The sequence below is a fragment of the Nelumbo lutea genome, chromosome 4, assembly GCF_056320005.1.
Source record: "Nelumbo lutea isolate HS-2025 chromosome 4, American lotus-T2T, whole genome shotgun sequence".
Taxonomy (NCBI): domain Eukaryota; kingdom Viridiplantae; phylum Streptophyta; class Magnoliopsida; order Proteales; family Nelumbonaceae; genus Nelumbo; species Nelumbo lutea.
The window spans coordinates 60,228,762-60,300,850 of record NC_142687.1 but is presented as its reverse complement, the minus strand read 5'-3'; the positions used below and the strand labels follow the sequence as shown (position 1 = coordinate 60,300,850).

Genomic DNA, 72,089 nt, shown 5'->3' with positions numbered 1-72,089 from the left:
AATCTTTCTTGCAATCAAGCTAAAATAGGGCAAAATTTAATTAAACCATCATAAAATTTCATGCAAAAACCTCATAAAATATAGATAAATTGTAGGTTCATCACGTCCTAAAGGGACAGGCATGCCACCATCTATTTTGAGACGTGAGTGCAGACTGTCAAATGGGCAGCGACTACACTGTTAGTCGAGAGATGTGGCACAGTCTAATGGGTACGATCTTGTCAAATAAAAGCTTCCTAAGAGCATCGCATCACTCAATCACAAGTTACCTCGTAGCAAGCTATCCTTACCATGAGCTACTTTGTAGCAAACTCTTAGGGGTACTTCGAGGTGACCCTCATCAAGGTTGGTCTTTGGGGTAGTTCTTCTACCCAGGTGCTGGAGCGAGTTAGTTTCCCTAGCTCGCGAGCTGAAATAGTCTTGGAGTATTCCCTTCTCAGTAGCTCGGGGGACCTGGAGCTTGCATTGTAGCGAGCTATGATGTAGCGAGTTGCTCTACAAGCTCGTTACTTAAGTTGTGGTCAGGCCATGATGATAAGTTGTTGCTCCTGCTGAGTCAAATCCATGTGTCATCATCTCAGTAGGTCGGGTCAAATCATCCTCCATCAGATCCCATTAAGGGCTATTCAAGTTTAATCCATCTATAATTGGATCAAACTGGATTCATTTATATAAGCTTATATATTTATATCCAATTGAATTGAATTTATATTATTTATTAGTAGTGTTGATTTGAATGTCGTACTTTTGCTAATGTTGGACAGTTTTTGTATTCCCTTAGCTTCAATCAGTTTTGATGTACTTTTGACATTTAATGTAAATAAATGAAGTACATGTTTGATTCATGTTATGTGGTATACTTTTGTGTGAAAGACCCTAAAACTGGACACTTAATGAGACTTGTGTTGGTTTTAAATGTTCACAACTGTTGGATAAGTCTGAGGAGATTTATCCTGTCAAAGCTGACACTGGTGTGCTACCAACTTTTGGGGTGGCTCATCTCAACCGCCAGGGTGAGACCCAAGGCACATGTAGTGTAGGATTACTTGAACCCTTGAACCAAACCTGATTTCCAGTATTGCCTTGGACCTTGGAGATTGATGGGTAAAACTGGAAAGTTACACCTGACCCCTAGACCCAATTATGGTACTGCACTAGGTGTCGGATTGGACTGTCTTTGATATGCCAATCAGTGAGATCCTTAGTGGGGTCAAAATCAGGGTATGTTGGGACAGTCTGAGAATTCATCTGAGTGGATGATCATAGTGATGGGATCAGCCCCTTTGTCGGACAAAGGTAATGATCGGGGATGCACTCTCTCTGATGGAAACCAAACTGCCGACAATTGATTTCAATCGTTGGAATTTTGTTTTGCACAATTTATATATATGATATATATTTAAGTATGGTTTCAAAATGTTTGCAAATGGTTTTAATTTCCGGGATCCATGCGAGTAGAGATTATAGCACTGTTCCTTGCAACCGAGGGAGAGGTCTTCTCTTGTCGGGTAGTGCTTCATCATTATGGGCTGAGAGGTTAAGTGTAAGGCCATTTGGGATAACACCTGATGGCCTAATTTTGCACCTGCCCACAGTCCCTGGGTTTTTATAAGATGGCTTGGCCCAGGGACCACTTAGTGTACGTGTTGGGCCCATAGGGTCCATGTGATGGGCTCAGGGGAGTTCATTGGGCTCTCTAGTGAATTCGGCCAGGCCTTGTAATAGAGGCTAGGCTGAACCCATGTGGCTGGTGTGTAGATCAATGCTTGGGTCTCATGCCATACAAAAAAGCCCAACTGGGCAGCAATTTGGAAGACATTTGAGCACATAACCTTTTTGGCCCTAAAGCCCATTTTGAATTGGGCTGATTTGATCATTCATTAACAAGGGGCTGATCTAAGATTAGGATGAGCCCAAAATCTTATCTAATCTGCAGATATGATTAAGAAGAGTCCTAATCCCAATACAGATTTGGATAAGGGCAACTCCTGATATGATCAGGAGATCTTTTCTTCATCTTTAAGCAACTGGAGGATTCGATTTACAAGAATTTGAAGCCTAGGAGATTTACAGGGAATACACCCTACAATTTTGTGAGATATGATCTCAGAAACTCTAGAGAAAAGAAAAGCAGTTCGCCATCTTTTTCTCTAGCTCCCTCCTATTGCAACCGCCACTATCTGTCATAGTTTGTTTTCTCTGTCAGAGAAAGATCAAGAAAAGTTCTTGATATCAGTCTTTGTTGAAGGCCTGATTCGGTTTAGTGCTCATTGTCATCCAAAGGATTCTTGTGAAGGATTCAGTGTGTAGGACGCACCCTGCTGGTTCTGTTCCATGGTTGTTGTGTCATTTTCATTAGGAGCAGATCTTAGTGCCTTGTTTGGGCATGAACACTAACTTTGGGAGATATTATTTCTTTGGATCAGGTATAATTACTCCCTTCACTTTTGGTTCAGATTTGGTTCGGTTTTGGTTAAAGTAGGATCCTTGAATCTTGATTCTAAATTTAGGGAATGCGATTCACAGTTGAAAGGTAGGTAGAAATTTTTTGAAACTCGCCCACCCATTCCGCAACTGTTTTGGCATGCATACGATGGATTCTACCATCCCTTTTAGCTAAATATTGTTATACGTTCAAATTTAATGCAACTCTTTTTTAAGGATAAATAGAATTCACTCCACCTCAGAAATTTGAAATTACAACCTTTTTCTAGTCTATTAATAACCCCCTATAAACCATATCATGTCCATAAATTTGGCATCGATCTATAGTCAGGATTCATACTACTTGTACGATGAAAGTAAGATTTTTGACATGGACTGAATAATAAAAACTCCTTTTTAATTCATTTTAGTTCATTTGAATTCGAATATATACAAAATAATACAACACTAAAACTATTTTTAATTCATTGTATTAAGCTCGATTTTGAAAGAGTATACATACAAATGTATACAAACTTACCCAAATAGTTAACATTTTTTTTATCATTTTCAATATCCAATTGCAATCCAATTTCGATTTGAATTCGATATAAATGCGATGGACAAGATCCGATTTGAATTCGAATACGAATGTAAATGAATCAAATTTGGATCTATCTAATATATCCATTCGAATCGATCTGTCTATGGGACCTATAGATTAAATACATCCAACAGACCCAACAAGCTCCAGAAAAGCCCAATAGCCCATGATTGGCTCAACCGCTCAACTTGACTGGCTGCTTTACTACTCGGAAGCCCGAATAACACTTTCTATGCTTAATTACTGATGTAGCGCGATCTGGGCACTCCTAGCTGACCACTGACTAACTCCTCGTTGGCAACGAACAGGACCTGAGAAGATGAAAGGAAGGATTCCCGGGGATTTACCCGATGGGAATACTCCGATGCTTAAGTTAGTACTGTGTATGGGAAGTAAAGAGAAAAATGAAGGCTAAGAGTGGAGGTCGTGCAGTTTTCCTGTACTCGAGAGATTTGAGGTTTCAAGGAGAAGTTTCTCCTCTGCCCTGAGGGCTTTTATAGGGGCGCTCCTTGGGAGATCGGACATAACCGCCACTGGGCCCCCTTCCACAGTCGTTACTTGCCAGGGCTGCGCAGGTGGCCGTTGTGACGTACTCCTTACTCGGGCAAGTGACACGTCTCCAAAGTGACATGCACACCTCCGCCTACTGAGAGACGTGGGCGTAGATTGTCAAAAGGACAAGGACTGCGCCGTCAGTAAGGGATATGGCATAGTCTGATTGGTATGGCCTGTCAGATTGAAGCTTCCTGTGGAATGCTCGTGCGACCCACTCCCGAGCTACTTTGCAACGTGCTTGGAATACTTTGGGAGTACCCTTAGTAGAATTAGTCCCCGAGATGACTTGTCTGCTTGGGAGTTTGGGCGATCTGGTTTTCTTAGCTTGCGAGCTGAAATTGCCTCGGAATATCCCTTTGGGGGTAGCTCAGGGAAATTGGAGCTAGCGTCGTGGTGAGCTGCTTTATGGGCTTGTTACTTAGCTGTACTGGGCCACAATGCTGAGCTGTCCCTTATGTCGGGTTAGTGCCCACGTGTCGTCGTTTCATAGATTGGGTCAAATCATCCTTCATCAATTGCCCCCCACTCCTTGGGCTAAGAGTATCACCTTAGCGCAGGGAGTCTATGAAGCGCGATGGACTGATATGACCAAAATTCAAACTTGATTGACTACCCTCATTAAATGCATTCGTGGGAATCAAGAGATCTTCTATCTTCCTTGACTTTTCGGATTCCAAAGATGTGCCGAGGTGGCCTTTAATTCTGAACATCGTGTGGTTGCGACTACCTCAATCGTGGAAGATATGCCGCCAATCGCCTTCGGTTTTCAGAAGGCGTACAGTCGGGAAATCTACAGACCATTGGATCTGCTTCGATCCAGGCCGTCAGTTTGAAAGGGTGGGGGCTATAAATAGGGGCCCCCTCGGGCCCTACCTTCCTCCATGCATACTTCGCCTAGCTTATTCGAGTTCCTCAGTCTGCTTCGTTCCGTCTTACTCTGGTGAGTCCCAATTGCCGTCAGCCATGTCTAGGTACCCACATCATACCTATCATAGGGGGGATAGACAGGATGATGATGCTCCCTCGAGCTCGGGAGGAGCTAGGGAGCATATCTCGGAGGCTCAGGAAGCCTCTGGCGATATGGCATCTACTTCTAAGGGAAGGGAGCCTGATACCTTTGGCCCTTCCTTAATGACAGCGGAGAGACTCAGGTCTTTGATCCGCTACTTTCGTCTCCCTAGGGACCTGGTTTACAGCCTCCCTACTGGCAACTTCCCCTGGGAGCATGGTCCCAATGATATAATGATCTTTCAAGAGCAGCTCGAGGTTGGCTTGCGTCTCCCCCTGCACCCCTTGATTGTGGAGGTGCTGAATCATTTCAATGTCACTATTGACCAGATTCATCCCAATGCTGTTCGGAACATGGTTGGGACTATATCCCTGTGTCATGAGTATTACCTTCCTTTAGATCTTGATATTTTTGCTTCTATCCTTTGTATAAAGAATGTTGCTCCTGGGGTTCCTCCGGAGAGGCGCTTTTATTCCCTCTCCCCCCGTCGCGGCTATAAGCTCTTTTACGAGCTGCCGAATAAGATTCCCGCCTAGAAGCGGGACTACTTTGTGGTCCGTAACCCCGACGGGTGACCCTTTCCCACTGCTTGGAGGGGCGCTATCCAGGACCCCAGGGCCGAGCTAGACCCTGAGACTTAGAAAACGATGTTGTCCTGGGCGTCGGTAGGCTTCCATTGCTCAGACTACTTGGCCGAGGAGAAGCTCATGCAGGCAGGCTTGAGCCTGGGTAGGTCGGTCTTTTAGGTTGCGTAGTGCCTTGTGACTTCTGTACACATGCATTTTGTTTATTTTTGGACTAATACCTTGTGGTCTTGTGGCAGCCATCATGTCTAGTGCTGATTCGCGCCGCCTTCTCTCGGGCAGCTAGAGATGCCAAGCGAAGAAGACGCGCCCAACCGAACCCCACCTTCGGGAAGCACTAAGTTCAGGTCTGCCGAGTCGGTCCTGCCCTCTCCTTCGCCCGAGGTTTCGATGCCCCCTCCTGAGGGGACTAGTGGGACTAACCCTGGGGGAAGCGAGCTCCCCCAGCCAGGGGAGGTATCCTTCAACCCCCTTCACCCCCGTCCTTACCCCCAATTCCTAGTGGGAAACTGGGAAGGGGTGAATGATTATCTTGTAGCTCGCCGGAGGAGCCGGAAGGTAGTTACCAATGATGAAATCGCTCAGTGGGGAAACATGGAGCCCAGGGATCTATCTGTGTTCGCCTCTCCTCACTGCATGGTGGTAAGTGACCTTTTTCCCTCTTATTCTCTTGTTCTGCCCTTTTCCGCTATCTTCTGATCTTTCTTTCTTGCCAACAGGTAAATTCTGCCATCCATGCCATGGCTCTCTAGATGCACATCCACCGCGTCGACACCCTTGACCAGCGTGCTACCAACCAGAAGCTCTAGGTCGAGCTCGACCGGATCCGGGGCGAGCTCCATCACACCCGCAAGGGGAGCGAGTCTCAGGAGCTGCTCGTCCATGACCAGGAAGCTCAAATTGCTCGGCTTACTGAAGAGAGCGCACGCTATAGGGAGGAATCGTCGAGGACGACGGGAGAGAGTGAGCTTCTCAGGCAGTAGGTGCGAGACTTGGAGTCCACTCTTCTGAACCAGACCCGAAACTTTAATTAGATGGTGGAGGCTGAGCGAGAGAAAGCGGTCTGGGATTTTAAAGACTCCCAAGAATTTCATGACCTCCAGGCGGAGTATGGATTGGGTTCATACCGCTCAGGGTTTAAGCTCTGCCGGTGGCTGGATCGGAAAAAGTTCTCCAGGCTCAACCTCTACAGCATTACTATGAAGGGTCTGTCTCCTGAGACAGCGGACCGGGTGGATGAAGAGAAGCCTGATTCTCCAGAGGACGAGGAAGCGAATTCTTGAGGTGGCGTTTCTCTGGGCTTCTGTGGTTTCCGGGTGCCGTAAACCCGGAAACCAAGACTGCCGGCAACCGATTTCAATCGTTGAGATTTATTTTGCAAAATATATTTTATATGAGATATAAAAGTATATAAATTATGGATTTGAAATTATTTGCAAAAGGTTTTAATTCCCGGGATCCTCTCTTGTCGGGCAGCCAAGGGAGAGATCCTCTCTTGTCGGACAGTGTATGACCATTATCGGCTGAGAGGTTAAGTGTAAGACCATTGAGGATAATACCTGATGGGCTAATTTTGCATCTGCCCACAATCCCTAGGTGTTACAAGGTGGCTTGGCCCAGGGACCACTTAGGGTAAGTGTTGGGCTCATAGAGCCCATCTGATGGGTTTCAGGGGGTGCACTGCCCTTAACAGTGTATTCAGCCAGGCCTTGTAACAAAGGCTGGGCTGAACCCATGTGGCTGATGTGTAGATCAATGTTTGGGTCCCACGCCATACAAGGAAGCCCAACTGGGCAGCAGTTTGGACAGCTAAATGAATACATAACCTTAAATGGGCCTTAAGCCCATTTTGAACTAGGCTAATTTGATTAGTCATTAAGGGGCGAATTCTGAGATGGATCAACAGATTGGATTGGGCCCACACCCTATCCACTTAGAGAGTCCAAGATCTAAATAAGATTTAGATCTGGAAACTTCCTAATTAGATTAGGAGATGTCTAATCTAATCTGCAGATAAGATAAGGGTTATCCCTTATCTTAAAGGGACTTCTAATCCATATATGATTTGGGTTAGCAACTCCTAACGAGATTAGGACCTGATCCCTTTAAGTCTATAAAAGGAAGAGGGGGCGGCAGCCTTTAAACATCAATCCATCACAAGCAAGCAACAGAAAGTCTTGTCTTCAGAGCTGAAATCACAAAAGAGAGAATCTGCACCCTGCAAATACTCTCTTGCCGCCCCTTCCTGCAGCTGCCGCTTACAGCAGTTCGATCTCCAGTTCTTGGGAGAAATCAAGATTGGATCTTGATTCCATACTTTTGGAGAAAAGATTGGTGGGAGTTGTATTCATAAGCCATCCAGGTGATTTTTGAGAAGGATCAAGTTCTTTTAGAAAAACACTGCTGATTCTGCTCCACCCTGCATTGCGTCATCTTCAGTGGGAGCAGATTCTGGATCCTACCTTGGGCGTGAACACCTCCATTGAGAGATATTATTTCTCTGTATCAGGTATTATCTCTCCCTCCTCCTTTTGGTTCAGATCTGGTTCAGTTTATGGTTCAAGAATGATCCTTGAAAATATGATTTTTTACTTAGGAAATTCGATTCCCAATTGAAGGGAGAGAAAAATTTTTGAAATTCGCCCCTTATTCCGCAATCTTTGGGCGTCCATGTGATGGATTTCCTATCCCCTCAAACTCGATTATGATACTGCACTAGGTGTCGGATTAGGCTGTCTTTGATATACCAAACAGTGAGATCCTTAGCGGGGGTCAAAACCTGGGTATATTGGGACAGTATGAGAATTCATCTGAGTGGGTGATCATAGTGAGGATCAGCCCCTTTGTCAGACAATGGTAATGATCGGGGATGCACTCTCACTAATGGAAACCAAGACTGCCGGCAGCCGATTTCAATCGTTGAGATTTGTTTTGCAAAATATATTTTATATGAGATATAAAAGTATATATATTATGGTTTCTAAATGATTTGCAAAAGGTTTTAATTCCCGGGATCCATATAAGCAAAGAGTGCAACACTGTTCCTTGCAGCCGAGGGAGAGGTCCTCTCTTGTCGCGCAGTGTATGATCATTATGGGCTGAGAGGTTAAGTGTAAGACCATTGAGGATAATACCTGATGGGCTAATCTTGCATCTGCCCACAGTCCCTGGGTGTTACAAGGTGGCTTGGCCCAGGGACCACTTAGGGTAAGTGTTGGGCCCATAGAGCCCATCTGATGGGTTTCAGGGGGTGCACTGTCCATAACAGTGTATTCGGCCAGGCCTTGTAACAAAGGCTGGGCCAAACCCATGTGGCCGATGTGTAGATCAATGTTTGGGTCCCACGCCATACAAGGAAGCCCAACTGGGCAGCAATTTGGATGGCTAAATGAATACATAACCTTAAATGGGCCTTAAGCCCATTTCGAACTGGGCTAATTTGATTAGTCACTTAAGGGGTGAATTCTGAAATGGATCAGCTGATAGGATTGGGCCCACACCCTATCCACTTAGAGAGTCCAAGATCTAAATAAGATTTACATCTGAAACTTCCTAATTAGATTAGGAAATGGCTGATATAATCTTCAGATAAGATAAGGGTTATCCCTTATCACTTAAATGGACTTCTAATCCAAATATGATTTGGGTTAGCAACTCCTAATGGGATTAGGAGCTGATCCCTTTAAGTGTATAAAAGGAAGAGGGGGTGGCAGCCTTTAGACATCACAAGCAAGCAATACACATTCTTGTCTTCAGAGCTGAAATCATAGAAGAGAGAATCTGCACCCTACAAATACTCTCTTGCCACGTCCTTCCTACAGCCGTCGCCTACAGCAGTTCGATCTCCAGTTCTTGGGAGATATCAAGATTGGATCTTGATACCAATCTTTTGGAGAAAAGATTGGTGGGATTTGTATTCACAAGCCATCCAGGTGATTCTTGAGAAGGGTTATGTTCTTTTGGAAGAACACTGCTGATTCTGCTCCACCCTGCATTGCACCATCTTCAGTGGGAGCAGATTTTGGATCCTTCCTTGGGCGTGAACACCTTCATTGGGAGATACTACTTCTCTGTATCAGGTATTATCCCTCCCTACCCCTTTTGGTTCAGATCTGGTTCAGTTTATGGTTCAAGAATGATCATTGAAAATATGATTTTCTAAATGGGGAATTCGATTCCCAGTTGAAGGGAGAGAAATTTTTTTTTTGAAATTCGCCCCCTTATTCCGCAATTTTTGGGCGTCCATATGATGAATTTCCTATCCCTTTAGCAACTAGAAGCGCAAAGTGAAGAGATCGTGTCCTCACCTCTAGGGGTACTGAGTTCGGGTCTGCGGAGCCAGACTTCACTTATCCACCTCTTGAAATTCCGCTGCCTCCATCTGAAGGAGGTGCTGGCAGAGTTGGCCTCGAGGAGGGCGAGCTCCCGCAGCAAGGGATGATCCCTCCTGGTCCTTCTCATTCATTTCCGTACCTACAGCTCCCAATGGGGAATAGGGAGGGTATTAATGATTATGTAGTGGCCAGGTAGAAAAGCCGAAGGGTGATCTACCACGAGGAGATCGCTAAGTGATGGGAGATGGAGCCCGGGGATCTCGCCGCCCTCGCCTCTGCTAACTGTATGGTGGTAAGTGGTCCTTCCCCTCTCCTTGTTTTTTGATTCCTTTTGCTACCTTCCGACCTTAGTCTCCTATTGGCAGGTGAACTCCACCATCCACGCCATGGCCCTCCAGACGAACATCCACTCTGGTGATGCTCACAATTTGTGGGTCATCATTCAGAAGCTCCAGGGCAAGCTCGACCGGACCAGGGGCGAGCTCCTTCACACTCGCAAGGGGAGCGTACAGTTTTGTATGCCCTTAGCTTCAACCCATTTTGATGTACTTTTGACATTTAGTGTAAATAAATAAAGTACATGTTTGATTCATGTTGTTTGGTATAATTTTGTGTAAGACCCTAAAACTGGACACTTATAGAAACTTGTGTTAGTTTTAAATGTTCACAGCCATTGGATAAGTCTTGGGAGATTTATCCTGCCAAGGCTGATACTGATGTGCCACCAAGTGTTGGGATGGCTTGTTTCGGCCATCAGGGTAAGACCCAAGACACATGCAGTATGGGATTGCTTGAACCCTTGAACCGGGCCAGATTTCCAGTATTGCCCAAGACCTTGGAGACAGATGGGCAAAACTGGAAAATTACACCTGACCCCTGGACTCGATTATGACACATCACTAGGTGTCGGATCGGGCTGTCTTTGATATGTCAATCAGTAAGATCCTTAGTGGGGTTAAAACCTGGACATGTTGGGGTAGCCTGAGAATTCATCTGGGTGAGTGATCATAGTGACAAGATCAACCCCTTTGTCAGACAATGGTAATGATCGGGAATGCACTCTCTCTGATGGAAACCAAACTACTGGGAGTTGATTTCAATCGTTAGAATTTTGTTTTGCAAAATTAATATAATATATATATATATATATATATATATATATGTATGTATATGTACGGTTTCAAAAGATTTGCAAAAATGTTTTAATTCCCGAGATCCATGTGAGTAGAGAGTGCGGCACTGTTCCTTGTAGCCGAGGGAGAGGTCTTCTCTTGTCGGGCAGTGCTTGATCATTAAGGGTTGAGAGGTTAAGTGTAAGACCATTTAGGATAATACCTGATGGGCTAACCTTGCACCTGCCCACAGTCCTTGGGTTTTTATAATATGGCTTGGCCTAGGGACCACTTAATATAGGTGTTGGGCCCATAGGGTCCATGTGATGGGCTCAAGGGGGTCACTGATTTTTCAGTGAATTCGGATGGGCCTTGTAATATAGGCTGGGCCGAACCCATGTATCTGGTGTGTAGATCAATGCTTGGGTCCCACGCCATACAAAGAAGCTCAACTGGGTAGCAGATTGAAAACTAGTTGAACACTGAACACTTAATGGGCCAAAAGCCCATCTCGAACTGGGCTGATATGATTACCTATTCATGGGGCGAATCTGAGATTAATGTTAGTAAAAGGATTAGGTCTTTAACCTTATCCACTCTAAGAGACCAAATTCAAATTAGATTTGAATCTGGTAACCTCTTGATAAGATCAAGAGTCAACTAACTTAATCTGCAAATAGGATTAAGATTATCCCCTATCTAAATACTGATTGGGATTGGGATAACTCCCAAAATTAGGAGGTTTCTTAATCAAGAAGAAAGAGGAGAAACCCTAACAGAAATATCATATTTCGAACTAGGGTTTGAATGCAAGAGATACCTCCTGCGAATAGAGATTTGGTCTCTCACAGACTCCATAGAGAAGAGACACAGTTCAGCCCTCTTCGTCCCTGGATTTCTCCTCCTCCAGCAGCTGCCATTCCCTGATGCAAGATTGGATCTTTGCAGCAATAGGAAGTCAAGAAATCAGTTCTTGACAACGGTCTTGCAAGAAAGACCAAAAAGATTCGGTGTTCAAGGTTTCCAAAGGATTCTTGCGAAGAATCCAGTGTGTAGGATGCACCCTGCTGGTTCCATTCCATCCACAGCTGTGTCATATTCAGCAGGAGCGGATCTTGGTTTCTTCTTTGGGCGTGAACACCAACTTTGAGAGATATTGTTTCTCCGGATCAGGTATAATCCTTCCTGTTTCCTTTTGGTTCAGATCATGTTTGATTATGGTTCAAGTAGAATCCTTGAATATTGTATTCTAAATTTAGGGAATATGATTCCCAGTTGGAAGAAGGTAGGAAAATTTTTTAAATTCGCCCACCCATTCCACACCCTTCATGGCGTCCACTGGATGGATCCTACCATTCTTTCAGAGAGAGTCCCAGGAGCAGCTCATCCGAGACCAGGAGGCACAGATCGCCAGGCTTTCCGAGGAGAGCGCGCGCTACAGGGAGGAGTCGTCGAGGGTGGCCGTGGAGAGGGATCTCCTCTGCCAACAGGTTCGGGACTTGGAGTCCACACTTCTGAACCGAACTCGAAACTTTGACACCATGGTGGAGGCCAAGCGGGAGAGGGCGGTCTGGGACTTCAAGGACTCCCAAGAGTATCATGACCTCCAAGTGGAGTATGGGTGGAGCTCGTACCACTCCAGATTCAAGCTCTACCGCTGGTTGGTCCAAAAGAAGTTCTCTGGGCTCAACCTTGATGGCGTTACCATGAAGGGCCTGGCTCTCGAGACGGCAAACCAGGCGGAGGAGGAAGAGCTTGACTCCCCGGAGGACGAAGACGAGGTGGAGGAGGTGGACCCCTGAGGCTGGTGGCTCTGTTTTTCCATTCTTCTGACTACTGGTGGCTCCTGGGCACCATAACCCGGTCTTGAAAAGATCTTGTTGGGAAATTGTGCCCTTTTTACTTCCTATTAAATTTTCTAGAGCTGTTTAGCTCAGTTTTGTAATGTTTTTTTTTTTTTTTGCAATGGTAATGGAATTTTTTTTCTTCAAAGTATGACATGCTCCCCTTATTTTTGCTAAGGCGATCTCATCACTTGAGCTATTAGAGCTACATACCCAAAGTAGGACTTTTCGGTAGTCGTTATCCTGAGCTGTCCCTTAACGTTTAAGGCATCTCTATGGTATACCGCGAGGTGATTACCATGTATGCCTGAACTATATGCTTGTTGGTGATTCCTTAGTTCACCCACGTATTGAGATGAGCTATGCCTTGTGGGGTTTAAAACTAAGCTGCTTATGCCTCTAATATTTCATACTTTGCCTTCACCACTGAAGTGGCTAAGTTTTTCTTGACACCGATATCTTAGTTAGCTCGGTGTTTTAGCCCTTAAGTTGAGGGGGTGACTTATAGTCTACCCTTGGAGATTTCCCATGCCATGGAGGCGACTAGGTTTTATTGCGCCGAGGTCATGTTAGCTCGGCGTTTCGGCCCTTAGGATCTGGGAGTGACTCATGGTCTACTCAATAGCTTGTCCATGCCATGGAGGCGACTGGGTCTTGTTACGCCGAGGTTGTGTTAGCTCGACATTCTGGCGTTAGGCTCTGAGAATGACTCGTGGTCTACTCAGTAGTTACAGGTAATACTGCCTGATGAACCTACAATTTATCTATAATTTTTTAGGACTTTAGCATGGATTTTTATGTCGATTTTATTAATTTTTGCCTTAATTTAGCTTAATGCTAAGAATAAGTTTCAGGGATAATTAATCCAAGAAAAGGAAAGAAAAATGCAAGAAAAGAATGTTCAAAAATGCCAATTTTAGCCCAGCCCAGTTGTGCAAGCAAAAGAGAGCACTTCAGCCCAAGAAGAGCAAGTGGATTCCTTGAGAAAACCCAAGAAAAGAAAGCCTAGCTAAGAGTAGAATTCAGCCCAGCAAAGAAGGCCCATTCTCAGCCCGAAAGAGCAGCTCAAAGTACAGTTATCATGTGCTAAGAGAGAGCCTAAGTGCAGCTCAAATAACAGCCCTTAGGAGGCTTTCAAGAGAGCTCTAGAAAGTTCAGAAAGGGGTGTAATACACCCAATTCTAGAGTTTTCAAGAAGGGGCAGGAGCCCCTTTGAAAAACTACATAAGGAGGCCTCTAGGAGGGGGGAGAGGGTTCAATTGCTTGAGAGGAAGGCTCCCCCACTCTTAGAAGTTTGGCCACATTGAGAGAAGAGAAGAGAAGAAAGCTAGGCGCAAGGAAGAAGAAGAAGAAGGGCTGAAGGAAGTTCAAGTCAAGCAAGCAAGAAGAAGAAGAAGGTGAGTTCGAAATTGGGGGTTTGTGATTCAAAGATATTTTATAATAATTAAATTGTAGTTTCGTTCTCCTTTAATTTGAATTCAGTTTCTTTGTTATATTTTCTTTCCTCTTTCTCATTCTTCCATTCTTTCTTGATGTATTTCAACTTGTAAAATTTCAGTTCAACAATCAATTTCTTTTTGATTCATTCGAATGGTTATGAATTGTAATTGAAGTTTCTTGAATAGGGGTTAATTTGTAGATTAATTCGGCCAATTAACCTTCAAAACTCATATCTGAGATTGCAAGATCTGAATTGCTTCAAAGAGAATTCAGATCTGCAAATTTCAGATTGGTCGAATGGATATAAAGCTTGGAATTCCTAGAGTGCTTGAGAGAGACTCTAGGAATTCAGATATACTATTCAAGAACTGAATTGAGTGCAATGTTAGAGATAACTTGCACAATTCAGTTGGTGATCAATTCAGATTTGAATTGATGCCTTAGAAGTGTTTGAAGAAATGCATGCATGGGGATTTGATTCTTGATAGAGATAGAAGAACCGTCACTCATGCATATGATGAACATGCGCTTGAGAGAGGTTATTCATGACCTTGGAGTTTCACCAAACCAAGGCTCAACCATGATTTATTTGAATGATCCAAATTGATAGATTGCTGAATTCTGAGATTGACATTTACTGCTTACTCTTCTAACCTGATTTGAAGGCAATTGGGCCAATGATTTAGATAGATTTTAGTTTAGGGTTTTTGGCTTTCATTAAAGTTTTGATCTATTTGTTAATCAGATAAGAAGTACCCAATTTAGTATTGGTAATTGTTTCCTAAATCCTCGTGGGAATGATACTTCACTCACTACTTTATTACTTGAATGGCTAGTGCACTTGCTAGTGTCACAATGAGCCACACATCATTGCCTTAAGTTGACAATATTTCATACCCAAGGTACTTGTTTCCCTTCAAGGGTTTCGAACTCGTATCTTCCTTCCCCAAGCACCAGTTTCACTCAATAGGGTTCTTCCCAATTCGGCTCGAGATTGCCAACGCCGGGCTTAGGTACTATAATTTTATGAAGGACAAGGTCGCCGACGCGAAGGTTCCGCTTCTTGACCTTGGCGTTATAGTACAAAGTTACACTTTGCTGGTAGTTTGCAGTCTTGATATATGCGAGATCTCTTACTTCATCGAGTAGGTCGAGGTTGGATTGTAGCTCATCTTCATTTGCCTTGTCGTCGTATGCTTCCAGTCGTAGCGAGGGAACCTCGATCTTAGCTGGGATGACTGTTTCGATGCCATAGGTGAGGTTGAAGGGAGTCTCTCCTGTGGTGGTCTTCTCCATGGTTCGGTAAGTCCATATAACACTAGGTAGCTCGTCTGCCCATAATCCTTTAGCTCGGTCTAACCGTGCCTTCAGTCCACGGAGTATAGCCCTGTTCGTGACTTCTGCTTGACCGTTTGCTTGAGGGTGTGCGACCGAAGTAAAGTTTTGTCGAATCCCCATGTCTTGGCACCAGTTTTGGAATTTGATATCCTCGAACTGCTTACCATTATCAGAAATCAATACCCGAGGTAACCCGAAGCAGCACACTATGTTCTTCCGAAAGAAGTTTTGAACATTTCGGGCTGTGATTGTTACAAGGGGTTCAACTTCTACCCACTTGGTGAAATAATCCACTATGACCACTAGAAACTTCATCTGGCTTGTTGCTGGTGGAAACGGTCCAAGTATATCGATGCCCCATTGTGCGGATGGCCACGGGCTAGTGAGATACTTGAGATCGGCAGCGGGCTTATGGTGGATGTTGGCATGTCTCTGGAACTTGTCACACTTTCTGACGAGCTTAATGGTGTATGCTTTCATTGTTGGCCAGTAGTATCTCTGTTGTAGTGCTTTTTGGACGAGGGCCCTGCCCCCCAAGTGCCCACCGCACAGGCCCTCATGAGTGTCGTGGAGCACGAGCTTGGCTTCGAAAGGTCACAAGCTGTGCAGGTAGGGGAGCGTGTAGGATCTTCGGTACAACCATTCGTCTATCATGACGTATTTGGCTACCTAACGCTCTACCCTTATAGTGACATTGTGATCTATAGGAAGGGTTCCGTGTAGCAAGAATATCGCGAGCGGGTCAATCCAGCTCGACTCTGCTTGAACGATAAGAGCAACCTCCTCTGCCCCCCCCTCGAGAATGGTAGGCCGAGGTAAGTTCTCTATGTACACAGTTCTCATGGTGTTATCACTAGTGCTAGATAACCGGGATAGGGCATCGAACTCAGCGTTCTCAGACCTCGAGACTTGTTTGATGAAGTGTGACTGGAAGTTGGGTAGAGCTTCTCTTACTTTGTGGCCAGGTAGGCAATCATAGTCGATTCGCGAGCTTCGTATTCTCCTGTGACTTGATTAACCACGAACTAGGAATCGCCATAGATGATAATGTGCTTAGCTTTCATTTCTTTGGCTAGAGCTAGCTCGGCTATCAACGCTTCGTACTCTGCTTTATTGTTGGATGTCACGAACTCAAAGCATAGTGCGTACTCCAGTTTCGTGCCACTTGGGTCATGCAGAACTATTCCGGCTCCGCTACCCTGCTGGTTCGAGGAGCCATCTACGTGAAGGATCCAAGGCTTCTTATCCCAGTTCGCTCTTGGCCTAACTAGGAGAGATGCTGCACTGACTGCTACCTCATGGTGCTCGAACTCAACTGGCTTGGGAGCTCCGGGCTCGCCCGAGCTAGGGGCCTCATGCTCAACCGGCCTGGGGACTTTGGAGCTAAAAGTGCACTCCGCAACGAAATCTGCTAAGGCTTGGGCCTTAATAGCATCTCGCGACTTATATTGGAGGTCGTACTCGCTGAGCTCAACGGCCCACTTCGTCAGTCGACTAGAGACCTCGGGCTTGAGTAAGACTTGCCTCAGAGGTTTGTTGGTGAGGATGATAATAGTATGAGCCTGAAAGTACAGACGAAGCTTTCGGGCTGCAATGACCAGTGCGTACGCCAGTTTTTCTATCTCTGGATATCTCGTTTCTGCTCCCTGCAACACTTTACTAACATAGTAGATAGGTTGTTGGACATGATCTACTTCCTTTATTAGTACTGACTGACCACTTCGTCACTTGCCGAGAGGTACAACTTTAAAACATCGCCCTCTTCGAGCTGGGTTAAGACCAGTATGCTAGCAAGGTACTTTTTGAGCTCGTCGAACGTGAGCTGACAATCTTGGGTCCATTCAAACCCTTTTACTTTTAATTGCTTTAAAGAAAGGTAGGCAACGATCTCCCGACTTGGACATGAAGCGGCTTAGGGCAACTATTCGGCCATTCAGCCTCTGAACCTCCTTCATTTTTCGGGGTGGTTTCATATCCAGGATGGCCTTTATTTTGTTCGGGTTGGCCTAGATGTCGCGCCGGTTCACAATATACCTCAGGAATTTACCCGAGGTGACTCCAAAGATACACTTATTCGGGTTCAACTTCATATTGAATCTACGCAGGATTTCAAAAACCAAATTCATGTCTTGTATTAAATCGCATGAGAACTGGATTTTGTCGACCATGTCATCTACATAACATTCTACTTTTTGGCCAATCAATGGTTCAAACAGTTTGTTCACAAGTCTTTGAAAGGTCGCCCCGGCATTTTTTTAGCCCGAAGGGCATGACCTTGTAACAGAACAAGCCGAGCTCGGTTATGAACGCAGTCTTCTCTTCATCAGCAGGGTCCATCTTGATCTGATTGTAGCCTGAGTAGGCGTCTAGAAAGCTTAGCAACTCATGCCCCGAGGTCGCGTCCACCAGACGGTCGATCTTGGGAAGTGGGAAGTAGTCATTTTGGCAAGCTCGGTTCAGGTTGGTGTAGTCGACGCACATGCGCCATATACCGTTAGCCTTTTTCACCAGAACGGGGTTGGCCACCCAACTCGGGTAATGGACTTCCTTGATAAAATTTGTTGCAAGGAGCTTCCTGACCTCCTCGTCGATCGCCCTCCATCACTCTGGGGCTAGGTTGTGTTTATTCTATCTAGCGGGCCTAACTACAGGATTGGTATTAAGTTTATGAGTTATGATGCTAGGGTCTATGCCTGGCATTTCTGCCGCAGACCATGTAAAAACATCTAAATTTTCAAGTAAAAAGCGTAGCAATTTAGATCGCAGGGGCTCCTTAATGGAAGCACCAATTTGAAGAGTTTGGATTGGGTCTTTCGCTGAGGCTGGGATGGAGATGGTCTCTTCTGTGGGCGCAACTCGCTCCTCACTTTGCTCCGTAGGTCACTCCAACTCGAGGTCATCGGCCACCTTGGTTTTTCCCTTAAGGGCGGCGATGTAACATTTGCGAGACTCAAGCTGGTCACCTCACGCTACCCTGATGCCGAAGTCCGTGGGAAACTTCATGGCCAAGTAGTAGGTGGACACCACAGCCCGTAAGACATGGGTAATCGACCAACCTACTATGGCGTTATATGGGGAGGGGGTTGTGACCACTAGGAAATCGTGGTTGAGCCTCACTGTGCTAGGCCAGGTGCCGACTTCGAAAAGTACTGTTACCCTTCCCAGGGGCCGAACTTCCTCTCCGCTGAAGCCTACCAGGGGAGTGTTCGCGGGCTTTAGGTTGCACTCTTAAAGCTGGAGTTGGTCGAAGTCCGCTTTGAAGAGGATGTCTGTTGAGCTGCCCGAATCGACAAGGACGCGCTTAACTTCAAAGTCGTTGATCTTCATCTTTATGACGAGTGCGTCGTCATGGGGGTAATGGACCCCGTGCGTGTCGTCCTCTGTGAAGAAGATGGGGTCTTCTGTCCTTGGTCGCTTCGGTGGGTTCCGCTCCTCCCTGTTGGTCTCGTGAGCTGATGCGTGAGCTGCTGCTAAGGTGCAGCCCGCCACAATCGAACCTCCGACTATGACATGGATGGTCCCCCGAACTGGTCTCTCTTCGGGGGGGCTGCTTCTATGGCTGTTTCGCTTGCTTGCTGGACTCGGGAGCATCTCTACTTTGCTCCCCTTGTCGACCTGCTTTATTATTATTATTACTTTGTACAAAATTTCTCAAATATCCGCGATTGATGAGCTCTTCTATCTCATCGCGGAGGTTTTTACAACTTTCGGTGCTTTGACCGTGATCTTTATGAAAGCTACAATACAATTTTTTATTCCTGGCGTTAGGGTCGGCCTTCAACCGAGGTGGCCACTTCACGTACGGAGCGTCCTTGATCGCCATGAGGATCTCGGTCCGCTTCACGTTGAGGGGTGTATAGTCCCTTTCTGCTGCTGGAGCTCAAAAGGGCTAGGCTGGCCTTGCCCCCCGAGCTGTGTCCTTCTTCTTCCTGTTGTTGCCTTGAGACGGGGTTCTGGCTCCCTCTTTTTTTTTTTTTTTTTTTTTTTTTCTGGGCCTGCTCACCCTTTTGGTTGATTTCCTCCTCTATCCCTATGAACCGATCCGCGAGCTTAAGGAACTCGGTCATGGTCTTGGGTTGGTTGACAACTATGTGCCACTTGAACTCTTTGTGGGTGATGCCTTGCTTGGCTGCTGTGAGGTGAACTGCGGGATCCAGATCAGGTATCTGCAAACAAGCATCATTGAACCGCTTGATGTAGCTTCGGATGGACTCCCCTTCCTTTTGCACTATGCCGAGGAGACTCTCTTGAGTTCACGGGCAACTTTTGCTGGTGACGAAGCGAGAGGCGAAAACTTGCACGAACTGCGCCCAACTACTTATCGAGCCAAGTGCGAAGTTCTGGTACTAGGTGCGGGCTACCCCTTTGAAGGTGGTGGAAAAGGCCACGCACATGCAGGACTCGCTGGCTCTTGTCAGGTGCATTTGGGACTAGAAGGCGTCCACATGGTCATTTGGATTGAAAGACCCATATGAGTTCTCGGATCTTAGATCTGAGTTCGATTTTTCAATTTTTTTTCTCAAATCTCAAAACTGAGACCGATTTCTCTACAACTTTTTCTTCTTCTTCTTCTTCTTCTTCGATTTCTCTGCAACTTCGATCTCTCTTTGGATATCATATTTGAGTTTGTGTCTCAGGCTCAAACTCTTAGTTTGTCCCCTCTCTACAATTTCTTAAACCGCGAACCACTATCTGGGTCAAACGAATTGACGGTTTGATCGCCTGGGTCAGCGGTTTTCTAATGAAGTCAATGGTTTTTTACCCAAGAATGAGTCAGGAGTTTAACGGAACCGGTTGCTTAGACAACTTCCAGGTCGAACAGTCTGACCGTCCGGATCAACGATAGTTTAAAAACATTGGTAAGAACAATAAATAAAAGGGTAAAATATAAAAACCTCCCTTAAGGTTTCTGACAATCATAAAATCCTAAGATTTCATCTTCACAAAAACCTCCCTTCTATTATTATAAACTAGGGTAAAAGACTTAAACCTCCCTTCAGGTTTCTCCAGACTGCTCCCTCATTGAATGACGTCACTAGACAAATACTTCTCCTCTGTTAACACTCCATCCGGATCCATTTGTAATGTGATGGTTAATTTTTCCCATCTATTTATTCTTTCTTCGTCCCCGTAGAGCACAACTCATGAATAATATGTCCACTTCTTGGATCTTCCATGACCAGTATATGCGCCAGCAGTGGTGCTACTCTGTCTTGAACAAAATAGTTAGTGGATCCTTCAATTTCAAATTCTAATATTTATATTTGGAGTGCTAGCGGCGGCTTGAATGCATTAACTTTATAGAAAGAAAGTTTAATCATCAGGAACCTTATCATGGTTCTAAAACCCAGAGATGCCGGTAGATTCATACGTGACATTAAGCATATCATCTTCACCTCAAAGAAGGTGTTGTAATTGATCCAAACTTAGCCAGCTAGATTATATCACATTTTATCTAAACTTAATTTTGATATAAAAAAAAACTAAAAAACCAAAATAAATAAATACTTCAGAATTATAGTTAAAGGGTATGATAGTAGTAAAGATGTAAAAACAATCAAAGAAAATAACATAATGTTATTCATGAAATAAGCCATGATTAACAGGGTGTTTAGTATGGCTTACGTTTATTTGATAAATGGTGTCATGTTATTACCATATGGGCATTTGTCCCATCATGCTATTTCGTACACTTATTTATTGATAAATATTTGTAATCTTAATTTACATGCAAGCCAATTGTTGGGGGAAGCTTTATTTTAATGTTTCCCTCAATACAAAAGTATTTATTTACTGTTCCGCTTATGTGGTGCCTAGTTGTCAACAAATACCAGAAAAACATTTATCAACCATGTTTTCCCGGTTTTGAAGACAAATCAAGTACAAACGTTTATTTAATAAATGGAAGCTATACCAAACATATACTAAACAGAAGGTGTTGATTCCTAAACAATGGACTAACAGGCTTGGTTTAAAGCAAAGAGTCCACGACAAAGTTTATAATTCAAAAACGTGTATTTGATTCTAATCTCTCAAAACATCATGGAAGTTCTAATTGAGATAGATGATCTTCTCATTGGATTTGTAATCCTTTTCTTTTTTTTTTTTTTTTCTTCTATCCCATATTTTTCCTTGATCACAGTTTGGTGGTTTTCTTTAAAAATTTAAAGAACAAAGAAGGGCAAAAATGTTATTTTGTAGAATCTGTTAAATATGACAATATATCTTATTAATATGGGAGGTCTAAGTCCAATAAAGAACCATAAGGGTGGTATAAGTATTTATCTTAAACCTTAGGGGAGGTTTAAGTCTTTTACTCTATAAAATAAATGCTAGTCGAAACATTTGATAACTACAGCTCTAGACTAAATACATTTTTTCTGTGAGCTATTTGTAAAACCCCTTAAAAAACCTACGGTTATCCCTTTTGTTATTATTTTGGATGGAAAAAGATTGACCAAATGCATTAGATTTTTTAAAGTACCCATTTTACTCTTATATCTAACAAATCATATGAAAATTTATTAAAATACCCTTAAACTATTCTTTTTACTTTTAATTAAAATAATTCTCAAATTAAATTAAAAAGATTAAAGTAATTTTACTCTATGAAAGCTGCTTTTCAAATGCCATGCTCATTTGGTATTGCATCTGAACTGTTTTTTTAGATTTGAAATTGTAAGACCTAAGCCATCACTTAACGCGCTCAGATGCGTTTCAGACGTGGCCTAAAGTAAAAAATACCCCTATTTTAATCCAATAAAAGCCCCATTCGATCTCTCTCTCTCTCTCACATCTTCTCGCCATCGCCACTACAACTCTCAACAGTAATAGTTCTCTCTCTCTCTCTCTCTCTCTCTCTCTCTCTCTCTCTCTCTCTCTCTCCCCTATCTAACTGCCACCGTTGCTACAACTCTCAGTAGTAGCGATGGTTTCTTTCCAATTTTATTCTTATTTTAATTATTAATTATTTAATATTTTAATATTTTTAAGATATTAATTTGATAATAATTATTATTTTTATTGTTTCATGTTCTTTATTACTATTTTCACTATTATTTTAACTTATAATAATTTATTTTTAATTTATAAATTGATATGTATTTTTCAACTTTATTCTATTTTTAATAAAATTTTTTATTTTTATAATTTACTCATATTTTTTAATATTATTTTGAATTTAATAAATTCTTTTTTCTGAAATAATATATATTGAACTCAAAATTACCAAATAACCTATTTTAGGGGTAAAATAGTAAAATCAATAAATTTCAGATATTGAAGGTTTGATCCAACACAAACAACCTTCTTTATTCAGTTTCTAAAAAGTAAAAAACAACTATATCTCTTTTCAAATTTCAGACATTTTTAATATCTTTTTAATTTTTTAAATTCAAATTTCATATTTTAGATTTATCAAACGCCACCTCAGTAAAGTCTAAAGTAATAAATCTATCATTTTGAATTATATTGAAAAATGCTTTAATAAGTTGTAAGGATAATTAAACATGAAAGGGAGGTAACCAAATATTTTTGTGAAACTACAGGGGAATTATTATGAATATCAGAAACTTCAGGGATGTTTTTATATGTTATCCCAAGTTAAAAAGCATTTACTCGCACAAGAATACAAGATCTTTGTCTTTCCATTTTTGTAAAGGAGAGGAGACGCTTTGTGGGATTCTCAGAACCCGAGGGAGAAAATCTAGCAAAAGGTAAAGGGAAAAAAAGAAAATGAAAATTCAGAAAAAATGAACTCTTTAAAAAGCTAATTCTTGGGCGCCATTTGGACGCTATTTAACACCAAGACGAAAATCTCGTAATAAAAATTCAAATCTACGTTGAAGCTTCGGAGACTATTTGTTTTTTCCTTTTTTTATCTCCTCGAGTTGTTGCGTTGCTCTGTAAATCTCCGTTTTTGAGGTTTGCGATGGGGAATTTTGTAGGATTGTTCAGTTTGAAGAGTTTGGAGAGTTCGTTTTCTGCGTTTTGAGCTAATTATGCATTTTTTTGAGGTTCGGAGTATGCTCGCTAAAGCCGTTGAATTTACGTTGAAGGAAGAATTGATGCAACTTTTTGGTTCTGGAGTTGCAGTGAAGGTGTGACATGGTTTCTTTCCTAAGGGAATTTCGATAGATGAGATCGGTTTTTAGTAGTAAAAATGAGAGAAATGAGTGGATGCAGCTGCTAAATTCATTATTTCCTTGCTCTGTTGCTTCAAATTTTGCAGATCGATCAGCTTTGGTTTCCGCTTTTTATGGCCTAAGTTTACTAGTTTTTAGCTCCTTTTGAAGGATTTCCAGTTTTGTTTTAGCTCATTTTAAAAGATTTTTTTTTCTTCTTATGTTTGTGGAATTTGTGACAATTGAATTCGTGAATTCTCAGTCTTTAAGCTGAATTTTATATTTCTCGGAATGTATAAAAACAGTTTCTTTTCATTTCCGTTTTTGTAAAATTTCATCCACCCGTGTTGAACTGAACTGTTCAGTTGTCGTTGTTTTCTGTTCTGATCACTAAGTTGTTTTCTCTGGAGGTCGAAGCATCTTCACTTTCATGATGAAAACTTGGTCGGATCTGTGATTCAGGAAACACAAAGCATTACGTTTCTTATTTGGTTGCTTGTATGAATTCGTTTAAGATCCTTGACTGGCATTCTTATGCGAATTTCGGAGTTTCGGTTTTGCTTTATTTACTTTGGAATCTTATTCTTTTAACAATTAAAAGGAGTTTCGGATCTGCCTATCTAACTTTTCTTGTTCTTTTTTTTTTTCTTCAACAGAATTGTTTTACCTTTACTTTCATCTTTCAAGTTTCAAGTTTCGGTGTTCTGATGTTGGACGCATGGGTTGTTTGTTGCTTTGAAGTTGGGTCAATATGCAACTTACCTGTATTTCACTTTCGTTGTGAAAAAGCAATTTTGGGAGATAAATAATAAACACAGAAAGAAAAGTTTCCCTGTCATATATTCCTTGTGATTCATTTGTTTTCAATTTTTCTCTTTTCTCATTTCGCTTATTCGTGAGCAATTTGTGCAGAGATTCAGAGACATTTTTATGGTTGAATTCACCTACTGAAGCTGGTGAGAGGATCTATCTTTCATGTATTTGCTTCCTCATTATACAAGGGAAGAGTTCACTAGTGCAAGAAAAAAGAAAATGAAGGAAACCAAGAAATGAACGATCAAGTATATAGAATTTATTTGTTGTTTCTTGAAAGTTTTAGAGGGTTTTAGTAACATTCTATACAATTTCACTCGTGAGTAGTGTACTGCCCTGTTGGTTGACAATAAATTAACCCTCTTCGTGTCTTGTTTCACTTCAAAGTTTTCTACTTTACTCGTGACTGTTGTCATCTCCGAGTTTTGGGGTTTTACCCTTGTAACTCTTCTTGTGAATTATATAATGGAATTCTGTTTTCTGGTCACCCTTAGATCATGTGAGCAAGGTTCATTCTGATGCATTTCATCTAACTTGCGGAGGGTTTATATTTTCCAGGAAATTCAATTTTGTTTTATTTCTGCTGGCAGAAATAGGTTGCAGGATATGGGATGCTTTGTATCAACACAAAAAGATTCAGGAGGAAACAGAAGACGGCCAGGAAATGTGGGGGAGGTGGCTGTGTTTGTGCCTGGATTACGGATTCCTAAACCTGTGGATTTCTCTCAGCCACTTGGTGGCATATTGTCTAAGGGCTTAGTGGAGCGTCTTTCTGCTCTTAGAACTCGAACAGTTGTCATGGCTGGCCAAGAAGCACCAACTGCAATGAAAACAAGAAGAACAGCCACACAGCATGGTTTGTTTAGTTCTTTAGAAACCTCAGGTTATTTTAGTTATGGCTGAAAAATATATGCATAACCACAATGATGGAATTGTTCTATAGGTGGTTCAACATTGGCTGATCTTCAACAGGCTCTTGAGGATTACTTGCCAGTTCTGCTGGGACTAGTTAAAGATGGTAACTCAATATAAGAATACGAATAATATTTCCTATATTTAATTGAAATCCTAATGTTAACTATTGCTGCACAGGAAGCCACTTGCAACATAAAGTGCAGTTTATTTGGGTTAACCAGGAGGATGATGCAGAGGTAGGATAAGTGGATTTAATGCATTCTTTGGCACCTTACAATTTCTTTTTCTTTTTCTTTCTTTCTTTTAGTTATTTTTCACTCAGTTTCTTAAAATTTGATGAACTTTAGCTATGATACCAATCCTTATTTATATATATTTTCTCTCCAGGAAACAACCATGTCAAATGCATGGTATGAGGTATTGTCGGTTTTACATTTGATGGCAATGATATCATTATCACAGGTCAATTTATTGCTTCTTCCTAAAACATCTGCTGATGGTTATCAGCCAAAAGTATCAGAAGGTGGGTATTTACTGCAGGCCTATCTACTGTTAAATATTGTTATGTATGTTAGACTAGTCTGATAAAAAGACAATTTCATGAATTTATTCATTGAGTTGGTTCTATCCTTTCAATGAATCTGGAACTTTGGCTTGGTGGTTCCTATTACTTTTTTTAGGGGGCTAAAGTTTAAACTTGTCTTTGTTCCATTTGCATAGCTTGCAATTTTCTTTCCACAGTAAATATTTTGGAAAATCTCTTCTTCAATACACATAGACAAATCATAATCTTTAGGGTTAGAACCTGTCCTTTATTGCTCTGCAAATTGGATGGTTGTGCATATATTCTAGGCTAGATAAGTTGAGTATTCAATCTTAAATCCAAACCTTTCTATGTAGAAAGGAATAATAGGGACTATGGCCTCTTCATATTCTCTTGTTTAAAGGTTAATATCCTTCATATTCATATATTTTCACTATTTATTTACTTTCAACTAGGATTTTTCCTCCCCTTCTTTGGTAGCTTGAATTCTAGAGCATTTTTTTTTGATAAGCTGGATTTGGAGTTTGTATTTGCAATTCAAAAGTTAACCAAAGGCAAATATCCTCCATATTCATATACTCTCACTATTTATTTACTTTCAACTAGGATTTTTCCTCCCCTGCTTTGGTAGCTTGAATTATTGAACTTTTTTTTTTGATAAGCTGGATTTGGAGTTTGTATTTACAATTCAAAAGTTAGCCAATTGGGCAATAACCTTCATCCCAACACTTTTTATTCAATCAGCATACGAGATCCATTGATGTTATGTGCAACTAGGTTTATGCTATGTTGAAAAGCAACAGGGAGCTCTCAAATTGTTTTAGATACATGCTATCCTTATATGAGTCTTGCTACGTAGTTTTTCAAGCTTTTCTAGTTGCAAGAGAAACTCATAACTAACTGAATAAGTTTCTGTGTTGATAATTTTATACTTAATAAATACTTTGCACATTCATTTCTACTCTTACGGTCTTACCCGTGGATCATCCTGTTAACTGTGCTATCCATTTGGGTGTATGCATGGTGCTTAGTTGTTCTAGTGGGAGTTTGTTCTTCAAATTTCTTACCTTCCTCATGTCACTTTGCTTGATTCTGCTGGTCATGTTATAAACTATGTTATGTTTTTTGAGCAGAGAGCAGACGAACTTCCATAGATGTTTTCTTGAAGGCAGCTGGATATTTGGATTATGCTGTCAATTATGTTATCCCCCAGTTGCCCCCTGAACTTAGGTTTGTCTATTATTGTTGTATTGTTGGAACAGGGTTGACACTTCTTAAATTTACAAGATTATTGGGTTTTAGGTATGTTGTTACAATCACTATCACACTTCACATTGTTATGTTAACTACTGTGACAACTGCTGCAATTGTAGGAGAACTCTTCCTATAGACCTTAATGAAGGAATATTACGAGCACTGTGTCTGCAAGCACTTGGCCAGGTACAACCTCACTCCTTTATGCCTCTTGTCATTGTAATAATCTAATCTTTTCTTTCTTGTGTCAAATAGTCAATTTTTTTTTTTTTTAATTTCCTTGGTTGTCTTAATAAACTATTAGATTATTTATATTTTGCATGTAGACATGGTCCCATTCACTATACTTGAAAGCAATCGACTTGAATTGAATTTGTCTATTAATTTTGTTGTTTATTAATGGTTTAACTTTATTAGTATTAAGAAAGAGAATGATATATGTACAATAGCAAGGAAGAACCCAATTTGTCATGCTAAACTTAGCTACCTAACCTCATTTTTGTCAATTTACATTGATCATTGGAACATCATCCATCACCCCCCCCCCCCCCCCAAAAAAAAAAAAAAAAAAAAAAAAAGGGAAAAAACTGAACCCTATTTACTCCTTGTTTGGTCATTGCATCAGCCAAGTCATTTACTGATTTAGTATCCAGCGCTCTTGACAAGTATCTAATTTCTCTTATGATGTGTTGATATTGCTTTAACCTTGGGTGTTATTCTTTAGTCAGTCCACTACCACATTGAAGTTCCCTTCCAGCAATATATTCATAAAATTTAGGGATCTTAACAATCTCAATCCCTGCAGAACAGCTATTACTTTTACTCTTGTTGAATCTCCCTGTAGCCTGTAGGAATTTCTAAACACTGTCCCTATGCCAGACTTAACTAGATTGCCCATACTACACCCATCAAAGTTTAATTTAATTTGGTTATTCTGGTGGGCACGAATCCATGGAGATAAGAAGTCTAGTTGAAGAAGATGAGCTACATATTGCCACCATTTCTTGATGCCATCCTAAGTGTCTTTTCCATCATGTTCAATGATAGCCTCCTTTGGAAGTGTCTTTTCCTTGAGCATGCTCTTATTAGATGAAAATCATGTTATATTTGTAACATGCTTATTGCTTAGCGTACGAGACAGGATCCCTTGGGAATTGATAATGGTTATTTTCAGATATTTAAGTGATATCACAGGGTATTTTTGTCAACCATTAATTAGGGGTATCTATACTATACAAATGCCAAAATTTGCAAGCAACTTCACATCAATGCAATTGCCATCATTTGCAGTATGTTTAAAACCTAATCAATAATTTTTGTTTATTGGTACACATGCAGCATATACCTCTTCACTACTTTTCTTAATTTATGTTTTTTACTATAAAGCCAAATGAGATGGGTGTAAGGCCCAAACTTTTTGCCTCCCATTCTTTTCTTCTTTTCGTTCTCTATAATTTCCTCCTTTTCTTTTACTTTGTTTCACTAAATCACTCAACAATCATCTTAAAATCAAAAGCTTGGTATCAAAGTATGAGTTTCATTCTTCACTAATTGAAGTCATCATGGTCAATTTCTGGTTTCATCATGGCTAACTACTTATGTCAACAATGGACTACACCCTCTAAGAGAGAAAGCCCTGAATCATGGTTAAATGCAACTTTAGAGCTTGGTGTAGCCAGGTCTTATGAGCTAAAAACTAAGGTGGTAAATCTGAAACAAGGGGAGAAACTTGTGTCGATTTAACTCTCAACTGTGAAGTCTTTATGGCATGAAATTGATCACTTGGAAACAATTGAATGGTAAAGTCAAAAGGATGCAACAGTATATAACAAATTGATGGAAAGAAATAGGGTTTTTGAATTTCTAGTGGGGCTGAATTCTGAATATGATATCACTAGGGAAAGTGTTACCTTGCCTCAAGCCTATTCTTTGGTGCATAGTGAGGAGAGTAGAAGGAAAGTTATGCTACAAAATTCCCAAATTGACTCAGCCTTAGTAGCTATGAAGCAGAAGCATGGTGGTGATAAGGAGAGAGGTAAGGAAGGTGTAGAGAGACTAGGCCAAATGGGCTCTAATATTTCTTTTACGTTTAAGTAATGTTATATCTGTTTTATGTGTTAATGGGCCTGTTAACCTCTTTTTAAGTTCTTTTAAGTTACTACTTTGCTGGCCACCCACTTAAAGGGTAGACTTGTAATTAGCATGATTAATTAAGGTTAATAAAAGATTAGTGAAGGGAGGAAGAGAGAACCATCAAACTCTCTTCTTCTTTCTCTTTTTCTTCTCCATCTTCTGCTGTAACCTTTCTTTCTCTCTCACTTTTTCTTATTTCTTTTGTTAGTTTTATATCAGATTTGAAGGACAGACTCACATCTTGGTATTAGAGCAGTTCTTCCTCCACTTTTCTTTTCTTTTTTTCCCATACACCCTTCGATTATAAGAGTGTATGGAGAGATAAATTGCTGATCAGTCAGAGGACTATTTGCCTAATTTGTAGAGTTAGAATCTGGCAAAAATTTGCTAGGAATTGAAGCTATAGTTTTTCTGTCCAAAACCTTAGCTGGCTAGAGAGATTTCAAGTTATAGGTTAAGGAGAAGGATTGGGTGTGGCGTTCAGGGCTTGGGAGGTGTATTTTGATCCCCAGAAGTGTGTGGTTGAGATTTGAAGGATGTTGGGAAGCTTTGGTAGGAGTGGCTGCTTCTCTCTTCCTCCCTGACACTAGGTGCAGTGAAACCCTAGTTTTTTAATCTCTAGGTATTGTATTGACCTCGGTTAGGTCCATAAAGACTGAAAAACTAGTTTTTTGATTTTCGTTTGATCAATGGAGCAATATGGAAGTGAAATGAAATAGATGCCGGTATTCGAGGTTGGTCTGATAGATTCCTTTTTGATTGATGTGACCACAATAAACTAGATGGAACTAATTATCTAGCTTGGGCACAATCCATATAGACTTATGTTTGCAGTAAAGGTAAACTAGGGTATCTCATAGGTAGTAAAGTGAAACTTGTAGAGACGGACCCTGCATATGAGAAATGGATGCAGGAGAAGTACACAGTGATTGGGTGGTTGGTCAACTCTATGCAGACCCATATAAGGCAGCATTACCTCTAGATGACCTCAGCCAAGGAGATTTGGGATAGTGTTATAGAAACTTATTCACAGAAGTTAAATGTTGCAAGAGCCTATAAGTTGAAGAGTGATGTGAAAAATTTGAGACGGGGGGAGAAGAGTGTAGTAATTTACTATATGTTGAAATCACAATGGAAGGAAATTGATGTTATGGAGACAGTTGTGTGGGAGAGTACTAAAGATGCAGAGACATTTTGAAAACTGGTGGAACGAAATAGGGTGTTTGAGTTTCTCACAGGACTCAACCCTGAGTTCAACATTACTAAGCAAAACATCTTAGCCAAAGATAAGGTCACTCTGGCTCAAGTATATGCCATGGTAAGTAGTGAAGAGAGTAGGCGGCAAGTACAATGTTAGGGACCATCTACAAAACACTTTTTACATGTTGGAATAAAGCCAAAGGAGCCAACTAAGAAGAAGGAAGTGATATGTGAATAATGCAAGAAGCCAAAGCATACTAAGGACACTTGTTGGACACTTGATCTAGATCTTCTCTCGAACAGGTTTCGAAACAATAACTATAATGACTTTAAGAAGAATGGTTAGACTGGGAAGCCTAAGAATGCTAATGTTGCCACAGTGTTTAAGGGTGGAAACAAGGAAAGTGAAGAAAGATCAGCTATGGAGCAGCTGGCAGCAGTAAAGGCAGAGTTTGAAAGGTACATGAAGTTACTTAATCACTTGGAGACCACTGTTTCAGCATCCAACCCTTCAGGAAATGCCTCATCATCCGCATTTGCTCACTCAAGTACTTGTGCTTCTACAAATCATGCTATGATTTCACGTAATCATAAAATCCCTTAGATTATTGATTCTGGTGTATTAGACCATATGACTAGTTTATCTAATCTCTTTTATTCATAGCATCTCCTCTCTGGTAGAGAGAAGATATCCCTTGCTGATGGGTTTCTTGCTTCTATCTCTGGCAAAGGAGATATCAAGGCCTCTGACACCCTTGTTTTATCCTCTGCTCTTCATGTCCCCAAGCTTAATATCAACCTTTTATTTGTTAATAGCTTATCTGTTAACATTTTTTTTCCTATCCATTGTGTTTTTTAGGACCTGAAATCCCAAAGGATGATTGGGAGTGGCCATGAGGCGAATGGAATATGCTTGCTGGACACACCTTCTAGGAGTCTTGGGCCACCTAATAGAGTTGCTTTGGAGTCTGTTTTGTTAGGTTCTATTGATAGTCATGTTATGTCATTTACGGTTTGGTCATTTACCTTTTTTCTACTTTGATTCATTTGTTTCCCGATATGTTTAAGAAAGTGTCTTTATTGAGTCTTCATTGTGAGTCTTGTGAACTTGCGAAGCATTGTAGACATTCTTATTCAGTAAGCAATAAAAGATCTAATTCTCCTTTTCATATTGTGCACTGATGTGTGGGGGCCATGTTATTTGCTTACTATGGGGGGTTACAAATATTTTATTCTCTTTGTTGATGATTATTTTCACTATACTTGGATTTATCTCATTAGATCCCGGGATGAAGTACCAACTGTTGTGCAAAAATTTCATGAACTTATGCTTACCTAGTTTAATACCCGGATCAAAATATTTCGTTTTGATAATGCTAATGAATATTTTGAGAAGAACCTCTCATCCTACTTTGAGACCTTTGGGATTATTCATCAAAGTTCTTGTTCCTACACTCCGCAACAAAATGGAGTAGAGGAAAGGAAGAACCGCCATGTGGTTGAGGTTGCTAGATGCCTCCTTTTTGTATTTCATGTTCCTATTAAATTTTGGAGGGATGTTGTCCTTACTACCACTTTTTTTATTAACTGTATGCCTTTCCAAGTTCTGGGTTTCAAGACCCCGTTTAGCCTTCTCTTTCCGGATGAGGATCTCTTTTCTCTTCCTCTCCAAGTTTTTGGGTGCACCTACTATGTCCATGTTCATAATCATCAGAGATACAAATTTGAGCCAAAGGCATGTAAGTGCATTTTTCTAGGATATGCCTCCACACAGAAGGGGTATTGTTGTTTTAATTTGGTTTGTGGCACCCGCTTTGTCTCTAGGGATGTCACTTTTGCTAAGTCTATTCTTTTCTTTGGTATTCCTCTTGAGGGGGAGCATTCTACGGAACCATTTTCTATGTCTCCACTCTCCAGTTATTCCTCTTCCAGTTGCTTTTGAGTTTTCTGCTGAGTCATCTTCTTTTGTTGCTTCTCCTTCCATTGTGTTCACCTCACATGTTCCTGCTCCCCCTCCTCCCCCAGCTCATCCTTCTATATTTTCCTCACATCCTGTTCTCCAAAGGTGGTACTATAGACAAAGATTCAGGCATGGGCAAGCTATTTCCACTCCTTCATTAGAGCCTCTTACACCTCCTATCACTACTGAGGTAATAGGTCAACCTTCCGTTGACCCACCTACTACCTTCCCAAACCTTGACCTTCCCATTGCCCTTTGCAAAGGTAAGCATAAGTATACATCACATTGTATCTCTAAACATTTGTCCTACAGCCTTCTATCCCCTACCTATTATTCTTTTCTTGCCTTTGTTTCTACCCATGTGATTCCCAGGTCTGTACCAAAAGCCTTGTCCAAACTTGAATGAAGGGATTCTATGATAATTGAGCTAGATGCTTTGCATAAGAGCCATACCTGGGATATTGTGGATTTGCCTGAAGGAAAGGAACCAGTGGGTTGTAAGTGGGTATTTACTATCAAATATCATTCTGATGGCACTATTGAGAGGTTTAAGGTTCGATTGATTGCTAAGGGTTACACTTAGATGTATGGTATTGATTACCTTGAGATTTTTTCTCCTGTGGCTAAAATGACTTAAGTTCGAGTTTTGTTGTCTTTAGCTGCTACTTTTGATTGGCCCCTTCACCGGTTTGATGTTAAAAATGCCTTCTTGAATGGAGACCTACATGAAGAGGTCTATATGTCTTTACCTTTAGGGGTGTATGGAAAGGAAATGCAAAGGAAGGTGTGTAAATTGAACAAGTCTCTTTATGGTCTCAAACAGTCCTCTAGAGCCTGGTTTGAGAGATTCAGAGCTGCCCTAGTTTCTTTTGGTTATACACAGACTCAATCTGACCATACTTTGTTTGTGAAGAGAAGTAACTCTTTGGTGATTTTTCTGATTGTTTATGTTGATGACATTGTGGTTACGGGTAATGGCACTCAAGAAGTGATCCATCATATGGATTGTGGTTATATTGATGACATTAAGCTCAAAAGATTTCTTAACATTGAATTTGAGATAAAAGATTTGGGGGATCTCAGATACTTTTTGGGAATTAAAGTTACTAGATCTAAGGATGGTATCTGAAGGGAAGGGAGATCCATCATATGGATGGCCAAACCATGTAGGGTGGCTAGGCGAAATTTCAAAAATTTTCTTTCTCCCTTCCAGAAATCGTATTCTCAATTTTAGAAAAACTGCATTTTTCAAGGGTCATTCTTGAAACAAACCGGACCAGATCTGGAACCAAAATAAAGGGAGGGATATACCTGATATGGAGTCCACAAATGTAGCTCCCAAAGTAGGTGTTCACACCCCAAGAGTGTACCAAATCTTGCCTCCACTAAAGATGGCGTAGCTTGAGATGAAGCAGGATTAGCAATACAGTCCTTCACCAAGAACTGCAATCCTTCAGCAAGGATCAAGCAAGGGATGATGAGTACGAATTCAAAACTGATTTTTCTTCCAAAAACCGGTATATCAAGTTCCAATCTTGATCAGTCCAAGAATGGAGTTCAAACTGGGTATATGGCGGCAAGAGCAGAAAGGAGAGGGAGAACTGAAAGCAAAGTGAATGTGTGTAACCTTTTTGCAGTTCACCCTCCTCTGTTTAAATAGATCTTAAGGAGTTATCCTCCTAATCTGATTAGGAGTTTCCTGATCTAAATCTTTATTTGGATCTAGACTCTTTAAGTGATAAGGTTTATCCCCTTATCTTATCTGCTAATCCAGACCCAGATCCATACCCATATTTGCCCCACCTGATTAATCATATCAATCTTGGGCTTAAGGCCCATTAAGAAAGTGGGCTCACTATCCCTTTTAATTGCTGGCTAGCTTGGCTCTCTTTGTATGCCGTGTGACCCTAACATTGATCTTCACGAAAGCTATGTGGGTTCAGCCTAGCCTCTGTCACAAGGCTTGGCCGAATTCACTGTAGTGAACCCCTGAGTCCATCATTATGGGCTCTTAATGGGCCCAACATTTACTCTAAATGGTCATTGGGTCCAACCACCTTATGGATTCCGGGAATTAAAACCTTTGCAAAACTTTTTCATAAAAACATAATATATATCTCTATATAAATATATTTTGCAAAACAAATCTCAAACAAGTTTGTAATCAACTGCCGGCAGTTTAGGTTTCCATCAGAGAGAGTGTTGTCCCCGATCATTCACTTTGTCCGACAAAGGGGCTGATTCTGTCACTATGATCACCCACTCAAGTGAATTCTCAAACTGCCCCAACATACCCAGGTTTTGACCCCCGCTAAGGATCTCATTGGTTGGCATATCAAAGACAACCCAATCCAACACCTAGTGCAGTACCATAATCGAGTTAGGGGTTAGGTGTAGCTTTCTAGTTTTGCCCATTGTCTCCAAGGTCCAGGGCATAACTAGAAATTGGTCCGGTTCAGAGTTTCAAGCAAACCCACATTACATGTGCTTCGGGTCTAACCCTGGTAGCTGAGACAAGCTACCCAACCAACTTGGCAGGATATTAGTGTAAGATATTTCTTATGCATGACTCTGCATGACTCGGCTAGATATTTCTTATGCAGTAAGCCTTATTAGTCAGTTTATGCATTCTCCCAGAGATACACATTTATCAGTTGTAGAAAGAGTTTTGTGCTACTTGAAAGGTACTCCGGGGAAAGGTATTATGTTTGCCAAGTATGGACACATGAAGCTAGAGGCATACACTGATGCTGATTGAGCCGATGTATTGATGATAGGAGATTCATCAGGATATTATGCCTTAGTGATAGAGAACATTGTCTCATGGAGAAATAAGAAATAGTCGGTAGTTGTCAAATCCTTAGTTGAAGCAAAATACTGGGCAATGACACATGGAGTGTCAAAATTATTGTGGTTGAGATCACTTTTGGGAGAGTTGGATATTGACTATGAAAAGCCAATGATGCTCTACTGTGACAACCAGACAGCTATTAATATTGCACATAATCCTATTCAACATGACAGAACTAAGCACATAGAGGTTGATAGACATTTCATAAGGGAGAAAGTTGCTTCAGGGGAAGTCTGCTTGCCATTTATTGCTTCAAAAGAGTAGTTGGTTGATGTTTTGACTAAAGGTGTTCCAAAAGGAAAGCTGCCACACCATATAAGCAAGCTGGGCATGATTGACATCTATGCTTAGCTTAAGGGGGAGTGTAGGGAGACTAGGCTGAATGGGCCCTAATATTTCTTTTGTGTTTGAGTAATGTTATATATGTTTTATGTGTTAATGGGCCTGTTAACCTCTTTTTAAGTTCTTTTAAGTTACTACTTTGCTGGGTTCCCATTTAAAGGGCAGACTTGTAATTAGCATGATTAATTAAGGTTAATAAAAGATTAGTGAAGGGAGAGAGAGAACCATCGAACTCTCTTCTTCTTCTCCATCTTCTTCTTCTATTTTGTTGTAACCTTTCTTTCTCTCACACTTTTTCTTATTTCTTTTATCAGTTTTATATCAGATTTGAAGGACAAACTCACATTGGAAGAAAGAGAAAAGGGTGGTGGTCTGTGATTATTGCAGAAAACCTAGTCAAACTATAGAGACTTGTTGGAAGTTGGAACCTTCATCCTCAGTAATCCTTCAAGAATTAAAAATAAGAAGGGAAATGCAAATGTAGCCACTACCATAGATGTTCCACCTTCTATTTGGAGCTAGATCTACTTCCTTGGATGCCTTGGCTATGGTCAAGACAGTTTTGACACAATTGAAGAATGAAGGTAGCATTACAGGACCATCTCAGTCAAGGTTCAAAATATCGATAGGGCGTATCGACCTGTATTGGTGCTTTTTTCTCTATTTTTATTTTTTCTGAATTTGGTTAAGAGGGGTCGGTTTAAGGTCCATATACCCCCTGAACCACTGGCTGACTCGAAACACCCCCTATCCCAATACGACCCGATACGTATTGAAATTTTGAACTTTGATCTCAGTCTACCTCTGGTCCTCTTACTTTCACATCAGCTTTTGTGCATTCAAATACAAGAGTTATTTCCTATCATGCCTCAACTCTAGGTAACACTAATCTTGTTTGGATAGTAGATTTGGGTGCCTCTGACCATATGACTAGTCTAAATGTAGTCTCGCTGCTTTCTTCTTATCACTTGTCCTTTGGTAGGCACAAAGTCTCTATTTCTAATGGCTCTCTTATTCCCATCTTTGGCAAGGGAGACATTAGAGTATGCGATGCCCTTACTTATCATCAGCTTTACATGTGCCCAAACTTAGTAATAACCTACTTTTTGTTTAGCGACCTTTTTCCCTAATCATTGTGTTTCTCAGGATCTGGTGACAAAGAAGGTGATTGGGGACTGGCCATGAGGTGAATGGAATCTACTTGCTTGAGCATCCACCTGGAAGAAATAAAGGAGTTGGGAAAGTCTTTTGTCTTTCAGTTTGTGAGTTAGATTGTGCTCTGGCATAATTGGTTGGTTCATTTGTCTTTTGGGTCCTTAAGGAGTTTGTTTCCTATTTTATTTGAATCAATTCAAGTGTCTAGTCTAAAGTGTAAGAGTTATGAGTTGGTAAAAGATTGTAGATCAATCTATACTTTAAGTAATATAAGAAGCATTACTCCTTTTGAAGTTGTACATATTGATGCTTGGGAACCATATCATATCATTGCTATGGGGGGATATAAGTATCTCTTGTTATTTTTTGATGATTATTCTCGTTTCTCTTGGGTTTATTTTATGCCTTCCCGTGATGAGGTTCCTATTTTGACCCATGCCTTCCACCAAATGGTTCTCACTCAGTTTGGAGTTAGAATCAAAGCTTTCATATTTGATAATGCCAAGGAGTACTTCACTAAATCCTTGAACTTGTACTTCTTTGAGTATGGAGTTATTCACCAGAGCACCTATCCTCATACCCCTTAACAGAATGGGGTAGCTGAGAGAAAGAATAAACACACCCTTGAGGTTTCCCTATACGGTTTTTTTTTTTTTTTGGGGGGGGGTGCAATTTCACTTTATTGTATCTTGAGAAAGACTTGTTTACCATCCCTCTTAAAGTTTTTGCATGCACTTGTTTGTTTAGATTTTGGGGCCTCATCGTTCTAAATTTGATCCTAAAGCTACCAAATGCATATTTATCGGTTATGCACAAAATCAAAAGGGATATTGTTGTTATGACCCGATTTCTGGCTTTTGATTTGTGTCTATGGATGTCACCTTTTTAAGGATGTTTCTTATTATCCAAGAGTTTCATCTTAGGAGGAGAGAGATGAGAGGTGTGTGTCTGTTCTTGAAGCTCTAGGTCCTATTCCTGTCCTTGAAAAGGAATTGTGTCATGAGGATCATTTTTAGAAATGTAAGGAGTTGCGGGTTTTTCATAGGAGGTAGAGGCGAGTTGATTTTGGTACTCTTCATCAGCCCAGGCCAGTTCCAGTTTCCTTTGCGGCACTGGATTCAAATACTACAGCTTCACCTCCTATTCCTGAGTCTACCACCATAGAGTTGTTGCCTTCTACTGATGATCTGACCTTCCCATTATAGTTCGTAGGGGGAAACGGCGATGCATCACATCCACTGCCCATTACATATCTCAGTTTCTTTCGCATGATCACCTTTCACCATCCTATAAATCCTATTTGACATCCTTTTTTTTTTGCTATATCCATTCCTAAAACTGTATAGGAAGCTCTGTCTGTGTTTGAGTGGAAGAATGCAATGAAGTAGGAAACAAATGCACTTATTAAAAATGACACATGGGAATTGGTTGATCACCCTAAAGGAAAAAAAAAATTATTTGGGTGCAGATGGGTGTTCACTCTAAAGCATAATGAAGATGGGTTAGTTGAAAGATATAAAGCATGTCTTGTTGCAAAAAGATTACACACAAACCTATAGGATTGATTACTCTAAGACTTTTGCACCAGTTGCTAAGATGAACACTATTAGAGTTTTGTTGTTCCTGACTGCAAAGTTTTCATGGCCTATGTTACAAATGGATGTCAAGACTGCTTTCCTAAATGGTAATTTACGGGAAGAAGTGTATATGGAATTACCCCTGGTTTCTATGATACAAATCCAAGCAAGAAAGTTTGTAGACTAAAGAAAGCATTGCATGTTTTAAAGCAAACTCCAAGGGCTTGGTTTGACAGCTTTAGACTTGCTCTTGAGAAATTTGGCTATGTGTAGGTCCACTCATATCATACTCTTTTTATCAAGAGAAGTGGTTCTTCCTTGACAGTTATTGTTGTATATGCAGATGACATTGTGGTAATAGGCAATGATGTTGATGACATTAATTCCCTCAAATAATTACTTCATAAAGAGTTTGAGGTGAAAGACTTAAGTTATCTTTGGTATTTTTTGGGAATTGAGGTGGCCAAATCTAAACATGGTATTTTCATTTCTCAAAGGAAATTTGTCCTTGACCTTTTGGAGGAAATAGGAAAATTGGGGGTTAAACCTATAGATACTCCTATTGAATTGAATCATAAGATAAGTGCAAAAGGGGGTGAGCCTTTTGACAACAATACCATGTATCAATGGCTGGTAGGGAAACTTTTGTATCCCTGTTTGACTCGGCCTGGCATTTCTTATGTTGTTGGTGTTGTTAGCTAGTACATGCATCCAAGAATCACTCATTTGTTGGCTTTTGAGAGGATTCTAGCCTATCTCAACAAGTTGTCCAGGTTGTGGAATACTCTTCAAAAATAATGGTCATATGAAGATTGAGGTGTACATTGATGCGGATTGGCTAGATGTGTAGATGATGGGAGGTCTACCTTTGGATATTGTGCCTTTGTTGGAGGAAATCTGGTTTCATGGCAGGGTAAGAAACAAAATGTAGTTGCTCGTTCAAGTGATTAAGCATAAGTATTATGGTTGAGATCCTTACTTGAAGAATTTGGAATTGAATATGAGAAGCACTTAATGCTGTATTGTGACAATCAATCTGCCATTAATATTGCCCATAACCCAATACAACATGGCAGGACAAAAGCATATTGAGGTGGATTGACACTTTATTAGGGAGTTGCCTCTTAAGAAGTGTGCTTGCCATATATTGCCTCTAATATGCAACTTGCCGGTCTCCTCACCAAGCAGTCACTAAGTTAAGATGGAGACAGATTTACACAGGTTGGGAATGCTCAATGTTTACTTCCAACTTGAGGGGAGTATAGGGATATAGGAAGGAACTTTTAGGCGGTATTCAAAAGCGTGGTGAAACCATGCTCTATTGGGTTTTAAATCACGCCACACCTAATTCAACCATTCAGTTGTGGTGTGGCGTGGTTTGAACCCCACCATATTGTAGTGTAGTTTTCACCACATCCAAAATAGAGGCCATAGGTTCTTCTCGTGGCCTCAACTACTATAGCTCCAACGTTAGTTACGATGTTTTGTAGGTTCGTTTTTAATATTTTAAATTATAATTAATCAATTTTATTTTACTATGTTATTATTTTATTAGTTTTCTTATGCAGTGTTTTTAACCCGCCGTTGACCTGTTGGTTAAACTGCTCAAACCATCACATAGCCAAGATTACGGGTCTGGTTTTAGTAAAAAATGGACGGTTGAAAACTATTGACTTGGTAAAAAACCATTCAACTTGGTGGACCGTTGAAAACCGTTGACTTGGTAAAAAGTTGTCAAACTTGGATGGTTGGACTATTGACCCATTCGACCTAGTGGTCGGGTCACGGGTTGCACACTAACTGTGTATGTAAACTTTTGGAGACCATAACTTTGCACTCCGATGTCCGATTGATGAGTTTTTTTTTCTTTTAGGTAACTTTTTGATATCTATGCGTCCCAAGATGCAATAGGAGCCTTGCCCGGTTGTTTTTGCTAAAAAACCTTTTTCGTCCTCAAATTGCAATTTTTAATATTTTTTTTACAAATAAAAAATTTAAAACATAATTAAAAAATATATAATAATACATATGTCACATATAGAACTAGGGTTGTAATTGGATCGGACTCAGATTGGATTTAGCAAAATCTGCATCCAACCCAACTACTACCCACATCTGAGTCTGATCCGAAATTTAATTGGATTTGAAGACCTCATATTCGAATTTGAATCCTAATGGGTTCGGATCAAATTCGGATTTAATCTAACCCCAATTTAATTTTTAAAATATCAGAAAAAATAAAAAAATTATATAGAATATATTTTTTATAATTTTAAATTTAATTATATAAAATTCATATTTTAAAATCAATAAATATTATAATATAATTGGATTAGATAGGATCAAATCCGAATCTGATCTGATTATTAATTAGATATAGATTGCAACATCCGAATCCCATCCAAATTTGTGGTAACTGAAACGAACGTCATGTCGGGCCTCGAATTTTTGGGTATCATTGACCGGCCTATGTAGAACATAATTATACATTATTTATTAATAAAGTATATGTTTATACATACCTACCTACACGCATACACACCACCAATGTTTTAAAACGCGAAGGCATGATACGAGGCGTTCTATTACCTAGAGGCGTGAGGCGTAGCTTAAAATGCAAGTGGAGTAAGCCTCCTTAAGAGGAGGGGGGATCTCATTTTTCTTTATTTTTAATAAAAATCTTTTATATTAAGAAGAATAAAGATCATAACATTAGTTGAAAGGGGGGGTCTGGGGGGCGAAGCCCCCTAGCCGAAGGGGCAAGGGACAAACCACTTTCTTTCCCCTTATCTTTTCTTCCCTTCCCTCTCCTTTCCTTTTCTTTTCTTTCCTTTTCTCTTTTTTTCTTCTCTTTCTTTTTCTTTCCCTTCCCTTTCTTTTCCTTTCCTTTCCTTTTTTCTCTTTTTTTTTTTTGACATTTTATATAAGATGTGCATGAGGCGTACGCCTCTAACACACCTCATGAAAAAAGCACAAGAGGCGTACACCTCTTGAACCTGAGGCATATGCCTTAGAGGTGTCAGCGCCTTTGGCATATGCCTCAGTGTATTGCTAATGTGGAACGACCTGTCCCATTCGACCCGAATGGTTGAACTGGTGACTCGTAACCTGGAGGTAAAAACAGTTTGGCCTCCAGGTTGGTTTTTAAAACACTACTCTTATGTATGTATTTTATATTTTTATATTACTTTTAGTTTTTGTCAATATTATTTTTTTTTAAATTTACTATTAGTATTATTATTATTATTATTGTTTAATTATTTTAATTATTATTAATGATTTTAATATTTAAATCAATATTGATTTTTAGTTTTTATTTATTTTTTATAATATCAAAGGGATTCTTTGTAATTTTTATCACATGTTAAATTAATTCATACTATTGATTTGTATTTTGCTTAAAAACACCAAAAAATTTTACTCTTGATCAATGACGTAGATCACCTCACATTGTGTATGTGAGATGGACGGAATCAAAATACAAGGTGTGGCCTGAACCACACAACACTTTGTAGAACACCTGTATATAGGTGTGGTGTGGTTTAGGCTAGCAAATTTTGACCACAGTAAAGAACGCCTATTCTGCTATGGTGTGAACCACACCACACCTGTGGTGTAGTTGAAAACACACCACCCAATTTCTCAACCCCACAATGGAACACCCCCTTTGTTGTTTATTTATATATTTTCTATATGCAGTTATTAGCTCCCCATCTTTATTTTTAATTGTTCCAGGCTGCTGTTTTCTTTTTCCTATTTGTCACAGTCGACAGGGTAATTTTGTCTTTGTACCCTCTTTTATTAAGTCGTATATAAAAGCCAATGAGGGGGGCGGCAGAACCTGATTGTTCTATGTATTTTCAGTAGTTTTTGTTTTTTTTTTCTCTGTATTCTGTATATTTTATCTACTTTTACATATTTTTATTTTGTTTATGACATCATTAGTGACCTCTTTGGCCTGGACGATTGAACCTCTGATCCACCACTTGGATTGATAAGTGGTTCCGTTTCCAGGTGAGCTTTTAAAACACTGTCATCAACATCTTCAGTATGAGACTTTGTTGTTGCAACTTGCAACCACATCAACAGCTTGCCTCATAACTTCAACTTGCTCAACCACTACATTGTCTTCAACCTTGACCTCAAGCTGATCATGAGTGTGAATCTACCTTTTGCAGCAATGTCTACCTTTTCTTGGCTTGCACCTTCTTGAATTTCAATTCTACTATTGATTATTCAACATCAGTCAATTGATGATCTTGTTTCCTTTTATTTACAATTTGAAAGGTAACTTGATTTGACAATTTAGCTGCTTATCAGACCGTTCTACATATGCGACCATAAGGTTGAACTCGATGCTCTTTAGGTGTTCAAGCAAAAAAATATTGATTTATTGCTTGAGGATTCTTTTAGTGTTGCTTAGAATTCACTATTTTCTTCTGCTTTGTTTTTTCCCATTATTTTGGACTAATGTAGTTTTTTATGAAATTACTGATGGTACATGCTATGAGCTATATATTGTTTACATGCATTTTTCATTCTTCATAAAACCGGCTAAATTTTTATTTGTTTGTTGAGATAACATCAATAGATGTTATGGCCCTATTGTCTTCATTATCTCTAATGTTTTTCATCATGTATGAAATAGGGTGTTGATATTCAACTAGGAATGGCGATTGATAGTACCAAGGCCACACTGGCAGTGAAACGGAGACTTGCATGTGAGATGGTGAAGTACTGGCATCAGGTATGCTACACCCTATTTTCATTGTTGATGAAACTCTTAACAATCTCAAGGTCTTCATGCATTTCCATCTGTTCGTTGAAAACTCCATTTGGTCAGGTGAGGTGAGTAGATTCCTAGGTCACAAAAATGGATAAGTAAATATATACATATTTTTTAATGTGAGGTGGGTCTTGGCACAACGGTTGGGTTGCTCCCTTTCGAGCTGGGTGACCAGGGTTCTTCAAATCATGGAAACAGCTTCTCTGTATGTGCAGGGGTAAGGCTGCATACATATGTCCCTTCCCCGACCTTGCATTGGCGGGAGCCTCGTGCACTGGGCTGCCCTATACACATTTTTTAATGTGCACAATGACTATGAATAGTTTTATGAAATTTCATATTAATCATAAAATATTAAGCCACAAGTTGAATCAGTAAATGATGAAAAATGTCAATTTTACCTGATTTGCAGAAATACATGATTTATGAATGACCTCCCTATGTTAAGGGAGAAAACATGTGTACAAGGATTAAGAATATGAACCTTTAGGTTTACATACACTTGTAACCAGAAAACATATTTGATAAGAAATAAAAATAGAAGAGAAGAAGAGAGATACAAAAGAAAGAGAAGAGAAGCAACTCTAGATAGAAGAAAACAGTGTTGTTGCTATTGGTTTCTCTTTCTTGTATTTATAAATCTACTTACATTAAGTATAAAAAAGACATAAATATCTTACCATTAATAAGGACAAAATAACCCCTAAAACCATCAACTAAGATAATTTTTTTTTCCCTTTAGGCACTCCTCAAGCTGAGCATAAATGCTATTCATGCACAGTTTGCCAAGATTATCTTCAATGTAGTTTTGGACCTTCTAGTGAAGATATCAACTAGTTATTGACTAGATTTTTACAAAAGGTAGGCAAACCTCTCCACAAGAATTTTCTCTTGAACAAAAGGTTGATCTACTTCAATATGCTTTCTCCAGTAACATTGTATTGGATCATGAGCTATATTAATAGATTCATTGTTATCATAATAAAATCTTAAGGGACCATTAACACAGACCCAACTACCTTAGATTTTTTAGATGCAGTAACTCAGAAACACCATGCACCATAGCATGATAATTTGTTATGGCACTAGGCCGCTACAACAGACTGCCTCTTACTACTACACATTACAAGATCCCTAATCACAAATTTGCAATAATTGGGAGTGGACCTTTTATCATCCATACAACTAACTCAGTCTACATCAATATAAGCTTCCAGTTAAAGATGTTCATGTGAGTTCTTCAAATAATAGAGAATATGGTCATCTGCCTCTAAGTGTGGAACTAGGAACATCGATGGACTCCAAAAGTTTGATACCCTATTCAGCTTTGAATTCGATAATCCCCGGTTTGGATGTTAGAACTTGCATCCAGTTATTAATCAGATTGATGCAGATTTAATCCCATCTGATCTGATTAAAATTCAAGTCCAATAAAAGTTATTATTTATGTATATGTGTAGTATAATTATGTATATATATTATATAATTATATAAAGTTTATATAATTGATAATTGGATGTGGATTTGTATGTAGTTGGATCCATTTTGAATCTAATCTGATTACAGCACTATGTGGAACTTTGTATTGATGCATATTGGGTTATCAAACTATTATATGATTATATCTAGTCTCATGCACAAATAGAGCAATTAACCCACAAACATCTAAAAGCTTTTTTTTCACTAATATGTTATCCCTCATTGTCATTAATCTTGCTTTAGAATCTATAAGAGTATCTACTAGCTTCACTCAAAGCTTACCTATATCCTTCAACAAGCTTAAAACATATTTTCCTAACAAATGAAGATTCTCCTCTTATATCGAGCAGCCTTGATACTCAAGAAATACTTCAGGTAACTAGGGTCCTTAATTTCAAACACTGATGTGCTAGAATGTACTTCAACTTGCAAAATTTAGGCTGTTTATTCCTTGATCACTCTATTATATCTACAAATATAAATTAGTGAAGTTAGAAAATCCTCAATTCACTTGATAAACAATATATGATTAGAATGAGACTATTTAAAACCAAACTTTTGAACAACATTGCTGAACCTTTCAAAAAGGAGAAGCAATCTGTAGCAAGCTGAAGGGTAGAAGGGCTAGGAGCAGAGCAAAGGACTAGGGTTGAAGTATTAATGACTGATTTTAAGCGCTCGTAATTTAACAATGGATATAACACTAAACAGAATGGAATGGCAAGATAAGATTTGTGTGGCTCAACCCATAAAGTTTGGACAAGGTTGGATGATGGTGATGATGATGATTGTTCAAACTTTCAAACCAAGCTTGAAATTGCTATTTCAACAGGGTAGTAAAAATTGAAAAACAAAACTTCAAATATCCCCCAAAATATGGTGATCCTGATGCTCATAACTTCTTTTCTCATGTTTCTCAACTTACCACTTGACTCATGACCTAAATCATATGGTTTCTAGGATTTGAGCTTGTAGAAGAGAACAAATACAGCAGATGAGAGGCTCTGATACCAATTTGAGCTCAGAAATATATTTGATAAAATATAGAAACAGAAGAAAAGAAGATAGATATGAGAGAACAAAGTAGATAAGAGAAGAAACTCTACAAGAAAAGAAAACTATATTGAAGCCGTCAGTTGTTCTTGTATTTGTAAGTCTAGATACATTATTAATTGTTAAAAAACCTATTTACCCCTCATAAGTTGTCAGAAATCTGAAAAAGACACAGCCTACCATGAATCAGACAAAACATACCTCCCAAAACTACCAATAAACATAAATTATTCTCTTTTCAATACACATAGGCTGAAATGGGTGCACACTCATCAATATATAAAGGGAATATAATTAGTTACTCGCCTAGCTGGACATATGGTTGGGACAAGGCTTAGATGATAATTATGATGATGAATTAGTTACTTGCCTCCATTAGGATGTTTATATCTATACTCCTTTCCTATCTGGTTGCATAGGTGATGGTCCTAATGAACCTCTAAAATGCCTAAGCAGTTGCATAGTTGATGCCTAGGTGATGTTTTAATTACACTGGTTGAATTACTGATCAATAAAAGGTAAACCCACATTGGTTGAATCATGATTTTATATAAAATAGTTAAACTAAAATAAAAAGAAGCGCAGAAGATATGTAGAACTAAGAAGAGTGGGGGAAAGATGAAAGAAATACAGAAAAGCTAAAAGTGTCATTTCTTGAATTTATTAGAGTTCTGTTGACAGAGTTGGTTGTGATTGTTTGAGTAAAAGGAAGAAAAAGAAAGAAAGTAACAAAAAGAAATTATTGAACTCAATGATCCACATTTCCATTTTGAGGCCTTATTCAAAAATGGACTACAGGAAACCTTGAAATCATCTCATGGTATCATAGATGAAATAATGTTATTTATTTATTTTTTATCAATAAGTAATGTTTTTTATTCCCAATACCAAATTAGTTTGGCTTGGCATAAAAGAACTATATAAAGAACAGATTCCCACAACTGTTTTTGATGTTGATCCTTTCAAAATTTAGGCCAAATTTTCTGATTCATTTGGTTGAATGGAATATCTATTAGCATTTGCATTGCTAGGTGATTTCCAATATGATTTGTCACTTGTCTGTTTGTTGTTTTAATTGCTCCTCATACACATGATTTGATTCTGGATTTGTGTTTCTTTATCAATTGTAATTTGTAAATCTTGCTTTATCTTCTAGACTACCTACTGCTAGGAATGATAATGGATTTTTTTTTGGCATTGGTTACTGTCAATAAAAGTTATCCAGCTTTGCTACTAAAGTAGGCTATAATTTGAAGAACCATATCCACCCCCCACGATGAGTTGGCAGTATTGGAAATTACAAGTAAGGAAACTTAATACTTGCATATTTATTCCCCCAATAAAGTTGAACTTTTGCCACTTACTAGCAATTTAATAAACAGTCAAAATTAGCTGATGCAAAACAGTTGAAAAAGGGCCTTGTTGAATATTTGGAGTTACAATTTGTTACCTAGATCTCTGACCTGCCTAGTATCTCAATATTTTTTTCAATTATTTTTTCTGAGCTTGTGAATGTATTTAATGTCACTTCTCATTAGGAACGTCACTTGACTGACTTACCTGGCTCTAGTTGTTGTACAACCTGGTTAGACTCTCCCATCCCTGTGACATATTTCTCAGGTCTGGGTTGGGAATTACTGCATTAGCTAAGTGCATGTCTGGAATACATTAGATCAAAGCTGTCTATCCTATTCAGTGTTTTCTGTTCTATTATTGATCATTATATTCAGTTTTATCAATCTCTGAAAGATGATGATGTAGTGTTCCCACCATGAACTTAATTATTATCTCTATTTCTTTCAGGCTGAGGATAACATTATCAATCTTCCATTAGCAAATGGTTGGGGTGAAAAACATCAACTCTATGTCAAGTGGAAACACAATGAAGCTAAAGTATCTTTCATTATATACAGTGCTTCCTTTATTATATTGTTTTTTCATGCTAATATATACTAATTCCAATTTCCTACCTATTTATACCATGCTTGCCACTATTATTTAATCAGTTCATCTTGTCATTTCTTTGAATCCTTTTAGTTTTTATTATGTATTGAAGTTTTTTGAAGCAACATGGGACCTTTTTAATCTTCCAAAGGGAAAGAAACCAATGGGTTGTTGAAAGGGATGAGAGATCCATCATATGGATGGCCGAACCCTGTAGGAAGGTTGGGCGAAATTTCAAAAATTTATTTCTCTCTCCCATGTGGGAATCACATTCCCTATTTCAGAAAATTGCATTTTCAATGATCAATCTTGAAACCAAACCGGACCAGATCTGAAACCAAAAGGGAGTAGAGGAATATACCTAATACTGAGTAATAGTAAAGCCCCAATGAAGGTGTTCACACCCAAGGAGAAGACCAAAGACTGCTTCCATCGAAGATGACACGGTGTGAGGCGAAGCAGAATCAATAGGACGGCTCTTCAGCAAGAACCGAATTCTTCAACAAGAATATGATGGAGGGCTGGTGAGCACGATTTCAGATTGCTTCTTCTAGCAAAAGGCAATATCAAGAACCGTTCTTGATCACTCCCACTAGTGGAGATCGAACTGGGTAGGAGCGGAAAGAGCAGGAAAGAAAAGAGCACAAGACAAGAGCAGTCAAACTTTATTATCTCTCTTTGTAATTCAGCGGACTGTAAGTGTGTTTTGAGGTCCGCCCTACTCTTCTATTTATAGCCTTAAAGAGAGGATCTCCTAATCCCATTAGGAGTTTCCTAATCCGAATCTTTTATTTGGATTTGGACTCTCTTTAAGAGATAAGGATAATTCATTATCTTATCTATAGATAAAGATCAGCCTTTCTAAACAAATTAGAAATTTCTTGACCCAAATCTTTATTTGGATCTAGACTCTTTAAATGGATAGGGATAATCCCTTATCCTATCTGTTGATCCAAATCCCAGAACCGCCCCCTATTTAATTAATCTTATTAAGCCAGTTCGAATTGGACTTTAGGCCCATTAAGTCTATGAGCTCACTTAACCTCTTAATTTGTTGCCTAGTTGGCTATCCTTGTATGGCGTGGGACCCAAACATTGATCTACACATCAGCCACATGGGTTCAGCCCAACCTTTATTACTAGGCCTGGCCAAATTCACTGTATGAGACAGTGAAGCCCTGAGTCCACCATGGGCTCTTAATGGACCCAAAATTTACACTAAATGGTCATTGGGTCAAGCTACCTTATAAAAACCCAAGGACTGTGGGCAGATGCAAGATTAACCCATCAGGTATTACCCTCAATGGTCTTAAACTTAACCTCTCAACCCATAATGATCAAACACTGCCTAACAAGAGAGGACCTCTCCCTCGACTGCAAGGAATAATGTTGCACTCTCTACTCACATTGATCCTGGGAATTAAAACCTTTTTGAAACCATAATATATATATATATATATATATATATATATGTATATCTCTATATAAATATATTTTACAAAAACAAATTTCAACGGTTGAAATCGACTGCCACCAGTTTTAGGTTTCCATCAGAGAGAGTGCATCCCCGATCATTCACTTTGTCCGACAAAGGGGCTGATCCTGTCACTATGATCATGTACTCAGATGAATTCTCGGACTGTCCCAACATACACAGGTTTTGACCCCCTCTAAGGATCTCACTGATTGGCATATCAAAGACAGGCCACTCCAACACATAGTGTAGTATCATAATCGAGTATAGGGGTCAGGTGTAATATTTCGGTTTTGCCCATCTATTTCCAAGGTCCAGGGCAATACTGGAATTTGGTCCAATTTAGGGTTTCAAGAAAACCCACACTACATGTACCTTAGGTCTCACCCTGGCAGCTGAGACAAACCACCCCAACCAACTTGGCGGCACATCAGTGTCAGCCTTAGCAGGATAAATCTCCCCAGATCTATTCAACGGCTGTGGAGATTCTAAACTAACATGACTCTCATATGTGTCCAGTTTAAGGGTATTACACAGAAACACACCATAATAACATGAATCAAATATGTACTTTATTCATTTACAATAAATGTCATAATGTACATCATTCTGATTAGAGCTAAGGGCATACACTATCTAACAGCTCCCACTTGCACTTAGGTCCAATTGGGTATAAGCTGGAGTTCCATGCTTTCCACGTGTTTCTCAAACACTTTCTGTGTCAGTGGCTTAGTCAATGGGTCTGCTACATTTTCCACTGATGCTACCTTTTGAATCAGGATGTCTCATCTTCCAACTATCTCCCACAGTACATGGTACTTCCTCTCGATGTGCTTTGACTTCGAGTGGGCTTGTGGCTCCTTAGCCTGAGCAATGGCTCTAGTGTTGTCACACAACAATGGAATGGGTGATCTGCTAGATGGAACTACTCCTAATTCCTGAATGAACTTCTTCATCCACACGGCTTCTTTGGCAGCTTCACTTGTGGCAATGTATTCGGCTTCAGTTGTGGAATCCGCTGTGGACCCCTGTTTGTTGCTTTTCCAGTAAACAGCACACGATCCTATCGTGAAAATATAACTAGATGTAGACTTTCTATCATCTGGATCTGACTGGAAATCGGCATCAGTTTACCCCTGATCTGTAGTGAACTGCCATCGAATACCAGACAAACTCTTTTGTCCTCCGAAGGTATTTTAGTATGTTTTTCACAGTAGTCCAATGCTCCTGCCCTGGGTTAGATTGGTATCTGCTTACCACACTCACTACTTGAGAAATGTCAGGACGAGTTCACAGCATGGCATACATGATGCTCCCCTACGGCTGATGCATAGGGAACCTTTTTCATGCCTTCAATCTCTTCGGGAGTCTTGGGAGACATACCCTTGGAGAGAGTGACTACATGCCTAAAAGGAATGTTTCCTTTATTGGAATTCCCCATGCTATATCTTTTGATTATTTTGTCAATGTAAACAGACTGGGATAATCCTATTATTCTCTTCGATCTATCTCTATAGAGTCAAAGACCCAATATGTACAAGGTTTCTCCAAGATCTTTCATGGAGAATTGCTGTGAAAGCCATACTTTCACCGTAGTTAACATTCCTACATCATTACCAATGAGTAGAATGCCATCTACATACAGAACCAAGAACGTAACCTTATCCCCACTGGTTTTCCTATAAACACAGGGCTCATCCGGATTTTGCTCAAAGTCAAACTGTTTGACAGTAGAGTCAAACCGGATGTTCCAACTCCTAGAAGCTTGCTTAAGTCCATATATGGATCGGTTGAGTTTACATACCATGTGTTCCTAACCTGCAGTTATGAAACCTTGCGGTTGCTGCATATAGATATCTTCAGTAGCATCTCCATTTAGGAACGTGGTTTTGACATCCATTTGCCAAATCTTGTAGTCATGGTATACTGCTACAGCTAGCAGGATCCTAATGGATTTAAGCATGGCCATGGGTGAAAAGGTTTGTTCATAATCGATTCCTTTTCTGAGTATACCCTTTTGCCACAAGACGAGCTTTGTAGGTCTCAACCTTACCATTGGGGCCCTTCTTCCTCTTATAGATCAATTTGCAACCAATTATTTTTACCCCAAGGGGTGGATCTACTAGAGTCCAGACTCCATTCATCTCCATTGAATCAATCTCTTCTCTCATGGCATCTACCCACTTCAAGGAATTTATGTCCAACATAGCTTCCGTATAAGTCACGGGATCTTCCTCACTGGTCGTGGCTTCCACCAAGTAACTTTCTTGGTCATAGCCGTAACGAACTAGAGGTCTGGAATCTCGGGTAGATCACATAGGTTGGTTATTAACTGGAGCTTGTGAGACATCTCCCACTACCCCTGAGCTCTCCTCATCAAGAACAACTTCTTGACGATGATTGTTCAGGATGTAATCTTCCTCAAAGAAATGGGCATTTCGACTACAGAACACCTTCTGTTCTCCTGGGGCATAGAATAAATACCCTACAGAGCCTTTTGGGTAACCTACAAATAGGTAACATCTGGTCTTGGATTCCAATTTGTCAGCACTTGTTCTTTTATCATGTGTCGGGCAACCCCAAATCTTCAGGTGTCTCACACTTGGTTTCTTGTTGGTCCAAAGCTCATAGGGAGTCTTCGGAACGGATTTGGTTGGAACCCGGTTTAGCACATATATCGCAGTCTCTAATGCGTAACCCCAAAAGGATGTAGGTAATTCCGAGTGTAGGAGAAGTGATCGGACCATATCCAATAAAGTTTGGTTCCTCCTTTCTGATACACCGTTTAATTGTGGTGTAGCAGGAGGGGCTAATTGTGATACTATCCCATTTTCCTTTAAGTAGTCCCTGAATTCGTCAGAGAGATATTCGCCTCCTCGATCTGATCGAAGGGCCTTAATAAGTCTCCCCAACTGTTTCTCGACCTCTTGCCTGAACTCTTTGAACTTTTCAAAGGATTCGGACTTGTGTCTCATTAGGTACACGTAACCATACCGAGAGTGATCATCGGTGAATGTTGTTGTATGGATGGCCGAACCCTACAGGAAGGTTGGGCGAAATTTCAAAAATTTCTCTCTCATGTGGGAATCACATTCCCTATTTTAAAAAACTGCATTTTCAAGGATAAATCTTGAAACCAAACCGTACTAGATCTAAACCAAAAGGGAGTAAAGGGATATACCTGATACGGAGTAATAGTAAACCCCCAATGAAGGTGTTCACGCCCAAGGAGAAGACCAAAGACTACTTCCATCGAAGATGACACGGTGTGAGGTGAAGCAGAATCAGCAGGACGGCTCTTTAGCAAGAACCGAATTCTTCAACAAGAATATGATGGAGGGCTGGTGAGCACGACTTCAGATTGCCTCTTCTAGCAAAAGGCAATATCAAGAACTGTTCTTGATCACTCCCACCGGTGGAGATCGAATTGGGTAGGGGCGGCAAGAGCAGGAAAGAAAAGAGCAGAAGACAAGAGCAGTCAAATTGTATTGTCTCTCTCTGTAATTCAGCAGACTGTAAGTGTATTTTGAGGTCCGCCCTGCTCTCCTATTTATAGCCTTAAAGAGAGGATCTCCTAATCCCTTTAGGAGTTTTCTAATCCAAATCTTTTATTTGGATCTTGACTCTCTTTAAGAGATAAGGATAATCCCTTATCTTATCTGCAGATAAAGATCTGCCGTTCTAATCAATTTAGGAGTTTCCTGATCCAAATCTTTATTTGGATCTGGACTCTTTAAATGGATAGGGATAATCCCTTATCCTATATGCTGATCCAAATCCCAGAACCGCCCCCTATTTAATTAATCTTATTAAGCCAGTTCGTATTGGGCTTTAGGCCCATTAAGTCTATGTGCTCACTTAACCTCTTAATCTGTTGCCTAGTTGGCTATCCTTGTATGGTGTGGGACCCAAACATTGATCTACACATCAGCCACATGGGTTCAGCCTAGCCTTTGTTACAAGACCTGGTCGAATTCACTGTAGGAGATAGTGAACCCCTGAGTCCACCATGGGCTCTTAATGGGCCCAACATTTACACTAAATGGTCATTGGGTCAAGCTACCTTATAAAAACCCAAGGACTGTGGGCAGATACAAGATTAGCCCATCAGGTATTACCCTCAATGGTCTTAAACTTAACCTCTCAACCCATAATGATCAAACACTGCCCGACAAGAGAGGACATCTACCTCGGCTGCAAGGAAAAGTGCTGCACTCTCTACTCATATGGATCCCGGGAATTAAAACCTTTTGCAAACCTTTTTGAAACCATAATATATATAAATAAATAAATAAATAAATAAATAAATAAATAAATATATATATATATGTGTGTGTGTGTGTGTGTGTGTGTGTGTGTGTGTGTATCTCTATATAAATATATTTTGCAAAAACAAATTTCAACGGTTGAAATCGACTGTTGACATTTTTAGGTTTCCATCAGAGGGAGTGCATCCCTGACCATTCACTTTGTCCGACAAAGGGGCTGATCCTGTCACTACGATCACCCACTCAGATGAATTCTCGGATTGTCCCAACATACCCAGCTTTTGACCCCCTCTAAGGATCTCACTGATTGGCATATCAAATATAGCCTAATCCGACACCTTGCGTAGTATCATAATCGAGTCTCGGGTTCAGGTGTAACATTCCGGTTTTGCCCATCTATCTCCATGGTCCAGGGTATTACTGGAATTCTGGTCCGGTTCAGGGTTTCAAGAAAACCCATATTGCATATACCTCAGGTCTCACCCTGCTAGCTGAGACAAGCCACGCCAACAAACTTGGCGGCACATCAGTATTGGCCTTGGCAGGATAAATCTCCCCAGATCTATCCAACAGCTGTGAAGATTCTAAATTAACACAACTCTCATATATGTCCAGTTTAAGGGTATTACACAGAAACACACCATAATAACATGAATCAAATATGTATTTTATTCATTTACAATAAATGTCATAATGTACATAATTCTGATTGGAGCTAAGGGCATACACTGTCTAACAGTTGTAAGTGGGTATTTACAGTAAAACATCGAACTTAAGGATCTATTGAAAGGTGTGAGGAAAGACCGGTGGCAAAGGGATTCTCTCAAACACATGGTGTGGATTATAGTGAGATTTTTGCTCCCGTTGTCAGGATGAATTCTGTCTTGTTATCTCTAGCATCAACTATTCATGGCCTCTTCATCAGTTAGATGTGAAGATTGCCCATTTGAACAATGACCTTGTTGGAGCCGACAGTACAACGGTATTTTTGTCCTTTGTCTATCTAATTGAGAGTGAATAGTATGTTTTGTTTAAGTTTAAGTTGTGTCCCATACTTAATGAGGGACAATACTGTCTTTTGTAATTCAGTTTATACAATATAAATAAAAAGTGGGTCGACAGGGAGAGATGACTTTTTCTCTTCTAGACTGAACCCTTCTCTTTCTCTCTTTCTTCTTCTTCTTCTTCTTCTTCTTCTTCTTCTTCATACTTCGGACCTAGAACTGAATAGGATTAACCAACCTATTCACATCGTATCAAAGCAATAAGAAGCCAGTTACGATTTTTAATCTTTCATCGCTTTCCGTCATCCTACGATCACCATATCAGATATATATATATATATATATATATTTTTTTTTTCTGAATGACTCTTAGACAGAGTGGAAATTTGGTAAAGGGCCAAAAAGGAGTGGTGGTTTTTTGTTGTTGGAGGTAAATATGCCTCTAGTTGTGGTGGTGGTGTACTAAATACCCTCTACTTGATGATACGAAGAGGGCTGGTTGTGGACCAGTGTGAACAGAAATTTCTATTCGGACAATAGTGGACTGCGGCTGCTTCCTTTTGGTCTGGATTTCATTTATGTGGTAGTGTGGATTGGTAGGTATGCATATGAACCTCTTTTCCTTCTGTTTATACTTGGATATATGAGTTGAAAGTAGGGATTTCGGGTGCTGAATTCATGAAAACAACAGTGTGGTCATAATTATATTTTGTTGTGTAGTGTGTGGTGTGGTGCTGAATAATAGAGAATGTCTCCTTTGTTTTAATAGTGATTTCTTTGTGAAGTGAGGTGAATCAGTTAGGATGGCATCAACTAGAGATGGTAGTGACAATAAGGCAGGTGTTATGATTTCTCCTAATTACTTAAATGTTCAAATGACCTCTATTAAGTTAAATGAGAGAACTGTGCCATGGGCCAAATCTGTGGAGGTGTTTTTAAGAGCCAAGAAAAAGCTGAAACATGTGAGAGAGGAGAAAGCCCCCTCTGATTCTCTAGGGTTTAGTGATTGGGACAGGAGGATGCACAGATTATGGCCTGGTTGTGAAATAGCATGGAAACTAAAATTAGTGTAAAATTTATGTTTCTGGATACAACTAAGGAAATCTGGGACCATGCTAAGAAACTTTATTCCAGCCAAGATAATAACACTAGAGTATATCAGCTTTACCAAGAGTACTTTAATCTAAAGCAAGGTAACCAAATCTTGGAAGAATACTATGTAAGCATGAAAAATTTCTGTAATGAGATTAATGTATATCATCCTCTGACCCTAGATGTTCAAGTTCAACAACAACAGTGAGAGCAACTTGATGTAACAAGGTTTCTAGTGGGTCTAAAGGCTGAATATGAACCTGTTCGAGCACAAATACTAGGAGGATCTGCTCTCCCCTCTCTTGAAGAAGTGTTTGCCTGTCTTAAGAGGATTTCTATTGATTCTACAGAGTCTTCCTCTCTCTCGGACATATCTGGTTTTGTGGTGATTAGAGGGAGAGGTTGTGGAAATAGAGTTGGTGGAAGTGGTGGCCGTGGGCTTCCATGAAACCTAGGTGCTCCTATGTTTAATTGTTCTAGTGGCCGTAGTGGAGGTCGAGAGTCGGGGGAGGTTGTGGTAGAGGAAGAAATAATGGAACTAGAAAATGCACATACTATTGATTATAGGGACATACTGTTAATTTCTATTATGATTTACATGGTCCACCCAATACTTGGGCTAATCATGTTGTGACTAGTAGTAGTGGTACAGTTAGTGAAAACCAGTAGACTAATCAGACTCCTTCCACATCTACTGGTGCTTCTGGGAAGGAAATGGTGAGTATATCACGTGAGGTATATGAGAAGTTCCTTCAGACATCCTCTTAGCAGAATGCAGCTACTCTTGCCCATTTAGGTATGGTTTGCTTGGCTTCCAAACCCTCACACTAGATCATTGACTCTAGAGCCTCGGATCATATGTTTAGGACTCTAGATATATTTTCTTCATTTTCCCCATCTTCTACTTCCCAAACAGTTACTCTTGCTAATGGTTCTACCTCCCCCATCTGTGGTGTTGGTGATGTTGATCTGACCTCCTTATCCTTATCCTCTATTTTGTATGTACCTAAGTTCCCTTTTAATCTTATGTCTGCTAGTAGACTAACCAAGTCACTTAATTGTTCTATAACCTTTTATCCCTCTTCTTGTGTGTTTCAGGATCTCAAGACGGGGATGAAGATTGGTGGAGGGCATGAAGCAAGTGGGTTGTATTACTTTGATGGTGGCCCGCCAGTATCCTTTCAGTCATCTCTTACTCCTCTCCAATGACATTATAGACTTGGTCATCCATCTCTCAAGGCTCTGAAGTTGCTTGTTTTGTCCTTAAGTTATCTTCCACCATTGGATTGTGAGTCGTGTCGGTTTGGGAAACACCATAAAGTTTCTTTTAGTCCAAGAGTTGATAGTTGTGTCTTGACTCCTTTTTCTTTAGTTCATTCAGATGTTTGGGGTCCAAATAAAGTGGTGTCATACAATGGTTATAAGTATTTTGTAATTTTTGTTGATGACTTTTCAAGGATGACATGGCTCTATCTTATGAAAGATCGAAGTGAATTATTCTCTATTTTTCAAAAATTTTATGCTGAAATACGTACCCAATTTGGAGTTCATGTTAAAATTCTTCACTCGGATAATGCAAAAGAATACACCTCAACACCATTTTAGGAATACTTAGAGAACCATGGGATAATTCATCAAACTTCTTTCTCTTATACCTCACAACAGAATGGAGTGGCTGAATGGAAAAATTGACACTTACTTGAAACCGCTCGGTCCATTATGATTGATATGAATATCCCAAAGCGTTTTAGGAGTGATGTTGTCCTAACATTATGTTTCCTCATCAGTTAGATGCTCATGTCCATTCTTGGAAGTCAGTCACCTTTCTCAGTCTTGTTCCTTACTCTTTCTCCATTCCTTCTTACTCCTAGAGTCTTTGGTTGTGTTTGCTTTGTTCAGAATTTAGGACCTGGTTTAGACAAGTTAGATGTGTGTGCTACCAAATGCATCTTCCTTGGATATTCCAAAACCCAAAAAGGGTATAAGTGTTATAACCCTAGATCTCATCGGCCCTTTGTGTGTTTGAGTCGGTTCCATTTTTCTCAAGTACTGAGGTTCCTTCTCCTGCTCCTATGGTTCCACTTCCTATTCCAGTTGAGGACCCCCTTCTCGTGGTTCCTGTTCCATCCCCACCTTCTCCAGTGTAGGCTAATACTGAAAGGCCACCAATAACACAAGTGTATACTCATAGAAGAGCACCAACCCCTCCTCCAGTTCAGACCTTGTTGACAGATCCTATGGTTGCACCTCCTCCTTTTGACCTTGATCTTCTTATTGCATTGCGGAAAGATAAACGTAGTTGTACATCTCGTCCTATTTCTTATTATGTTTCGGTTGCTCACATTTCTGCTTCCCATCGCCATTTTATATCTTTGCTATTCTCTATTTCCACTCTTAAGACTGTCCAGGAATCCCTTACCTTTCTAGGGTGGTGACAAGCAGTGGAAGAGGAATTATCTACTTTACAACACAATCACACGTGGGAACTTACTACACTCCCGATAAGCATGTTGTTGGGTGTAAGTGGGTCTACACAGTGAGGTATCTTCCAGATGGTAGTGTGGAATGATTAAAGGCCAGGTTAGTAGCTAAGGGCTATTCTCGGTTATATGGTGTTGACTCAAGATGGGAAAATCTTGCTAGTGGTGTTTTTGGATGATAGTGTCATAACTAGCAATGACAACAATGGGATTGATAGATTGAAAAACTTCCTGCAGGATCACTTCCACACGAAGGATCTGGGTAAGCTAAAATACTTCATGGGAATAGAAGCTGCAAGGTCAAGGCATGGAATTAACTTGTGTCAAAGGAAATATATCCTTGACTTACTTGAAGAAACAGGGCTATTAGGTGCAGCTGAAACACCCATGGAACCAAATGCTAAGTTGAGTATTAATGCAGGTGAAGAGTTTGATGATCCTGGAAGTTACAGGAGGTTGGTGGGAAAATTGAACTATCTGACACATGGCTAGATATATCATTTGCTATAAGTATGGTGAGTCAGTTTATGCAACATCCATGGATTCTGAAGGGTGCTCCAGGTTGTGGTCTGTTATACAAAAGTGGAGGAACTCTTGAGATAGAAGGGTATACAGATGCTGATTTGGTCGGATCTGTGTCAGACTGGAGGTCAACTACAGGATATTGTACCTTTCCTTGGTGGCAATCTAGTAACTTGGAAGAGCAAGAAACAAACAGTGGTGGCAAGGGGCAGCGCAAAAGCTGAGTACAGGGCTATGGCTCATACTACATGTGAACTAGTATGGCTGAAAAATTTGTTACAAGAAATGGAGTTCTCAATTGATAGACCCATGAGGTTATACTGTGATAATCAAGTTGTTGTACACATTTCTTCTAATCCAGTCTTCCATGAGAGAACAAAGCATATTGAAGTCGACTGCCACTTTGCAAGAGAAAAAGTGATCGATGGAGTGATAACTATAGCTCATGTGAGTTCAGGAAACTAGTGGGCAGATCTATTTACAAAGGGGCTGTCTCCAGCTTGAGGGGGAGTGTTAGAGCCGACAGTACAAGGGTATTTTGGTCCTTTGTCTATCTAATTGAGAGTGAATAGTCTATTTTGTTCAAGTTTAAGTTATGTGTCCCATACTTAATGAGGGACAATACTATCTTTGTAATTCAGTTAATACAATATAAATACAAAGTGGGTCGGCTGGGAGAGATGACTTTTTCTCTTCTAGACCGAACCCTTCTCCTTTTTCTTTCTTTCTTTTTCTTCTTCTTCTTCATACTTTGGACCTAGAACTGAATAGAACTAATCAACCTATTCACAGACCTCAATGAGGAAATGTATATGTCTCAGACTCCTCGATTTCAAGTACAAGACAACGAGGATAAGGTTTGTCACCTAAGGAAGTCTCTATATGTTTTGAAGCAATCTCCGAGGGCATGGTTTAAAAGATTCAACAATGTTATTCAACAAGTTGGTTTTGTGCAGTGCCAGACTTACCACACTTTGTTTACAAAGATAAAAGGTGAGTTGCTGCCATTTTGATTGCATATGTGGATGATATTGTGATAACAGGAAACTGGAAGGAAGAAATTCAAGAATTGAAGGCATTTATTGCCTTACAATTAAGTAAAGGATCTTTGTCCTATGAAATACTTACTTGGCATTGAAGTTGCTCTGTTTGACAAAGGCATTTTTATTTCCCAAAGGAATTATATCCTTGACTTGTTGGAGGACATTGGGAAGTTGGGATATAAAACAACTGAGACCCCTATGGATCCATGTAAATAAACTTGGAAAATGTGTAGATGAAGCAATACCTAATGTTCATCAGTATCAGAGACTTATTGGGAGACTTCTATATCTTTCCAATAAAAGGTTTGAAGTAAGAAGAAAAAAGAGGAAGTAGAGAGAAGAAGAATGAAAAAATGGGCTGGTATGGCTCTCTTATAATGGTAATCCACATAAATTACAATGAGATCCTTGATTAGCAATACATTCAACAAGTAAAATTTGCAATTTGATTTGTTTCAACCTTCTCTTTGATTTATGATAATGTATGATTTGAGAACATTGTTCTGAAAATCAGAGATTGAAATATTTCAATATGATGATGATGATGATGGGGAATATTTTTTGTTATTTCCAAAATTACTTTTTCCCCTTTCTTGGAATTAGGATGCATGCATTTGTCTAGTTGAATATTCGTTGCATTAGGATACTCCAAAATATCTTTGATTAGGTGATATTGGTAAACTTGTGGCAAAAAATACTGGATTAGAACCTCCATTGTGTGAAGAGCTGATTTCTAGCTCACAATTATCCAGATATTGATATGGATTGGCAGTACTCTCGGTCACCTAGATAATCTGCTTCTGCAATAGAACAGTCTGATTTTGAGTTTGAAACAACAGTCTAGTTGAGATTCTAGCAAGAAAGTGGTTGAGGAAGGCAATGGTTTTAGTTGTTAAATTTCTCCTTTTCCACATTGATTGAGTTTGAAGCCAGGCTGTTCTACCATAAAAATTTTAAGCACTTAGCACTTTCTTTGTTCTATTTAATCGTTTTATACCATTGTTTATTTCTCTTAATTCAATACAAAATTTATATTTTCCACTTCTGTGTTTTATATTTATGTGTTTGAAGTAAGTCTTATGCATGCAACTGCAATTTTCCTTCTTCGCCAGGCTGCAGCATACTATTATCATGGTTTGATACTTGTTGAGGGGAACACAGAGAAATCTCATGGGATGGCTGTTTCTGCTCTGCAAGCAGCAGAGGAGTTTCTCAAAGAGAGTAAGAAGGCCTGTGAGACTTTCAATATGACTCCTCCCCTATCGAGGTAGTTTATTTGGACCTCCTCTATGCTTCTTAATTATAGAAAATTTCAATAGCTAAATTTACGAAATTTGGCAGTACTCTCTTTTGCCTATATAATCTACTGCTTCAATAAAACTTAAGATTTTTAGTATGAAACGTATTATGCTTATCTAGGAGCATTGAGTATCATTTTACTTATACTTCATAAATGCCAATTCTTTGACTATTTGAAATGGACTGTTTAATATTTGTCAAGTAGCTCATATAGTTAAATTGACTGGAGAATCTCAACTGTCTAATCTAGAGCTGAATGTGATGAAAGTCGGGAAAAACTCTCCTTTTCTTGTTTTACATGTTACATCCTTGGAAATTCCCACAAATTTCTCAGTCTCAATTGGGGTGGGGGGAGCATCATTGTCAAAACATAATGTGATGAAAATTGGGAAAAACTCTCCTTTCCTTGTTTATCAGGTTACATCCTTGGAATGCACACAAATTGTTTGTTCTCAATTGGGGTGGGGGGGGGGTGGGGGAGCATCATTGTCAAAGCATATAGAGCATCAAATATTTTTCTCCCAGTTTTGTACTACCTTGCTACTTTTTTTTTTTCTTTTTTGCATGAGCAGTTTGTAATATCTTGCCATTTCAACCGATGGATTCATATTATGGTGTCACTTTGGTCTACAAAAGGCACTTGAGACAAGGAAATCCAATATCTCCTATGCTATTTGTTTTGGTTATAGAGATGCTGAACCTATTATTGGAGAGAAGTGGGAAAATGGGCTAAATTTAGGGTTTTAAGGTGGGAAGGGATGGTCCATGTATCTACTGCAGTTGGTACTTTGATTATTCTGGATGCCTCGGTTGACCAGGTGTTAAATTTGAGAGAAATTTTGGCAATCTTTGAGTTGTTAACAGGTTTGAAGGCTAACCTCTCAAATAGTTTGTTGATTAGAGTTGGAGATATTGAAATGGGAGTTCTATTGGATTGTGCTGATGCATTTGGATGCAGAATTGGAGAATAACTTTAATTAAAAGTGTCCTGTCAAGCTTACAAACCTATTATATGTCTTTGCTGAGGATCCCAACTCAAGTGGATGAAAGAATTGAGAAGGTTCAGAGGGATTTCTTATGGGAGGGTATGGGTGGGGAGAGAGGGGGAAAGAAATTTCATTTGGTGAACTAGGACAAGGTCTGTAAATTGAAGGAGAGGGGAGGGCTGGGGTTTAGAAAACTGAGTCTTTAACAGGGCCTTAATGGGGAAATGGTTATGGAGATTTGGGTTATGGAGAGAGGAAACTCAATTGTGGAGGAGGGTGGTGGTGAAGTATGGGGTTGTAAGGTTTGGTTGGGAACCTAGAGAAGCGAGATCTTCATACGGGGTGAGTGTGTGGAAAGGGGTTATGAGATTCAACAGGGAGTTTAGAAATCTAAGAAGGTTTTGGTAGGGGATGGCTCAAGAATCAGGTTTTGGGAGGATGATTGGTGTGGGATAGGAAAACTGAATGAATTATGCCCAAGATTGTATAGGTTAGCTGAAGCTGAAGTTCCTATTACCTATTTCTATGAATGAAGGGGAGATCAACTGATATGGAGGACGAAATTCAGTAGGCCTTTGCTGGATAGAGAGGTGAAAGAGTTCATTTCTTTGTTGAGGAAGCTAGAGGGTGTGAAAATTTCATCTCAGCTGAGAGATGAGCAATAGTGGAAAGAGTGCTCAAATGGAAAATTCTCTGTTAAAATCATGTTATCTAGCTCTCAGCAGGAATAATTCATATTCAAACAAATTAGAAGGTGTGTGGGGAAATCCGGTGCCCACAAGGGTTGAAGCTTTTATGCGGCTGGTGGCAATGGACAGCATCTTGACTGTGGATCACTTGAAATCAAGAGGATGGCTAACAGGTGCTGTTTATTCAAAGAGCAGGAGGAGAATGTGAGTCACTTGTTTTTCTCTTGCAAGATTACTAGTTTCATGTGGAGAATGTTCACTGCTATGTTCGGGGTCTCTGATTTTCATCCAAACTCAACAGCAGAAACTTTCTCTTCATGGACATAATTGAGAGGTAGCAAGAAGGCGAAGGTGATTTGGAGTTTCATTCCATTTCAATATGTTGGAATATATTGAAGGAGAGGAATAAAAGAATTTTTGAAGACAAAACTTGTAGGTTGGACAGGATAGTAGCGGCTTTTAGCAAATCTGTGGCTGATTGGGTTATGGTGCTACCAGAATTCAGACAAATTGACAAGGAGGACCTGGGAGAAAAGTAAGGGAAAGTTCTGGGTTTTCAAATTTGTAATTTAGGAAAAAATATTTTAATTTTTGGTAGATTTCTTTGTTGGTTGTATGCGGGTGATGCCTTGTTACCTAATAGATTGTAATCTTTTTTTATTTTATTTTAACGAAATTTTATTTCACCTACCCAAAAAATAATAAAGATATAGAAAACTTATATTAATCATACTATACAAAACTTATTAATCGAATACTCTTATAATTTCAGTTACAATGACTATTTATGAACACGAGCTTGGATCTCATCTCCCTTTACAAACTCCAAACTCAACTAAGAAACTGAACCAAAAACTCCAATTAGTGCAAAATTAAGGCAAACCTGTAGGGTAATCCATAGGATTCTCAAATAAGGAATATAACACTTAAAAACAATTCTAACAACACCCTATTAATTCTACTGCAGCTAAACAAACTAAAAACAACTCCAAGAAAAACCTGAAAATAAAACCAAAATTTCTAACTAGTGCAAAATTAAGGCAAACCTGTAGGTAATCCATAGGATTCTCAAATAAGAACTGTAACACTTAAAAACAATTCTAACAACACCCTACTAATTCTACTGCAGCTAAACAAACCAAAAACAACTCCAAGACAAACCTGAAAATAAAAGCTTTCTAATCTCATCACAGACTTGCAACCTACAACTAAAATGACCATAACTCTTTCTAAGCAGATCAAATTTAAAAGATCTTGGTTTTTGAATAGTAGCTTATTAATAATCTATCTAATGACACCAAAATCAAGCAAAGCATACAAGTTTTGACCCTAAAAATTAGGATAAAAGAAAATTACTTGATTACTGATTTAACTTTTAAAAAAGCAAAAAAAATGCCTGAACTTTTGATCCTATCAATACGATAAAACCATTAATCTCTTTGTTATGACCTCCTCTAAAGATTGGCTAGGCTTGTGGGGTCCATGCATATTCCAACTTTCTTATATAAGTTCCAAATATGACATCTGATTTTTTTTTTTTTTTGTTTTCTTCTTCTTCTGTTCTCCTGGTCTTTTGGCCTCCAAACTAACTTACCATATGGAAGATTCCTGTGTCATTTTGAAAAGCCCATCAAATGACTCAGTCTTAATCCAAACTATTTTTGGGTTGGCTGCATGAATCCCATCTTGCCATTTTTCTGTTAAGTTGTAAAGTCCTCAAAACATTTCTTACTTCAGAATTGTTTCCTTTGGTCTTGCCCTTAATCTTTTAGATTTTTCTATTTGCACGAAGTCCCTCCTTACTGGTGCAGACTTTGGTTGTCTATGTGCATGACCAAACCCTCTGTCATGTCACTGCCAAACCAGTTTATTTAAATACACACATGCATGTGCGGATTTCCCTCATCTTGTCACTACCAAACCTGTTTGTTTAACTTCACACACACACACACACACACAACTATGGCCCCTGAGCAACTAGTGCACACATAGGAATGCATTTTTCTTCCAAGGAAATGGAAATGTTTTAAGGTCTCAAGTGCATCTCCTGCATGTGGTTAGCTTCAAATCTGTTAATGAGGTTTTGAAGATTTGTGTTTTTCTGCTTTACTGGGAATGTAAAAACTATACGGTATTTACTTGGGATAAACTTTTATACATTCTAGAACTTGTGTTTAGGTCTCTGTAGCCATTTGTCTTTTCTGTGTTTGGATGTGTTCTTTTATGTATAGAGTATTACCCAACACCTTAGCCTCTTGTTTTAATCAACTTTCTAAAATTTTATTTTATTACTCATTAATACACAGACTAAGGGGCCATTGCCTGGTGTAGTGGTAAAATCGTAGACTGACAGGTGTTACAATGCGGGTTCAAACATAAGAGCAGCACTTTATGCAAGAAAATGCCAAAGGTCTGTACCCAGTTCACCCTTTCCGAGAGGCCAAGACCCCAGATGGTTTAGGCCACCAACAATGAACAATGGCACTTTACATAAAAACAGGCAGAATTCTTCTGTTATTGCTCTCTAATAGAAACTCATCTTTAACAGGAACTGAGAGATGGAGTGACTTAAACAAAAAAGTACCTAATACAAAGAAGTCCCTTACAGGCATGCATTAAAACCTTTGTTGATATATTGCTCCATATTCTGGCTTGAGGGTAAACAGAACTAGATGCACATAAAACATAAACTTACTAAAATTTGGGTATCAAAGAACATAGATCATTAGATCCAATAGGTATGAATGCAAAAATGTAGGAAAATGAGATCTAAATGAAGAAGAATACGAATATGATACAGGAAGTGATAAAAATTAAAATCTACTTTTTATTAGGGTTGTTTCTTTTATTCTTTGAAGAATACGAATATGACATAATCTGCCATGCAAATAGATATGGATGATCCTGCAGTTTCATCAAAATTCCAGTCAAATTTACAATTCTATACATGCTAGAAACCTGGTTCAAAACTGAAATGTCAATCCCTGGTTACAGAGGGGTGACATCTGGTTCACGTGCACAGTATTTTATAAGTAATTTATGGGCACCTCCTAACAGATTTCTTAAACTTAACTTTTCTAACCTGATAATCAAGAGCACATATTTTGAATTATTTCTCTGAGCCCAGTATTTGACCATCTAAAATGTTATATTAGATCAGGTGGCTATGAACTTGCATGCTTAGCTTCAGTGTTGCCACCCGTTGCTTGTACACATGATCATGTACTGATATTTTCTTAATATAAAGTTAATCCATCACTTGGAGTGTGACCTTATCTTGCTTTATAGAGTGGATATCACTGTTTTCTGAACCCCAAGGCTCTTTTAGTATATTATTTAAGATGAAAGAGAAAATTTGTCTTCTTATTTCAGGTTAATACCTGAGGAACTCTTTGAACCCTAGTTTAGGGTCTTTTTGGAAACCAGATAATTACGTTAGTCTTCTCTAGTAGTCTAGTTGTAGTCATAAAATTTGCTTTAACTCTTCTGATTGGAATTTGTGTTCTAGGAACCCACCTCTTTGGGGAACCGTGAAATATCTATCTGAGAAGATCCCAAAAGATACTTCTAGCAAGGTGCGAATCAACCGTGATCTATACAGTAATGAAAGGTAAAAACTTGTTACATGTTTGATTTTAATCTTTTGATGACCCCCCCTCCCCCCATCTCCTATAGAGGAGACTTATGGTTGTCTTTGATCTTAGTCCTCTACTGATCCAGACTGCAATTGATTAGATTAGGTTGCTTCAGCCAATTATTTTAATTTTTTAAATTTGATGCCTACCCAAATTCATATTAATTGGAATCTGCTGACCATCTAACCCCAGATACAACTGGTGGGCTGGCCTGAATTGGCTCTATGAAAATTGCTTTGCAATTGGTTCTCAAAATTTCATGTGTTCGGATGTTGAGAATGTTCATCTCTCTCTCTAATGCAGGAGCTGAAGAATCAAAATTGCAATTTTTTGTCTTTTTGTATATTTGGACAGTATGGGTATTTTCATCATTTTGACTAGTCCCATGTGGGCTTGGGCTATAGCATCTTGTTCCTCTATTCTTTTTTTAATAAGCTTAATAGTGCTTGTCTATAGCATCTTCTTCCTCTAGCTTAGTAGTGCTTGTCTTTCAATTTTCAGTTTGTTTGCATTAGTAGATAGAAAGTTATTGTGTTTTATGCACAAGACAAGGAGTGGCATTTTTGTAATTATGGTGAACAATACTCAAGCCATACAAGTCACTCTATAAATAGATGTATTCTCTTCCTTCTGAAGCTAATGAATGAATGAAGATTTCTTTAGAGTTCTCTTGCAAGTTTGCTGTATGGAGTGACTCCTAAAAACCCTAGAGTGATTCTAGGACCCCTTGAATGAAGATTTCTGGGTTAAGCCAAGATGAGGTCTTAAGTGGTTTAGACTTTTCAGCATCTTTGTGATCCATAGAAACATATAGCATGCATTCAATATCTCATTTTTTGAGCTTGTCTTCTTTTCAGGAGCTGCTCTGTATAGCTTTGAGTTTCCTCTTTAATATAGTCCTATCATTGCCTTTCAAAAGAACAAAATTAAAAAAAAAAAAAAAAACAATTTACTACAGTTTACTTGGCCATGATTTAGTTACATATGAAAATAAATGCACTGAACAGAACATAATGGCAGAATCTATCAGTTTCCAAGGCACGAGGTGAGGTTAGGTAACAGGGGGGCGCCTTGTTGCCTAGTCATCTAGGTGTTGCCTAGGTGATGGATTTTTTTTACATAAAAAACATATATCCTAGGGTTTCATGAGAAAAAAAAAAGAATAAAGAAAAGAACATTAAAAAAATATAGGGGCTGAACCCCTATTTTTGTTATAGGAAAAGAAGAAAAGAAAATGTGGAAGAAGAAGAAGATGTGGAAGAAGAAAATGTGTTGATTAGACAAAATTTTGAGTTATTCTTTATTGGTTCAGGTTTTGAAGTCTTGGAGGGTTCAATACAGCAGTTATTGATAAAAAAAAAATAATAGTAATACAGCAGTTAGCAATGTCTGTGTTGATTAAACCCCAACACATAAGAACATGATAAAAAGAAATTAGTATATAAATACACAATGAATATTTTAGTCTAATAATGTCTATTTGTAATTATAATCTAAAAAAATTAAGAGTATAAAAGTATTTTATAACACAATATACAAAACTGGTTGGCGATTAGGTGAGGCGAGCCTCCAAGGGTGCCTTGTTGCCTAGGTGGACGCCTGGGCATCGCCTTAACAACTATGGAATTTATGTAGTCAATCTCATATAGACTGGGCAAGAGTTAGATGATGATGGTGATGATTGATGATTCAAATGAACTTATGTATACTGCATGCATATGCAAAGAAACAAGCATTTGTATTTGTACATTCCTACATAGACGTACATAGACAAATTCATTTCTCCGTAAACAAGTAGGAATACATGTATATCATCAACAAACATAATTTTTGCTCAAGTTACAGATTACTAATGTAGGTGTTGTTGGTTGTAGGACTATGGAGACTGCACCTCCATTGCCAGATTTTGCTTTGGCACTGAAACCTGATGAATATCAGCTTCCTTCTGTCAGCCCTTCATGGAACGATGAAAACATCAAGGGTCAAATTGGCTTTAACCAACTCAAGCCTGATAGAACATAAACAAATTGGAAGATTTACCATGCTTTGTACTAAAATTCATGTCAGCAGTCAATTTTCCCCCTTTTCTTTTTCTTCCCCACTTTGAATAGCATGGATGGAATGGGAGAGCTTTGTCTACCAGTAAATTGTGGTGTAAATTGTTCATTTGAAAATAGGAAAAAGAAAACAGAAAATAGAAAAAAAAAAAGGAAATACTCGTTTTCTTTCCCTTCGATCAAGTAATAAAACATGTGGCTTTTCTTTTTTTCGTTAGTAATGCATTGATACTAAAGAAATTGATCTATTTGAGCTTTTCAATTTTGAAACATTCACATATTACTACTTTGGCTTTCTGCAGTTTTACCATTATATTTAGCTTATTGACATGCATTCAGATTTTTTTCTCTGTTTTTTGTTTCTTTTTTATTTTTCGGTAGAGCTGTAATGTGGGCTCGGCTGGACCGAAATTGGATTCAGTCCTCACAAAATCGTTCTCATACCGGTGCTCACTGCCACTTGCAGCTGTGCATTGAGAATATCTCCCTATAAATAAAAACATACAAATATGGAGATATTCTAAATACACAGCTGCAAAAGGCTATGAGTATGGTGTGAAGACGATTTTGTGAGGACTGAATCTGGTCTTTTCTGGAGGGGCATGGCCAACTTTTTCTGGCCATTGTAGTGGGCTATGTTGTACCTGCTTGGCATGAATCCACCAAAGAGGGGACTCCAGCACAGCCTAAGGCCCGGGCTACGGGTTGGTATGAATTTTTAAGAAAATTGAAAAAATAATGAAAATTAAAATAAATAATAAATTGAAAAAAACCTTAAAATTTTATTTCATATGAATTTTGATTTGACGTATACAATTGTTTATAAACAAACAATAAAATGAACTTTCGGATCAGAAAGCCTTCAAAAGCGTTTATTTGTTGGGTCTTCCTTTCTTATGTGCTTTTCCATTGTAATTCCTAATTGGCAATCTATTGTACCTAGGCTGCATTTCACATTTCTTATTTTAAGGACTTTTCAGGAGACCCGTGCGATGCACAAAAAAAATTACAGCAAAGAAAATTGATGATTATTATAAGAAATGTGGTTGTTTAAAGTGAAAAAGAAAAAAGAAAACTAATGGAGTAGAGGAGAGAGAATAAAATGAAAAAAAAAGATAAAACCAAAAGAGTAAATAAATTTGAAGCAATTTATTAAAATAATTGAGAGGAGAGAGAATTAGTAGAGCAAGTTATTAGGAGAAAATTTAATAAAATGATTAATGAGTAGATATAATCAAAGGAGTTAATGAGAAAGAGAAGAGAGAGTTAATTGTGAGTTGAATGAAGAGAGATGAATGTCTTAAAGACATAAAATTGATTGGTTACTTGAGTAATTATGTTCAATTTTAAAAACAAAAAGTCAAAGAAAACCAAAAAATAGATAAATTCTAGGGGAGGAAGGAGAGCCATGCTGACATGGCATGTATTGTTTTATTATATACTAGCCAAGACTCACGTGATGAATGGACTTCATTTATAAGCAAAATTGAAGATGGAGCTCTATGGCACTTCTAATTAAATGGAGACCATGTAAGTTCAATTCAAGTAATATTTTTTGGGATTATATCTAATTTACCCAATCATAATCTAAGGTGGCGTTGGATTGCACTTTTCAAATGTCTGAATCTGAAAATGTTGCTTTTTAGACACCTTCTTCGTTTGGTGACATCTTATTAAATTTTAGATCTTAACTTCTAAGAGGTGGAGAGGTTGCTTAATGCGCTTAGACCTAATTCAGAGGTGCAGAAAAGACATAGATGTCCTCAAAGAAACTTTAATATTACATGCTTTTGTCCTACATGTAAATGGAAGCGAATCCTCATAGTGACCTAACGAAGCTCCATTGCCACCAGTGTTGTTGCACTCTTTGTCTCTCTCTATTCCTTCTCTCTCTCGCTCTCTCTCCGCCCAGTTCTTTCGCCACCGCCACTACAACTTGTGGCGGCTCTCTCTCTCTCTCTCTCCCCCCTGTCTTCTCTCTCTCTCTCCCTCCCTCCCTCCCTTGTCTTCCCACCACCTCCACTGCCACTACAAGTTGCAACGGCGGCTCTCTCTCCCCTATCTTCTCTCTCTCTTTCTCTCTCTCTCTCTCTCTCTCTCTCTCTCTCTCTCTCTCTCTCCTATCTTCCCACCATCGTCACTGCAACATGCAACAACGGTTGTTCGGTGAATAATAATAATATTTTTTATTAATTATTATTTATTTTAATATTTTTTAATAAGTTTACTTGAATTATTTATTATTTATTAATTATTTTTATTAACTAGTAATTTTTAATTATTTCATTAATTTTTAAAAATTATTTTAATATTTTTATAGTCATCAATTATATTTTTAAATTTAATTATTTCATTTATTAATTAATAATTAATAATTTAATATTTTTTATTTGTATTGTTTCAATATTATTTTGAGATTGAAAATTATTTTTTATGAGATAATGCAAATTGAACTCAATATTTCTAAATAGTATGTTTTAAGGGTAAAATAGTAAAATCAGTAAATTTTAGATGGTAAAGGGTTGATCCAACACAAACAAACTTATGGATTCAGATCCTCTAAAAAGTAGAAAAGCAACTATGCCTCTCTTCAGATTTCAGACACTTTTAATATCTTTTTAACTTTTCAAATCTGAATTTTCAGATTTATCAAACGCCACCTAAGTTGCACTTTAGTAAGAGTGGCCAATTTTCTATTCTCTAGATAAATTATTATTATTGTTTTTGTATCTTAATGTTAATATTTATTTTTTTGAAAATTATTCTTTAGTAATTTTTATTGGTTTTTATTATTTGTGTATTATTTTTAAGTAAAATTATTAAAAAAATCCTCTTATAACAATTCTATAAACTACCTTTGTATTTTGACTCTAACAAAGGCCTCCCCTATAGTTTTGAGGAAAAAAAGTGCAAATTCCTCATTTCCCTTGGCTTTTTAGTAACAAAGACATTAAATTTACCAAAATACTATTATCATTGTTAATGCATTACCAAGAATAATTTAAAGTTTCAACTTTACCCTCCATTAATTTATTTTTCCAATCAAATTTTAAAGAATAATTCTCCTTACTCTTCTTAGACAAAGAAAGGTAAAAATGTTGAAGTGAAGTAAAATTAATGCATTACATCAACATTTTTTATTTGGAATGTTGACAAAAGGAAGGTATTTGCACCTTTTTAAAAACAATAGGAGAGGTTTTTGTTATGGCCAAAACATTGGGGAGTTTCATAGGATTATTAGAAAACCCAATGAGGTTTTTATAATTTTCCTTATTTTAAATGCGATATAAATTGATTTTAAAATAATTAAACTATATTTAAAATCAGTATTTTTTATTAATTTTTAAAACTAGTAAAAGTTGAATTTATTTAAGTATATTAAGCTTTTATTAATTTTAAATTCCTTATAAAATTTAATTAACTACATAAATTTTTATTTTTCAATGGAACTTAAGTTGGTCTTAAATTAATAAAATATTTCTGTCAATAAGAATAATTAATAGTTATTTTTATCTTATTTAAGTAACTTACTAAATTATTTTTACTATGCTTAACTAATTTTTATTATTTTCAAATTGGAATATAAATGAAAGTAGATTATTTAGCACAAAAATACACCATCGAATATCTTAACTTCAATATAAATTAATATTTAATAATAATTACAGTTTAATGCGAAAATATCTAATATAGTTAAAATGAAATGATATATCTATATCTATATCTATATATATATATATATATATCTATATTTATATATATATATATATATATATATATATATATATATATATATATATATATATATATATATATAAAAGTTCATGTATTTTACGCAATTTAATGTAGATGAGAGAGAATTAGTGGTAAAGAGAGAGAGTTAATGGCATAATTAATGAGATATTATTAAAAGAGTTAATGGGAGAGAGAGAGAGAGAGAGAGAGAGAGAGAGAGAGAGAGAAAGTTAATGGTGTATTAATGAGGAGAGTTAAAAGTCTTAAAGGTAAATTGGTCCCTCAGTTATTTTGTTCAAACTTTAAAAATTGAAAATTAATAAAGAGAAAAAAAGATAAGTACCTTAGAGAAAAAATCAGAAAAAGGATGGGGTAAAATACAAAAAATCCCCTGAACTTTTTGACAATCATAAAACCTCCCTGTAGTTTCAC

General features: G+C 38.8%; 1 protein-coding gene across 6 annotated transcripts; it reads left to right on the top strand.

Moving 5' to 3' along the window:
* The first annotated feature begins 22,866 nt into the window (after positions 1-22,866).
* LOC148860818 (uncharacterized) lies at positions 22,867-68,198 on the top strand. Of its 6 annotated transcripts, none has more exons than XM_088985217.1 (13): positions 22,867-22,959; positions 24,280-24,323; positions 24,771-25,036; positions 25,124-25,198; positions 25,273-25,331; positions 25,483-25,618; positions 26,773-26,869; positions 27,013-27,079; positions 42,760-42,858; positions 47,233-47,322; positions 60,369-60,523; positions 65,739-65,840; positions 67,740-68,198. In XM_088985217.1, exons 3-13 carry the CDS (start codon positions 24,787-24,789, stop codon positions 67,885-67,887), a joined length of 1,278 nt encoding a protein of 425 aa, XP_088841343.1. In that variant the 5' UTR covers positions 22,867-22,959; positions 24,280-24,323; positions 24,771-24,786; the 3' UTR covers positions 67,888-68,198. The 6 variants fall into 6 exon arrangements, with proteins under 6 accessions (XP_088841343.1, XP_088841344.1, XP_088841341.1 ...); XM_088985218.1 differs by having other exon boundaries at positions 22,876-22,959; positions 24,280-24,428; XM_088985215.1 differs by having other exon boundaries at positions 22,927-23,343.
* The last annotated feature ends 3,891 nt before the right edge of the window (positions 68,199-72,089 follow it).

What these genes read in the sequence shown, in the direction of transcription:
- LOC148860818 (XM_088985217.1), top strand. Translation starts at nt 24,787, where the DNA reads ATGGGATGCTTTGTATCAACACAAAAAGATTCAGGAGGAAACAGAAGA. An exon ending in AAGAACAGCCACACAGCATG is followed by an intron (nt 25,037 to 25,123) that starts GTTTGTTTAGTT and finishes ATTGTTCTATAG; the next exon opens with GTGGTTCAACATTGGCTGAT. An exon ending in ACCAGGAGGATGATGCAGAG is followed by an intron (nt 25,332 to 25,482) that starts GTAGGATAAGTG and finishes TTTTCTCTCCAG; the next exon opens with GAAACAACCATGTCAAATGC.